The following is a 72089-nucleotide window of genomic DNA, read 5'->3' as shown; positions in this document are numbered from 1 at the left end:
CACATTAATTAAGTAAATCACTGACTCAAGGCAGGTGTGTGTCTATCAATACAATTGACCTGCATGGGCTCTAAATTAAGCCCAGTAATGAAACACTTTCTTTACAAACAAAGAAAGAGCAAAAAACTAATGATAAAAATAAAAAACAGCTTTTAATTCAGTAAAAGCCCTGCTAAAAATCACAACGTGACCAAGGAGGGATTGTGTTCTCAGCCAGAGGAAACAGGTGAGGAGGAAGTGGAATGAAATGGAGGGAGATTTCACCCTGTGTGTGTGTGTGTGTGTGTGTGTGTGTGTGTGTGTGTGTGTGTGTGTGTGTGTGTGTGTGTGTGTGTGTGTGTGTGTGTGTGGTTATACAAGAGAGATTGTGAGTCAGTGGGACCGAGGTGCTTAAACCGAACATGCTTCAAAGAGAAAAGCTTGTTTCAAATGCTGCATATTTTCACATGATGTTCATTTCGACTTGAGTGAGTCAACGCTAAACCACGCATCACTGCAAGTCAATGACTTCCACAACAAAATTACTCCTGAGGTCACTGAGTTTAGGTGAACTGAATACAAGGGGCATTTCAGAGAGGAAGCAGTGCCACGTACTGTATTAAACATGAAGGAAGCTTTATCTGAAGAAGTAGAGTTCATTGATATGGGTTTTTCAATAGCCATAAATAGAGAATAGGATTGTTGTTGTACAAAACAAGATGTGCATATCAGGTAGGGCAGGGTGTATCGATCAATTCAAATGTAATGTTTTGCAATGACTTTTTTTAAATCAATGAATAATGGTTTGAATAAAAATAATAGCAAAGTTGCAATTAGACATATGCCAATGAAAATACAAATGACAAAAATGCTGTTACGTGCATGAGACACTGCACAAGACTTGATGTCAAACATGTCCGTCAAGCACATTTACACTAACAAAAAAAACAACAACAATGGAAAAGCAGTGCAGTGCACAGGATGAATGCTGCTGTTATTTTCTATTTTTTTACAAAACATTTACTATATTGCATTTTCATTATTTTATACTATTCAAAACAAGTTTGTACAATACTTGCCTTCAAGTTTCATGCATTTCTGCAATGATATTTTGAATTAATTCGTTTAACATTTACACCATATGCGGTGCACTTCAAATAAAACTGTACTCAGCCGATAGTAATCAAATGTTACGGTGTACTAAAACCCTCTTAACGATGGCAACATTTTAAAACTGCTTCAAACTCAACTCAACCCAATCAGAGTTCCAAGTCAGAACTTTCTGTTTTCAAATTTGGAAGGAGATTTAATGCTTGCATTAATTGGACACAGATATGATGACCCTAAAACAGCCAAATAACATCAGATTTATTGGTCTATCACTAGTTTACATAACTGCTCATATGTTGTTACTAAAGAGCAGTGTGTGTTGCATGCACAACATAAGCGGGTCACAAAAAGGCTCTTGGTTGTGATATGGGGAGAGCGTTTCGAAACCAGCCTGACACTGAAGATCGAGTAAAATGACAGAGGTGCATCCCTCTAATCAAGCATAATTAACTCATGCACCGTTGCGGAAAAACACAATTATGTACTATTTCAGCCTAGTCTGAGTCGACACAGATCTGCGCTTCACTCCTCCATCTGGGATCAATTCATCACTGTTAGCTTTAAAAACAATCTTGACACAAAAGATGGTGTTTATCTAGAGTCCTATCTGTACTGTGTAGGAGAGAATGCATACGGGAGAAGAAGAGTGGCATCCCTGATTCATCTCGCTTGGGACGATGAAGTCTAGCGTGGAAAAAAACCAAGCGACCACATGCAAGAAAAACTGAGCTGCCATAACTCAACAAAGCCACAGTGCAGCAAAACAATCCTCACAGACTGTAGCGAGCTGCTAATATATTCACAGATGGCCGGTCTGCTATTGCCAGAGCTGGTAAAAATGAATGTAATACAACACAAGAGCATGTGCTTTCAGTTTACGTGGAGGAATAGCATGTGACAAACTCACGAAATAGAAAAACATGGCGCAACAATGAATCTGCTCCATATTAGCTGCGCGTCAGAATACAGTTGCACAGTCAAGTAGTATGATAAGATGTATTTTATTGTGAGAATCAATGTAATGACATGAAAACAAGAGGGAAAAGTACTAACAGATGCAGAATTAATTAACATTTACTACATAATTAAAATAATCAAATGTATCCGTCATTCATACATCTAATGAATCTGAGCTGGCATGAACTAACAATCAACAGCAGTGCTATTTTAGTATAACTGATATACTATAAAACTTTTGTCAATCTTTTTTATTCATTTTATTTTTACAAGTGCAATTTTTTTTATTTTTTTTTATAAGTATTTATAATATATTTCAGTTTTAGTTCTTTTAGAACATTTAACTAAATAAAAATGAAGAAAATTTCGCCTTGGAAACTAGCTGAAATAAGTTTAAGCTTTTTTATATTGCAAATGCAACTAAAATGTTTTACGGGTATTAGTTTTAGTTAACTATAATAACACAGATAAACAGTTGAATCTTTTGTGACCTAACATTAACGAAGATGAATAAATACCACAACAAATATGTTAATTGTTAATTAGTGTTAGTTAATACATTAAATAACATGAATTCAAGGGCCTTTACTCAAAAGTTTAACCAAAATTTAAAATGCATTTCATATTTGATTTCTAAGAGAACAATAATTCAAAGCCATTTGATGTCATTCTGAAATCTAAAATCACATCTACTGTACTTAACATTTCTCAGATATTTTTTTATTCACCACCACTACACCACACACTGAATGCAGACAAGGCAAATCATATTAAATACCGTATGACATCTACCCCAACTAAAGGAAGATTCACATCAAGAACAATAACTATAATGATATATATAACTATAGTAGTGTCCATATATTCTATTTATTATAAGCAGGTGCTGCAGTTTAGTCATCTGCCACTTTAAATGCTCAAGCTCTTTAAAGTCAGGTGGATTCTAATTATCTGTCAATGTTTCATCATTCATAGAATCACCTTGATGTGATTCCAACAATAAAGTTTGTTTGTGTTGTTATCATTACAGTTACTCTATTTTCATCAAATTTGAACAATTATCAAAACTTCGTAGTTTTTGTCTTGGGTGTAAACGAGATTTAAGGTCAACTGAAGCATCTTTTTCTGCTTGATAAAGCATCCAAAGATTGATCTCAGGCGTGCCAGGAAGGGCAGATGAGGTTCTGACTTCCTGCCAGTCACTCAAACAGCACGAACCCTCAGGGAGACAGTGAGTTTGCAGCATGTTCGGACATAAACGCATGCAATCCTCTCCTGAGAGGTAGCCGCATGACTCAACAGAAACTTCACCGGTTACAATACTCTAGACTGTTCCAGTTCTCTAGGGAAGAGGCCTGCAACAAAAGAGCATTGATGCGAAGAGCTGACAAAGGTCCGTCATGTGTGATTTTGCAGGGCGAGATGCAGACATTAGCGGCGCTGGAACAACAAGCGTGCTCTGTGGCCAGACATCTGCTCTGCATTAGCACAGTGCTTTCTAACAGAGTGCTAGCATGTCACACCAGCTCTCCTCCATCAGAGCCAGCGCAGAGTGAACGATCTGGAAACACACTTTATAACACTGCACATCCAGGACAATTACAGGCTCTCCAATCAATCCCCGCTGAAGTTTCTTATTATCTTTCTATTTATGAAAGGAACTTGAATGGAAAGCTCACACAGGGTTCTTGCACCGCTGCATTTAATAAACAAGACTGTCAAAAGAGAACTGATTGCTTAAGTTTTTCTTAATTTATTTTTTCATTTCATTATTAATATTCCTCATACTTACTGTTATGGCTTTATTCTAATATCTCACACAAAGTGTTAGATGTTATTAAGCAAAACCTCAAAACGTGCGTCTTGAATAGAAGAGGTGATTTTACTTCCCTAAGTGATCGAAATTACAGTTTTTGTCTGGCAAAGGATAAAACAAACCAAATCTCATAAACTTTTGAATTAGTTTGAATTACTTTTGAAAGATTGAATTAGAGACCAAGCCATATTTAGAGACTTGAGGATATTATAAATGTCCTTGAGCGTAATTTTAAAAGTGTGAGCACTAGACCTAGAAAAGTCTTGTAAATGAACCAAAATTATACTACATATAACTACATGGACATTTTTATACTAAACACGCATTTGTCTAGTTATGCCAAGCTCTGAAATATTTTATTGGGTGGAAACTGTGAATAATAATAATAATAATAAAAAAATCTTTATATCATTATTCAGTAAATCACGGAAAACTAAAAAAGGCACTTGGTCTTTGAATATGAAAGTTAAAAAAGGTTGAAATCCACAGGTCTACTTCATAATTTACTTAAGTTGCACTCTAATAAACACCAAAGCAGCACTCTGACCTGAAGTTTAGGGTCACACCAAGGACGATAACTAAAAGATAAAGATATAGTTCAAAAAGATCATTCTCAATATTAAAGATTGGTGTCCACATCACTGGTATAATGATAAAGGCACAGAGAAATTACATAGCTGGAATCACTTTCAGAATTATTTTTCCCATCTGTTGAACGATAAAATCACTGACAGCCAATCAGAATCAATCCTGCTGTCTTGAGAATTTTAAGGGGCAATTTTAATTTAATTTTTAAATTTTAAAATTTAATTTTAATTTTTAATGTTTGCACTTAGAACAGACAGTCGATATTGTCCATGGGTATGGACGCTAATATCTGAACAAAAAGAGTATCACGGGTATATTTGTAGCATTAGCCAAAAATATATTGCATGGGTCAAAATTATAGATTTTTCTTTTATGCCAAAAATCATTAGGATATTAAGTAAAGATGATGTTCCGTGAAAATATTTTGTAAATCTCCTACTGTAGAAATCTAATTTTATATTTTTAATATGCATTGCTAAGAACTTCATTTGGCAAAGTTTAAAGGCCATTTTTTCAATATTTAGATTTTTTTGCACCCTCAGATTCCAGATTTTCAAATAGCTGTATCTTTTAATAATTTAGAAAAATTGACCCTTATGACTAGTTTTATGGTCCAAGGTCACATATAATTAGATTTCTTGGTGTGAACACCAAGCAAAATATTATTTAATCATAAAATCCAATATTTAATGGTATTTTGTGGAATTTTCTGGATTTTTGTTTAGTCCAACAATTCAAATGTGGAAACATTGACAGTTTTTCCAATCAATCATTGCAAAATTCATCACATAGAGGTCAAACAAACATGGTCTAAATAAATAAACACACACAGGAGCATTGATACCCAAAACAAACCCCCAGAGTGGGTTTACTTATCCACTAAATCACTTACAAATTGGGAAAATCGTGGGGCCTTTGATTTAGTTGTGGACTATTTAGATTTTTTTGTGTGTAATCCAGTATTTCAAATGTGCAAATAGTTTCATTCAATTGACAGTTTTTCTAATCGGCTACTCCAAAATTCACCGTATCGAGCTCAAACAAACATGATCGAAATAAATAAACACACACAGGAGCATCAAACCCCTGAACAAACTCCCAGAGTTACATCACAGACACGTGAGAAGAGAAACAAACAAAAGCAAGGAGTCCAACCCATCTATTTGGATTGCTGGCCGGCCGTTTCCTCTCTGACCCTGACCGTGTAAGCAGCTCTCGCTCGGCCCAAGTGCGTCTCTATGGCGCTGACGAGACTGACCCGCTGCATAATTAGAGCCCAGAGCCTAACCGCAGGGTAAACATAATGAAGCTCAGCCGTCCCAGACACATACAGCACTGCCATGCAACACTCCCTCTTTTTTTCCTCTCTGTCTCTGTTTTCAGATGACCCCTCTGTCTATTAGGGCTCCACCAGGGCTATTAGTCTGAGACGTTAACAGAAGTGGGTGGTTTAAGGGGGGTTGGGATGAGTCTTCTGAAACAGCAGACGCTGTACGAAGCTGTCACGCACAAGCTCCTGTACTGTTTAGACTGCTTGTTGTGATTCATTAAAAGGATAAAACATTTGAACGGACTTCACATCCGCCCTTTACTGTACCTCAAGATTACTTTTGAGTTTTGCATTGTTTAAAGAAAAATAAAAGTGCAAAATCATACAACTGCTTTACTTCTAAGGAGACCTCAAGATGACTTAAAATGCTTTAAAATAAGACAAAACAAACACTAAAGTACATATAAACTAACTAACTTTCTTGCAGTTCTGAGTTTACATCTCACAATTCTGACATTTTCCTCTTAGAATTCTGTTAACATTCTGAAATTTCTCTGAATTCCGAGTTTTCATCTTGCAATTCTGTCTGTTTGTTTCTAAAAAAGGTAACTGCGACTCCTTATTTTACAGTTCTGAATTTTTTTCTCACAATTCTGATCTGGATATAGGAGCAATCCCAGAAGTATTTCTACACGTGGAAAAGTCATGTAAAACACTGAGGCCAGGTCAACAGCATCTTTTCATGCCCCCTCATTCATTATAAACTATCTAGCTATCTTTCTTAACCAAAATCAATGGTTTTAAAAACTTTACTTGCTGCAAAACAGCCTAAATGTTTCTTTTTAGCTTTAAAAATGTCCTTCTGGGGTCCTAAACATGAATGTCCTCTCTGATAAGACTACAGGGTGTGTCTGGAGAACAAGGCAAACACGACACATCCAGCAACAATGAATCACTCATGAATCAAGGGCACTTGTTTACAGTAAATGCATCAAGCAGCATTCTTTAAGACTATATCTTTCTGACGACATGTGATTGTTCAGGAAAGATATTATTTGAAGTAAAAAATAAAAAAAAAACTTTGAAAATAAAACAGCTTCCACAGGCAGAGTGACGTATGAGACATTGCTTAACAATCAAATGAAGAACAAATCATATTTACACTAGCATCGCAGGAATAAATTACAATTTAAAATGTATTCAAGTATTAAACAGTTATTTAAAATATAATATATAATAATACAGTTATAATATATTTTTAATTAGTATTTTGATCAAATTAATGCAACCTTGGTAAAAAGTTTTCAAAAACATGAAAAAAATCCTACCAAACTTTTGAATGGTATTTAATGAAAAAAAAAATGGTGTAAACGTACATACAAAGATGAAAATGTATGGAAAAAGTTTAAAAGATAATGTGAGTTTTTTTTAGTGAACTTTTGTTCACACCCTTAACCTGAAGTATGAGCAATAAATAGTAACCCTTGCCTTAACAAGCACACTAATAAATGTACAGTTGATCCGTTTATAAGCATGACTCTTGCCTACAGGTATATCTTTCAAGATATTTGCAGGTCTTGCTCACTTAAATAATGACTAAGGTAATTTTACACAGCAATAACCAAACAATAGTTCTAGTAGATAAGGCTGTTTTTGTATACTGAGCTCACAGAGATGACCTCAATCAAAACTCTGTCCGTTTACACTCCTACAGAGGGCAATTACGAGAAACTGCTCAACTTCAAATCCTCAAAGCAACATCCGCCAGTTTCCAAATCTATAACAAGCTAAGAAAAGAGCGTAAGGTCTGACACAACATAATAAACTCAAATACTACCAGACAGAACCGTGTCCAACTGGACGACTGCCCAAACAGGAAGCGTGACACAGTTCTGGAGTCCAAGAGGTGAAAGGCAATAATTCCTCAACGGAGGTATTAATTATCTCAGATTGAACCAAAACAATAAAAGAATCTTATCAGAGCCAGCAACGTCACCAAACAGAGAAAACAAGTTTGAATGTTCATATAGATAACCGTAGGTGAACAGACTGTACTAGCATGGCTATATTTACATAAGGAACACACACTCTAGGAAATAAAAGGTATAACAGCTGTCTCTGGGGTGATACCTTTTCAAAAGCTACATATTTGTACCTAAAGGGTCCATTTTGGTACCTTAAAGGTAGATTTTAGTACTTAAAGTGTACATATTAGAACCTAATAGGTACAAAAGTGTACTTTTTTAAAAGGTATCACCCCAGAGACAGCTGTTATACCTTTTATTTCCTAGAGTCTGTGTTCCTTATGTAAATATAGCCATGCTAGTACAGTCTGCTCACCTACGGTTATCTATATGAACATTCAAACTTGTTTTCTCTGTTTGGTGACGTTGCTGGCTCTGATAAGATTCTTTTATTGTTTTGGTTCAATCTGAGATAATTAATACCTCTGAGAGTGCATAAGCGTAACTTATAAAACTGTAGGAGCCCTAGATATTTATCTAACTAGATCATATCTTATTACAAACAGCTAATTTATTAATAGCTTATTAATGCATGGCAATTGCAGTGTGAATATTAAGTGAAATACCTCATTCTGATATATGACAGATGTCATATATAGTGTTGCTAATCTCAAGTCTCTCATTGCATTTTAAATACTGTATTTTTTTTCTAATAAAATAAAATCCCAAATAAAAAGTGGGACTCTAATGGAATGCATTAATTAATGGTTACTGATGATTGTATAATCTAGTAATGGAGAATGAGATGATGAGAGATGAAAGTGTGAACACTATATCATCCTTGCTGCTTTTATGAAGAACCGTGATTTGGTGAATGCTGCTGGAGTGATGCAACATTAAGAAATACTAGTTATGAAAATAAAGCTCTCTTTACAGCGTCAGAGTAAACATTCCCTCATTAAAGCCCTGATCTACAGAGACTTGCGGTGCCACTTTCATACGCGCGTTCCTCTCTGCAACACCTGTTTAAAACTCGTGATATGAGAGGGGGGCGGCATCCAAACGCAAAATCAAACCGGCTCCCCTGGACAGACAAAGAAAGCCGTTGCTCTAGCAAGTGAAAATATTTCATCAGCATCAATCTCCTGCACTTGATTCTGTGGTGTCACCTTAATATTACTCACCCCTTGACAGTACAAGCGGTTGAACTCGTCTCCAATGCGCCGCAGCTCCCGAGCGACCGAAATCTCCGGCCCCATGGCTCCCACAGGTGCTGCCATCTGCACGTGCTGGTGGCTAGGTTCGGCAAACCATACCTCTGAGAAAAACACAAAGGAATTCAATTTTAAGACACTCTATACTGTATACAAGCTCATTCAAACCTCAAATGATAGGGATGAGCAATCGGAGCAAAAAATATTTTGTTTTCCATTGATATATGTATATATAATATAAACAGTATCAAAAAAATATACTTTTTTCAAACACTAAAAATTCTTAATGTCCAAAGTAGAGCTAAGTCTATCAAAGATTAATCGGATTTATTTTTTATATAAATTATTGCAATTCAAAACACACACAAAAAAAAAAAAAAAAAAAATAGGTGTGGAACTATTTGCACTCAGAAATTTCACAATTAATTGCAAAGAAATGGCAAGTATGTAACACTGAATTTAAATGTAATTCTAAGGTGGAAAGACTTTTTTTTTTATAATGCAATAGGAATGATTTGTGATATCATTGGAAAATGTCAGTTTAAAGTCATTTAATTTTGATTAAAGATGAAGAAAACAAGCTTTTGTGCACAGTTGAATTGTAAAAGGCTAGGATTAAGAATAAAGGACCGGGTCATATTTAAAGCGTTGAAGATAGGACTATTTGAATTCAAAGGAAACAAACAAGCATTAAAACAACTACAAATCAAGATATTTCTGATTTAAATTCATCCCTCAACTTTTTTTCTTCTTCTTTCAAGAAGCAGAGCTCAAACTGTTTACATTGTGTCACACATTAAGCCAGGATTAATTTCATGAAAACATAAATACTATTAGACAGTCAAGTTCACGACATTCAAGACAACATTTTTCAAACAAACCTCTATTCTTGTATATTGCATAGCATCGTCTGGTGCAAACAACCACCTCTGCGACCTCTGGTTTGGTTTTTCCACAGCCATTATCATGATTAAATATTTGCCAACTGTGCTAAAATTACACCTTCCGTCAGTTGTAAGACAGTAGCTGAACCACAGTGGTTTATTATGAGGCTAAACACTAATATCACCCAAACTCTGTCTGAACTCAAATTGATCTCACGCTATGACTCAAGCGAGAAGCAGTTTGACTGTTTTTTTTCTCATGCTCAATCATATTAGGACCATTGGATATTCATTTCCTTTCACAACTCCGCTAGACCTGAATGAACTGAACCAGACGATATCTCAAAGTTTTAGTCAACACTTTAACCTCATTCTCTCGTGCCTTTACCACACAATACCAACAATAGCATTTCAAACAAGGACATTTAAATCAATATTGCAGTGTTCAGTCGAGTGTATGCTCAGTTCTGGGTTTGTTTATCACCGCATCTTCATTTATCTTTGCACAGAATAACATGTCTGACACACAAAAGGTGAGCAAAAAGGACACCGAGTTCATACGTGTATATTCAAGACCTTGTGCCAACACAATGCAGACGCTAAAGGTCTAAACAAGAGGCCACTGGTAGAGGAACTCTCCTGCCGAGAAAGCAACAGATGAGAGCCCTGATAAGTTATTGTTGTTTCTCTTCACCATTAAGAGTGGCTACAGGAAGACATTTATCGCCATCTCATATCTCCTGGCTCTCAATAGGCAAAACAGAGATGGTTGGATCTCACGTCTAGCCTGCACAAAAGACAGGATAGTCTATTTTGACTGAGTGCACTAAGGCTGATACTCCGAACACTTTCTTTAGGCCTTGGTGACAGTGAAGGTAAACAAGAAGACAACAGGCAAATCAGCCAACTCCATCTGAGGCATTATGAGAAGATGGGTCTCATGCGTCTCAGGCGCACCAGGTTTGCAAGATATTGTGAATGAACCAAGCAGTAGCTTCATGCACAAGCACATGCTTCTGATGTTAACAAAGAGGAAATGCAGGATACTTCTTTAAGAGCAGCTATCAAAAAGACAAATAAGTCGACTTGGCTTTAGGCAGATCCGTGCTGCCTTCTAAATGAGAAGAACATGCTTTCTGGAAGATCTTCTCAAGACAAGTGCACTGCCAAGCATCAAAACATCATGCTTATCGCTGTGCTAATGTTGAAACCTAAGTGCCAAGTTAAACATCTGACATTCATAAACACTGAGATGTTTGTTCAAATTTTTATGCACCTTTACTTCACCTGTACAATCTGTCACTTCACTTTGGAAGTTAGGGTTAGTGTTAGTTTTTAACTTTACAGACCAAAGGACCCCCTCCCCAATTCAGACCCTCAGTAGGCTTTACATAAAATAGCTAGACTTTGCAACACTTTCTAATGTCTTTGATTAACTTTAACAAACTGTATATGATGCTTAACATATAACAAATGTATTACACTTGATCTAATATAGAAATATTTTTAAAGAAAATATACTTTACATATGTGTCCACCCAGGGGCCCAAAACCAAACTGGACTTTGCTCTTGGAAATAAAGCCTTGTTGTTTATAGATAGCATTAAAAATTTCAATTTAACGGATTATTTCCTTTGATCGCCATAAAATTCTAAAATTATTTAGATTATTAAATTTGTCGTGACATGTTTGTCAAATTATAGCAGAGCGCGCGTGCGATTCAATGCCCTGTCAACACCAGAATTTGATAAAATCACATTTTTTTAATGTGATATACGTCGCGCCAGTCTCGTGTTTACACAACACAAAATCTGGCCTTTTTTCTCTCCGGGGGGCTCTTACCATCATTTTGGTCGTCTTGCGCTTCGGAAATATTGGGCAATAGCGGAGAACCCGGCACAGAATCGCTGTCGACGGAAAAATAGCCACTAGAGGACCTGGAGAAGGTTCGGCACATCGGTGACCTCGACTGGTGACTATTCGACATGGCAATCCCTCCCCTTAACGGGTCCCCATCGCTCGGCTGAGGGAAGTCAAAGTGCCCGGGGCGCAACGCAGCTCCGACACCGGCGCTCTCTCCACTTCCCCGCGACGCCGGGACATTACCCGGCGTTTGCTCTCTGCAGAACAAACAAAACACTCATTACTGTCGTTTGCAAGCGTTTGAAGAGGAGTTGTGTGGGTTGTTTGGCAGGGGGTTTTCAACTTCCAGTCTATTTCGTGGCGATCGGCACGCGTTTGGAAACTCAGCTAGCAGCGAACGCTACAAGTAAATCAGTAACCCGGAGAAGTGCGTCACAAACGATCTCCACTTCAACTTCCTATTTCTTCCTTACTGCAAAACAAGTCTACATTTTGGGATAAAACTCGAAAACGCGCGAGGCGATCGCGTCGAATAGCTACTGCACGGCACTCGGAGCTCGCGCTGTAGAGGAATCTACAAGCTTTCAACTTTGTGTATTTCATCGTTCTTGTCTGGGGAGGTTTATTATGTCGTGCTTTTAGAAATGAAAACACATCCCGTGGTTCTCCGTAACCCAGTTCAGCTTTGTTCAGTCATGCCGGTTTGTACAAACCGCGGAGCAACATGCCAAAACAGCGACAATGCGTAAACTAAACACAAGAAATATCAGATAAAATGAAAATAGAACAAACTCCTTCATGCTGTTGTAGGATCACCTACCGCGGGATTTGTTGCGCGTGCACTTGTCAGACACTATAGCTAATACGTAGGCTACTTTGTATAATCAGCAGGAGCGCGAGTTAGAAACACGCACGCGACTAGATCGCAGTTTCTTTCTTCGGTTTTCTATATATCTTGCTTCGATGTCACTTGCCAGCGAGTTGCAAAGTCAGCGTTTTACGGACAGTAATGAAAACCGTACTGTACGAGCGGTGGAGCTTGACGCAACTCGAGTCGCGACGTCTTTATTTCTTTCCTTATTGTCACTTGATAGCGAGCAGTAATTGCCAACATTCTGCTGTCAGTACTCGGTAATGTTTTATAGCGATTTATTTTCATCGAGAAAGCGGCGGCGAAACAATAACATGCACATTAAAAACAAAGTTTCCTATTAATAGGAGCGCGTCGACGCCTCTAAGTGTTCAGACAAACAGACAGCAGACAATAGCGCAAAGTTATGCGAGTATCAGTCCAACAGACAGACGGATTAGACGATCTTTACAAATAATAATAATAATAATAATAATAAACGCATATCGCACGTTCCAAATAGCAATTATTTACAGCAGGGAACATTTCCAGTCCCATTTCGAAAGTACAGCGCGAATAAATGTATATTTTACACTCGTAGGTAGGGTATCTCCTAGCGTGCATCTGTAGAACAACAACAACCGCGGGTTTAATCGTATTTTGACTCATTTTCGGTGGATAACGGGAAAACAAAACAAACAGGTGTCTGTCGTTATCCATTGCGAAACAGTTCAATTGTTCTCTGATTAAATGTCAACGGGTTTGGACCACTCAGAAGACTGGACCCCTCTACTGCATCTCAACTTTTGTGTTCTTTGCGACATTGTTTGGCTGGACGCTACGTAAAGCCACCAGACAGCGCGCATCTGAAGTTTCACTTTTTCCCCCTCGCCGCCGCGCGCAGCTTTTGTGCATTGCGCGTTATGCTCCGCTAGAATAAAATACCAACACAAAAATAATTTCCAGGGTGATTTTGACAAATAAACAAATTAAAACCTAGATTTGATTTAACCTTTTCATTGGTTTTAAATCACGGTGATCAAATGTTAAAACGCATATTAATAACCTATAATCCTTTTTGAAATTCAGTATTGTGCAAAAAAGGGAAAAGTGCAAAGTTGTCCCAAAGAAAGCCGGTGTAAGATCCGCGCGTATGAACTCACCTGGACGTGTCAGACATATCCGCTGCGGCATAAACGCGTTAACGCATCATCTTTAGCGATAAAGACAACAAAACCAAGAGTAAATTTCGAAATATCCAGGGATTTAAAAAAAAAGTGTTCTTCAAAGTTAATAATTATAAAAAGCACAATTCCAATAGATGGCAATCGACGGCTCTAAATCTCTCGATGCGTCTGTTCCTCTTGGAGCAGCGGTCATGTAAGATCCTGTTTGAAAAATGTCCACAGGATTGTTTTTAATGCAGTCTTTTGTCTCGGTGTCTTAAGTGCACTTCCTCGCTGTGGCTGACTCCCTTGTGTCTGCTGCTCAGAGAGAGAGCGAGTTGTTCTGACTATTTACTGAAGCAAAAACCCTCACAGTAAAAAATCCGGAGAAGCCACGCCCCACAATGGGATGGGCTTGTAATGGTCAAACCCACATCTTGCCAAACCACACCATCAGGCTCCAAATGTACACAACACTTTAGATTAAACTAGAACAAAAGCACTATAGCTCTTCTTTTGCACGGGCTAGTCTCCTCTGTGGTATATTTCATGTGCAGTCTGGTTGAATAATGTTTGGTCACAAGTGAATCATGGGCATTTTGAAACAATTGTTATTATGCGGCATGCAATACAAGCTAGGTTAACAATTGCAATGCAAGTATTTGGTATGCATTTTATTTTGTTGTTAATTAAATTATCCACTGTTTGTGGCACAGTATGACAACATGCACATTTTACACAAAAAGACAATTAAGAAAATAGCTCTAACCAGTCTTACATTAGGTTACATTGACAAGTGCAGAAAATCTGGAAATATAAGGGAATGCAACTTTTTTTTTTTTTTTTTTTTTGTAGAACATTAAGGAACTTCCACTTTGCTGTTCTTTGCAGACTTTCATAATAAGTGAACAAAATGATATTTTTATTTTGTGGAAAAAAAAAAAACTTGAATAAGACAATTCGGTAGTTTGGTCCAGACTTAGTGTACAGGAATAACATTAATAGACATCATTTTGAAGACCCAGGCTGAGAAGATTTGAACTACATTAGAACCTGTGATCTAGTTTACCTGTGATCTAGTTTACTTTTTTAAATAAAGGTACAATTCTGGCAGTTGATAGTAGCATTAAAAACTATAGCTGCATTAATATGTTAATGTCTGTCCAACATTGTACTGCGTTTACGGTTACTCAATGTATGTACAATCACATAAATATTCATTAACTGTGTGTCATGTGATGACTAATTAGATTTGGGCTTTTCTTAACACCGTATTCAACTAAAAAACTGCCTTTTGGCACTACTTTATGCTGTTATAGCTCAGATCCAGGCTTTCAGGGATCCTCTGTAAACACAAGACGCTTGGCTGGTGTTAATTCGAAATCAATTCAGCTAAAATCACTGAAGAATTTAAGAATAATTATCTAGTACCTGTATGATAGACAAAATGTGCAACTCGTATAACTGAAATTCCCTTCTACATACACTCTTAAAAATAAAGGTTCTGTATTGATGGTTCTCTGAAGAACTCTTAACATCCATGAACATTTTCCATTGGACAGTATAGGCTCTTTATCTTTATAGTTCAACAAGGTTCTTTAGATGTTCTTCACACTAAGGAATAATGGTTCTTTTAAGAGATGTTCAATGAAAGGTTCTTTATTGGCATCTTTGGTTCCAAGAAGTATCTTTAACATCCAATGACGTTTTCTTTTTTGGGACAAAAGGTCTTTTAATGTTAAATAAGGTTCTTTAGATGTTCCTCACTCTCTCTCACACTCTCTCTCACACTCTCTCTCACACTCTCTCTCACACTCTCACACACACACACACAAAAAGGAATCGTTCACCGAAAGGTTCTTTGTGGAACCCAAAACTTGTTTGTCTATGGCGTTGTTGCGAACTCACCCCTTTGGAACCTTTATTTTTAAGAGTGAACAAGAAAATGTAGTGTTGTGCCTAAAGTACATGTCATTTTCTCAAGGCCTTAGCCGTTAGCAGCCATTTCTACCATTCTTCTTGGCACAAAGCATGATGCTTAATCATAAATCCTCAGCGATACATTCCTAAGTGCATTGACCACCTCCAATCAGTCCATCATTCCTCCCAACCGATGTTAAAGAAAATAGAAACCATTGAGACCAGCAACCTGAAATCACTTAATTGTTCTTCCGCATCCTCATAAAGCCATGCTTATTCTCTAATTCAGAGCTTCGACAGAGGCTGGGTGCTGCTGGGATACTGTGGCTGTGGGTAGAAGGCCCATTCAGCCCTGGGATTGGCCACTCCAGCGATAGGGGCCTGGATGCAGCAGGACGGGATGTTGAAGTCATCGACCACCTTCAGCGCATCATCCTTCACCGATCTGCACAGCTCCAAAAGCTTCAAAACAAGCAGAACACAATCACACGAGGGTTAATGCCGCGATATATAGCGATTTATACTTAAGGTAAGGGATATAATCCTTAACTATGATCAAGAGCAAACACAGCTAAAGATACTTGACACCAGTGACAACAAATGAGGATGATTCAAAAGAACATTGAAAACATTGTGAAGAAGCAATTTCAACTCTGAATATTCTTGTACATTTCACAATTACAAAGACATAACATGAGATTTTGAAGTGGAAAAGACGAATTAGCATTTGCTTGTAAAACATACACCAATTATCTTTTATTTACAGGTATTTGACATCAATTTATCACAGTCAATGTATAACCATAAGCATTACCCTTCTATAACAGCACCCTCTGGTGGATATTAAAAAAAGCAATATTGAAAAACGTTCAACTTTAATTTCTATTCCCTTTCAATTCGGCAGAGACATTGATGTGTGAGTCATTGATGTGTGAGAACACAGTCAGACTGTCATGTCAGGGTCAAGGGAACAGGAATGAGAAGTTCCTGCCTCAGCTGTGATTAAAGACGGAAATGAGTGATCACCATAACCAATGTTTCGAGCAGAACCACAGCACGCTGGATCAGATGACATACTGACTGTATAAAAGTTTTGCATTAGGCCTACTGTATTTACCGCAACATTGAGTTTTAGAATTATTAATATCTCTTGTGGTCCCCATATGATCAGTTGACCTGTCCAGCATTGTGACATCCTAAACTTCATCTAAAACATTTATAATAGACTGATTAGACTAAAAATCATGGAAAAATACAGATTTCATTTTTTTTTAAATGCATTGAAAAAAGTCTTATACCCTAAGGCTGCATTTACTTGATATATTTGATTAAAAAAATACAATAAAAACGGCAATATTGTGAAATAATATTATTCGATTTTAAAATTTTCTATTTACATTTTTTTTTTTAAATGTCATTTAGTTCTGTGATCAAAGTTTAATTTTCATCAACATCACTCCAGACTTCTGTGTCACATAAACGTTCAGAAGTCATATTAATATGCAGATTTTCTGCTCAAGAATCATTATTATTATTATCAATGTTGGAAACAGTCATGCCGTTTAATATTTTTTATGTGGAAGCTGCGATACATTTTTTTTCTTTTCAGAATCCTTTGATAATTAAAACGTTCAAAAGAATAGCTTTTGTTTTAAATAGAATCTTTTGTAATTTAAATCTTCACTGTCACATTGGATCCATTTAATGCAGCCTTGCTGAATAAAAGTGTTCATTTCTTTCTTTGGAAATAAATAAATATCTAATTGGCCCCAACCATTGAACAGTATTCTCATACAAGACTGGACTATTTAATGAAAGATCAAAAATGGTGAAAAAAGAAAATAAAAACCTAAAAATCGAAACTTTTCCTCCGAGGTAAATTAGCATATACACATTTTGATGACAAACATTAAGATGTGCATAATGTTTTTCATGCACAGATGGATACAGAACACGGGCGTACTTGCTTAGAAATAAGAATAAATGTATTCAAAATGATTAAATGATAAGAAAATTGGATTCAAATGGGTGAAATTCACAATCACACTATTCATCTCCTGTCAATGCTTCATTCGTGAGGTGTCCACAGACATCCTGCATGAGTCACAGAACCTGCTCTTTTCTCCCACTTCGCCTGACAAAGAGATCATTTATCGTCCTGACGCTTTGGCTCCTGCTCAAGTCCTCCAGAGCTCAAGATGAAAGACAAATGATCACAGCCTGTCAGTTTTCTGCAAAGCTCTGCTTGTGTATTTTGACTTTTATAACCCTGTGCTATGAAACCCTCTCATTGTTCTGTTTGAGAAACACTCACTTATCTGTAGCGCATTAACGGCTGAAATATGTTTGGACACGTCTTGCTCAATAGCTGTCTGTCCAACGAGGAGTCTGAAGTACGTCTGACCTCTCTTGTGCTCTCTCTTTCCAGACTAGATGAAAAGAATGTAGCTCTATGTAGAGGTTACATGCGCCACTGAAGCAAACGGAGAGATAAGGAGAGTGTGTAAACAGAGAGAGAGAAAGAGATGGCATGAAGGAGGAGAAAGGGAGACAGAATGGAAAATTCTGCCAGAGTTTGGTTACTCATACACTGTGTACAGAGAAGTAAAGTTAAAAGGGGGGGTGAAATGCTATTTCATGCATACTGAGTTTTTTACACTGTTAAAGAGTTGGATTCCCATGCTAAACATGGACAAAGTTTCAAAAATTAAGTTGTACGTTTGAAGGAGTATTTCTGTTCCAAAATTCTCCTTCCGGTTTTGTCACAAGTTTTGGAAAGTGTTCTTCGAGTATGGCTCTGTGTGACGTTAGATGGAGCTGAATTTCCTTATATGGGTCCTGAGGCACTTCTGCCGGAAGAGCGCGCGCTCCCGTATAGCACAGCACTGAGAGCAGAGACATTCACTGATCAGAGCGAGAGCGTCGCAAAATGTCACAAAAGAAGTGTGTTTTTGGTTGCCAGGGCAAGACAACCCTGCACAGATTACCAAAAAAAAAACAGCATTAAGGGACCAGTGGATGGAGTTTATTTTTACAGAGCATCAACGGAGTTGTGCAAGTGTTTGTGTTTGTTCCCTGCATTTTGAAGATGCTTGTTTTACAAACAAGGTCCAGATTGATGCCGGATTTGCGTATCGTTTATTTCTTAAGGATGATGCAATCCCAACGAAAAAGGGTCACGATCGTGTGTTGGAACCGCAGGAGGTGAGTAAAACTGCTTCAAATATCTCTGCCTCCTTGTTAGTGCGTCCGCCTCCCATCGGAGACCCGGGTTCGAGCCCCGCTCGGAGCGAGTCGTTGCTGCTGCTGCTCTCGTTCAGTTTCAGCCTCGGGATCTGATTCTGGATCATAAATAAACGGCTGAATCTGACTGTCAGCCATGGTTTGTTTTGGATGAAGGTTTTTTTTCCTCAGGGTAATGTCACAACTTCCAAACGCTCTCAACACAAAAGCCTACTCGCGCTCGTGATTCTTTAGCTCCGCCCACACGTCACGCCTCCAGTCGGCCGTGTTTTTCCGGGAAAAATCGGTACAGACCATCTTTCTCTTATGAATATAATAAAACTAAAGACTTTTTGGAGTTATGAAGGATGCAGTACTACTCTATAGGTACTCAAGATTAACAGGATATAGAGTGAAAACGAGCATTTCACCCCCCCCCCCCTTTAAATCAAACACACAGTGTCATTTGATCAGCCTTTAAGTATAAGATGAACAAAAATATTTACTTTATTATTTTAATTTAATATATAAGTAATAGGTAATGAATACTGGCAAAGTATGATCTTTATATTTTAAAGGTCTAAATAAAACTGATTTTGGTATCAAAATAACCAATTCAAAAGTTTGGGGTCAGAAAGATTTCGTAATGTTTTCAAAGTGTCTTCTACTTGGCTGCATTTATTTGATATAAATAAATAAATAAATACATACATACATACATACATACATATAATTTCTATTGTAATATATTTTAAAGTGAAATCTATTCCTGTGATGCGCAGCCGAATTTTCAGCATCATTTCTCCAGTCTTCAGTGTCACATGATCCTTCAGAAATCATTTTAATATGCTGATTTACTGCTCAAGAAACATTTCTGATTATTATCAATGTTGAAAACAGTTGTGCTGCTTTCATATTTTTTAGGAAACGATGATACATTTTGCTTTTCAAGATTCTTTGATGAATATAAAGTTGAAAAAAGAACAGCATTTATTTGAAATAGAAATCTTTTGTAACATTATAAATATTTTAAGGTCACTTATGATCAATTAAATGTGTCCTTCCTGAACAGAAGTATGAATTTCATATAAAAGAAAAAAAGTGGATTTTAGGAAAAGCATCTGAGAAAATAGATACTCAAATAATACACAACTGAGAGCTCTCCAAAAGTCTTCACGAAAGAGCAGTAATATGACCCTTTCATACCCTTTCTCTTTTCTTTTTTTCATGTCCACTAAAAATCCCCTCTAAACAGTTATCCATTACCCATAAATCAACACACAATGCGCACAATTAAAACTCAAAAACAGTCTCCAACACTCCCTCTCTGTGTTGGAGTGAGTGTGTGTGTGTGTGTGTGTGTGTGTGTGTGAGTTCAGTGAGGCATGTGAGTCTGGCTCTTATGTTGACACATGTAATGATAGGAGAGTGTGTACAATAAGACTCATTCTAAAGAGCTGGAGCCACACACAGAGAAATCACACGTACATGTGAGGATCTCATCCACAGAAACTGTTCTCAGCGCTCAGACCCCCCACAAACACAGTCTTACTCACTCAATTACATGCTCATGGACATTTCTTCTGCCTCACTCACTCACTACCACACACACAAACACACACACACACACTGACTCACTCATTAGTGTCAAGTCAAGCAGCATCATTTGCTGGATGATGATGAAACTTTAAATGATCAGGAATAGCAGAGCTGGACTGTTGATTTGACTTAAGTTTCAAAAGATTTAACTGAGGTTCATCACATTCAACTCAAGCATTTTGTACTCCAATTAGAGTGTCGTCAACATCTTTAGGTCTGCAAGAAGAAATATTTTCTCTGTATATTGTGATAATAATGAGTCACAAGTTTGGGGTCGGTACGTTTTTTTTCATTGCTTCTGAAAGAAGTGTCTTCTGCTCACCAAGGCTAAATTTATTTGATCACGAATACAGTAAACTGTGATATTGTGAAATATTATTGCAGTCTAAAATGATTACTACAGTTTCTATTTGAATAAATTGTAAAATGTATTTTATTCCTGTGATGCCAAGCTAATTTATCATCACTCCAGTCTTCGGCGTCACATGATCCTCAGAAATCATTCTAATATGCTGCTTTACTGTTGAAGAAACACATCTTTCTTATTATCAGTGTTGATAACGGTTGTGCTGCTTCATATTGTTGTGAAAACCATAATACACATTCTTTCAATATTTTTTGACGCTAATATTTTTAGATGGTGGTATTTTTTTCTGAAATCTTTGAAAGTTCAAAAGAACCACATTTGTTTAAAATAGAGGTAAACAATATATTGCTTTGATTTTAGCTAAATTAAAGATCAAAATATCTTTTGATTTAAGAACAACACAGTTCTTTCTCTTAGACAAGTATAGCTCAATGAAATCCATTTCAACAATACATTTTTAATAAACTTGCAGCAAATTGGAAACTATTAATGAAAGTGATTTACTCAGTACGGTTTCTTCAACAGAGAAATGTTCTGGTTTATCTTCAACAGTCACTGACTCTCAGATCAATAACTAAATGTAATGCCAATCAAAGCTTGCTGAGCCTGAGGTTATTTGCATGGCTTATTTCACGGCATGGAAAACTAGAAGATGCTCACTCTTATCTGTCCAAAACATGTTTTCATCTCGTCAGTGGATAGAGCTTTCTTCAGCAACTCCCACTCAATAAAACATTTGACAAATATAGTTAGTTGTAATGTAAACATAAAACTTCCAAAGGAAAATGGATGTTCACGTTATGTTTTTTAAACTTTATAAATTGGACAGCTCTGTTCACAGTGACCCGTTTTGGTGCATGTCTCTTTAAATGATAATGAGCTACTGCTCGACCAGCCCCTCATTTCCATTTATTTGTGTATTAGGTGGTGCGTTAAGACAAAAAAAGTCCACTGTGTCTTTAGTGGCTCTGATGCCAGGAGAAAATGAAGACTCTTAAGGTTCACTTTTACATCTAGCTACAAAACACCTGCATTGCTTGCGAGCGTGGAGATAATGGCAGACAGCATACAACTGGCTGAGGGTGGAAATATGCTAATATTAGACAGTCAATCAGCGGTCATGGGCGGGGCCTGAACAGTATGACATCATACTGCTCAGAAAATCAAAATGGCTTGATAATTGAATTTAAGGGGGTCATATGATGTTGCTAAAAAGAACATTATTTTGTGAATTTCGTGTAAGGCAATGTTTACGCGATTTTAGGTTCAAAAAATATTTTCCACATAATGTACATTGTTTCTCCTCTATGTCCCGCCTTTCTGAAACGAGTACATTTTTTACAAAGCTCATCATTCTGAAAAGTGCATTGTGCTCTGATTGGCCAGCTATCCAGTGCTTTGTGATTGGCCGAATATCTCAAGCGTGTGATGGAAATGTTACGCCTCTTAACAGGTTCAGAAAATGTTCCTCTGTAAAATGCATTGCACACACCCAAATATTTGGGTTGTACTGTTCTGGAACAGTGATGTAAATAAAAAAACGTAACCACTGATTTCTAATTGCGTCCTCTATTGTAAGGCAAAACAAACTAATTTGGCTTTCGCAATGAAACACACATCGTCCTCAAGACATGGCAGCGGCGGCAACAACACTAAAGTGAGAATAAAAGCTGCGCCTTCTCTTTGCGTGAACATTTGGGCGGTGTTATGCAAATCCTCCCACAAGGTGACGTAGACATTTGTGGGTGTGTCTGAATGAGGTATTTTAGGAAGGTGTGGATCAGCCTAAAAATTTTATAGAGAATATCTCTTTGGATTTGAGACTTTAATTTTTGCAACCTTACGGATCTTTTGCTCCAACAGCTTTTAACACTTAAAAGACAAAGGAAAACATGAAATCGCATCATGTGAGCCCTTTAAGGAACATTTAAAAGTAAAATTTTCATTATGTTTGCAATGGAACGTTCTCTTAACATTTATATAACCAAGAAAAAACATTTTGATTGTTCAGATAACATGCAGAAATAATATTTTCATAACTTATAACAACACAGCTCAGATCATTTGGCCTGAAACTACTGATTGCACACTTTGAGCACAATGTTTTGATAAATTTGACATCACAGGGGCAAAATGTGCAAAGTCCCAATTTGCTCTCCATTTAATCTCAGTGCCGTCCAGGAGGAACAGTCGAGATACTAGAGATCTGGATTGTGATTCTTATGCACGTCCTTAAGTGAACAGCAGCTAATTATAAACAAGTGATCTGGTTATTTTGGCCACGTTATGCAGCCCGTCACATGATAAATCATCTTCAATAAGCCATTGAAAACATATAACAATAGTTCATATGAGCACGCTGAAAGGAACCGTAAGCACATGCCTTCAGTCACGTGCCGTGGCCACTGCTCACTCTGGGAGAATAGTGGGGGTTGTTTGTACAGAGACAGTGGCTGTGTTGGGTTTGTCCGAGTGGTAAACATGCAGGAAACCACCTGCTGACTGCATGCTGACAGACCGGTGTCGACCCCGCTGTCCTCACGGCTCCTGTGTGGGAGAACCCCAGTGAGGCCGCCTGCCTGTTTAGTTACAGCTAATAGTGAACTACTGGCCACTGTGTGTGTGTGTGTGTGTGTGTGTGTGTGTGTGTGTGTGTACAAGGTGGACAATGGTAATGTTAACATTCAGCCACGCTCTGTGAACTCCAGTTAATGTGCGAAGGGTTAATGAGGAGGTCTCAGATGGGTGGCAGAAAGGCTTTGCGCCTCCTTAACTGCCTAAAGACTGTTTGACAGCATGCTGATACCCTCCTGATGTGGCTGCTGGTCAAATCTAACCCATTCTCTCTCCTAAGGTGTCAAAAACTGAAGCATGGTCACTTATTAAGATGCTAAAGGTATTCCTAAGCATGCTTTAGGTCAAGACGCATTCGTCACTTAGAATGTTTTGTCCTAACATTAATATAACTTTTAAAACATGTTAAAGCAATGTTTATGGAATGCTCTTATAACCTTATTAACTCCTTCCTTGCCAGCATTTTTTTAAAGTTGCCAGCCAAAAAAAATATATTTTTTTTAAAATTATTTTTATTCTTAAATCTTTTTTATTTATTTGTTATAATTATTGACACTTCCATATGGGTAGGTTTCATGGAAAAAGCAAAAAATAAATAAAAATAACAAATATATTCATAGATGGAATAGATTGCTTCTATCAACCTATCTAAAGCTTGCACGATCCTATACCACTTCCTGGATTATCAATTTATACGGTAATGTTAGGCCTTTTTTATATGCTGTTTAATGTTTGTAGGTTGCATTATTTTGCATATCCATCTGCTTACATGCGCAATCATTTTTTCTACTTCTTGCCACGTTTCGATTCAGACATTCAATACTCTTTCCGAAGATGTGTAATAGCGCCCCCTACTGTACACCAGTGTAAACACAGACAGCCAGAAAATTCCATCAGTGACGGAGAAGTGTTAGGGAAAATTCTGTCAACGGCGGGTAAAAGGTTAATATTTGATATACATTCTCAAAATTAAGAGAAAAAACATTCTCAAATCATCCTTATGATGTTATTTGTTACTTTTTTAATAATGTCCCAATCACGACAAGAAACGTTCTTAGAATATAAAAAATGTGAAGATCAAAAAATATACAGTATATTAGGTGAAAGTTAGTAGAACAGTGTAGGAAACATTTTTGAAACTTTAAATTAGCGCTCTTATCATGACAACAAACCTGGACATTTCAATGTTCTTAGAATATTAAAAAGAAAGTTTTTGTAACCTTTAAATAATATTTGAATCATGACAAGAAAAAAGGACATTTTAACATTTTAGAAACATTTAAAAAATGTTTTTATAAACTAAATGTTTTATCGGAGTAATTCTCTGAATGTATTTGTAAAAGCAGGTGTAATTTTTATGTATTTTTATCCATACATATTTTTGAGTACCTAACCCCACCTCTACCCTAAACCGAACTACTTATCAACAACATAAAATGCAAACGTTACAGCATTGCAAAATCTGAACAGAAAGCAGTATAAATGATGAGTGGTGTTGCAGTCCAAGTGCTCTGGAGGTGTACAATATCTTTATACAAAAAACTATCAAAACTTCAAGTTTTTAAAGGCTAAAATAGTCCCCGCTCCTTGAATGTAGTCACATATCATTCATATCAATTATAATGGCATATTCTTTTTGATTTATTGTGGATATTAAATCACACCACAACATATATGTCATAATGACAATAACATACTCCAATTCCCATCACGTCACTTTAAAACAAGTTCCTAGTTCTTTGATACAGCGACACCTTAAGCATCTTGACAGTGCTTCAGTTCCTTGGTGATGAGAACAGGTTGTCAAATTAGTAAATACCTGGCTGCGGATCTGTTGGCTGGTGTTGGGGGTCAGGTAGTTGTGCTCCAGGTACCACGCTCTCTCCTGATACACCAGACTAGTGCCGTGGAGAAGGCAGAACTGTAGCAGAAAATATGCAATAGTGCAACAGAAAAGACAAATTAGCAACACAATTTAACACAAAGGCTTGATTTGCATGTTGCTTCTGATGCATATTTAATATTAACAGGTTGCAGTAGTTCCACTGCAATACACATTAAATAGTCACAAATTATAAAATGTGTTGCATGCAAGTCTGATTCATTTCTCTTGGATGGTTTGTTTTAATGAAAAATTATTGCAGACATTCTATGACAACTCCATGTCATGATATGTCACACTGAAACATGCAAATAAAGTACTTTTTTTAAACACATAGCTGATTATTACCTTAAAGTTAATGAGGTATGTTGTAACTATGTGATCCTGCATTTCGAATAGCATACGATTGACAACATATTGATTAACCTATGTCCTGGACATGTTTCCTACATTCAAGTTTGCACCTTAAACACAATACAGACACTGATAGACAAACACTGTTTTGTTCTAGGAGTCTAAAATATCTTAAATGGTGAAACAATGCAGTGTTCACAATGGACAGTTTTAAGCGCCACTCTGGACTACATAGAGATAATAGACACCGATGTCATTATAATACGAATGATAACTGAAAACAAGGAAACATGCAATGTTAATATCATGTAGTCCCATTCCTACATTTTAGAATCAAACAGCCCTAGTAGAAACTGCAAATGCAATGCAAACCTATTTATCTACTTGATATTTTGAAATATAGGCTTATATGAAGCGAACTAAGGGAGTGAATGCTGATAAATGCTGCAAATCAAATGCCGTCTGAAAGTCTGTCAGGCCTGATGCACAAGTTTCACATGCAGAATCAAATAACACTTCAATTCTGCAAATCTGACTGGATCCAGATGATTCCAGTGGTTTACAGCTAGGGTTTGAGGTTTAGGTTCAGCTGGATGTAAATGTTTACGTTTGCAATACCCCCTCACAATCGTTTTATAATTTACGGCCATTATCAAAGACAATATTCAATGCAATAACCCAGAAATGAGGTCAGATTAGTTTAAATGCTGCTCCTGATGCAAAATGTCTGAAACAGGCCTTACACTAAAATTACACACCAAAAATGATAACTAAATGATAACTCTTTAAAGTCATATAGATTCTGACTGGCTGTCGGTTTCATCGTTATCATTTAAAGGTAGGTTTGTACATCCCTATTCTCATCGAACTGTTAAAATGTTATAGTTATTGTTACTTTTTAATCATGACATTGAAACATACATTTTCTGTAAAGCTACTATGAAACAATGGGTAACACTTTAGAATAAGGTTCCATTAGTTAATGTTAGTTAATGTATTAATTAACATGAACAAACAATGAATAATACATTTATTACTGTATTTGTTCATCTTCGTTAATGTTAGTTAATGAAAATACAGTTATTCATTGTTAGTTCATGGTAATTCACAGTGCATTAACTAATGTTAACAAGCACGACTTTTGATTTAAATAATGCATTAGTAAATGTTGAAATTAACATGAACTAAGACTTATAAATGCTGAAGAAGGATTGTTCTTGCTTCGTTCATGTTAACGAAAGTAGTTAACTAACATTAACTAATGGAACCTTATTCTAAAGTGTTACCAAACAATGTTATGTGAAAAGTCCTATACATTTAGTTTTGAATTTACTGACATTGATTTACTGGCATAAGAAGAATCACCAATGGGTTCGATTCCCACTGAAAGCAAGAACTGATTGAATGTGAGCCTTCAGTGCATAAAAGCATCAAAATGCCAAATGCATAAATATAAATGTTATCTTCGGAGCGGAAAAATATATAATATATATTATATTTTCAGCACAAGAATATACAGCAAATCTGTTCTCAATGAGACATTGTTTACATGCAACTAAAGGCTGCAGTTCACTGCATGACTTTGACCAAGTTTGCAGTCTGGATGAGTCGACACTATTTGCCAAAACTCAGAGCTGATTTTGAGTGATTTTTACAGAACATTTTTCTGCGTTCATTTATTGTGTTCATTTCAAAGATTCAGCGACATGAACTTGACAGATTTTGACAGGTCAAACATTCATTATTGCCATTTCGTTTCCCGGTGGACTGATAAAAACAATTACAATTTCTGCCAATATTTTTCGTGTGCAATACGCAACAGTCTGTGAATGCCGTGTCACCATCTAAGGCTGAGAGCATTCAGTATCAGCACATTGCAAGGTCAAAAAATGTAAGTGGAAAATACTTGCTGACCACTGTGTATGTTAAGTTTCTTATTTTCCATATCTGAAGGACCCTACAAAAGCTGTAGGCCTCTTCACATGCACCAATTTGAGTGAGTACAGGATGTTATACAGAAGATGAAGGGGATGGAAAAACAGAAGCGGTACGAGCTAATATCTCTTCTCCTCAGAGGTGAGGTAGCAACCAAACCACCTAGATACATCAAAGAGCTGGACAGGAAAAAACAGAGCATGCAAAGCAATCAGTTGTAAAGCATGGACACTAAGAGGAATAATATAACCTTTGACCTGTAGAAAGGCCTGCACCGTAAAGCAAAATAAACATATAGAGGCACATGATCCCTCTGGCTGTCATGCTTTGTGTACTGCTCTCTTCCTCATATGGAAAGCAGAGAATCAATGGCTTATCACAGAGCCATTAAGTTTCTTATCAGGCCACACCGAACGAGGGTTCGTCTGAAATGGAAGTCACATCGTTGGCGTGTCAGCTATAGGAACTGAAACCATCATCCGAACAACTGAATGGTTATTATTAAAAGCTTAAAGACCCCAAGAAATGCCTTGACGAGAGTGGCTTCCTTTTTACTGTTTTGAAATAGTACGATTGGAAAAATAAACTGCCAGTGTGCTTTAAACTTAGTCATTTTTAAACAAACATACACACATATTTATACCATTTTTTGTTTAATTTAATTTAACACACCCACACACACACACACACACATCAATCATATAATCACCATTTGTATATATGTATACAACCAACTAATGAATCACAACATTGCAAACTTTGAATTTAAGCAAAAACTTTTTTCTATAATAGATACATTTCCATACAGCATTGTGAATGACAAGTGATGGAGAAATATAAAACTGTCAATTTTTTTAATTTAAATGTCATATTTGTGGTTTCTTGCTAAATTAGCATACAATAAAACAAATAGTGTTTATTGCATTGCATTAAATAAGAACTAAGTTAGTATTCCATTCTAAAAATAAACGTTGAAAACTACTTCTGGTATCTTGACAGATGCTATCTAGAAACAATCAATTTGAAATGTCAAACTGACGTAAGATCACAGGTCTCATGACTGTGCGATTGGTAAGCATGCTCCTCAGTGCCCATAACAGCAAGAGAAGTTTGAAGAAACAGGTGGAAGTGAGGTTTTCCTGTTCCTCACTGGTGTGCTTTGTCTCTCGATCACAGGACTAGTGTGACAGCACACCTCATGACCTGCCAGGAACCAGGTCATTATCTGTGATTTATTCATGCTAGGTGCTCTCCAGAGAACCTGACAGCTGCTGTCGGCGGGTCTGAGATCAGTGCAGTTCTGCTCCGGTGCTCCGCAGCTAATCTGATACTCATATGAATGCAGCACACATCCTGATACTGCTGCGTCACATCACTGCCAATGACAGTTCATGTGTTAATCCACCCGTAAGCCACAATGAAATGTTGAAATCATTTTATCATAAAGCTGTCCCATGAAAAGCTGAAACACATTTCTTTAACTGTTCAACATTTCTGTCACTCACCCTCATGACATTGCAAACTTGTATGAAATGTATTTTCTGTAGCACATAAAAAGATCTTAGGCTGAATTTTCACTCTGCTCTATTTAAACAAAGTAAGAGATGTAGACTCCAAAAAGAACAAACATGCACCATTAAAGTAGTTCGTGCAATATATTCATATTTGAATTTTTGGCTAATCAGTATAAATGCATGACGTATTTAAACACATTACACTTCCATAATGTGAAATATTTTCTGGATATTAAGTAAGAAAAGGTCTGTGGAGTTTTTTCCCCATTTGAACAGACTTTTGTAAGCAAAACCACCAACTGTGCCTTTTTGGGGCTTTTTGCATCAAAACGTTTGTTTTTTGGATTCTGAATGGTTGCAGTGGCATTGTTTCTATGGTGTCTGGGTGGTTGCTAAGGCATTGCTTTGTGGTTAACAGGTTAGGTGTTCTAGGTGGTTGTGGGGGGATTGTTATTTGTTTTTTTGGTTGTTGTAGGTGATTTATAGGGTGTTGCTTTGAGGTTGCTAAGGTGGTAGTTGTTGGAATATTCTGAATGGTTGCCAGGTAAAAGCTTATTGGCTTCTTGGGTGTTTTAGGTGGTTGCTAGGACGTTGCTTTGCAGTGGTCTGTGAGGCTGTAGCCTATTCACTGTGTTTCAGTTAATTTTTGTGCTGCATTCCAGTTCAAGGAGTCCGATACAGCAGAAGCACATCCCATTTGTTTTCTTTATTTTACAAAAGCACAATGTTTTGATGTTACTGTGAGTGAACGCAAATGAAAGTAAACCCTTTACAGTTCCAAATGATGAATCACTCTTATCTGCATTGAGTAAAAATGTTGGTGTTTTTTAAGTCGTTTTTGCTGCTATCAGGCAAAATGACAGAGATCGCTCTGGCACCTCCATGTCATGCAGTAGCATGCTAACAGCTCCCACTCTTCACACAGACACTTGGATATGTGCTGAATGGCACACCTTTATCTAGGTTATCATTAGTTCGAGCAGCCATGTAAAGTTGCTGCTACATGCATGTTTCAATTTCAAATTATAAAACATATTTGAGGACGATGAATGAGAGGTGTAATTACCAGCTGTCAACGCTGACAGTTTTTGTCTGAGACTAACCAACTAACACATTTTTGGTTGACTAAGCCTCTTCTGATCAACTAACATTTAGCTGACTATTAGGCAGGCAGCCCTAGTTGCTATAGTATTTTGAATGGTTGAAAAAAACCCAGAACACAGAATTATAGTGGTGGTGATTTGTTGCATGGAAAGCACCACTCTTTTCTTGTAAAATGTAAAAGTCTAGCTTGCTTTATCATGCTGGCCCTTTGCACTAATTTAGCCCCTTTTTTTCAGTTTTGCAGCCTGCTTTTTCCAGACACGTGGTTAAGAGTGGAATCCTCTGAAATCTCCCTGCCACGCTGAGAAACTCAGTTTATTGTTTTTTGAGTGGGCACGAAGCTGTTGTTGTTGTTTCTGAGAACTTTCCATTGGAACCGGCTGATGAGTCAAAAGACAAAAAGAGTGTCGTGCAGCGGCAGAGAGAGCGCAGAGACAGCACTTCACACATACCTTGGTGAGCAAGGCACGGTCCTCTTTGATATGGCATTCTCGTACGGCGAGAGCAAACTGCTCCAAGGTCACTGCAGAAACACAATTAGAGAAATTAACAGCATAATAGTGAAATTAGAAGGGGGCGTTGCATTACACATTTTTGCCCCTTAGGTCCAAGTTATTTGCATCAAAAACAGTAAAATTACTCTTTTTCACCTTCTCCCTGACCCTTAAAATAAAATGAGACACTCTGTCTTTAAGAAACACTTCTTTCACATTTGAAATGAGAAGCAGTGCTTTGATGTAACAAAATCTGCTTCACCCCCGTGCAGATGTTTTCTATCTAGCGAATATTTATTTCAGCTTGAAAGAAGAAAGACCAAAAACAATATAAAACAGAAATGCATTTATCATTCAAATCATCAGATTTTGGATTCAGCTAGTGAATTTGCATTCTAAAGTAAGCAAACTACCAAAAATTTAAATGAAATGTAATCTATTTAACTAAAATTTAGAACTTTTGCTAACAAAAATATGTTCTAAGAACGTTTTTCTAACGTTCCAAGTAAGTTACAAAAACATTCTTTTGGAATGTTCCCACTTTTAAAATGATTTAAACGTTTCCCAACATTCCATGTTATCAACTTTCGAATGTTACATTTTGAAACAAGTAGTCCCATTTGTATTATTATATTAGACAAATGTCCAACCTAAGTTTCAGGAAACATTGTTTTTTGTGCTAACATTTTGAAAATATTATTAAAGACCAGATAACTTCCAACGAATGTTCTGGTAATGTTACTAAAAGAACGTTTGTTCATAACTTTAACAGAACCTTGCTGGAACATTAGCAAAAGTTCTGAGAACTTTCCTACATTATTGAGTGTAAATATTCATCTGATCATCCATTTATAACTGCACAAATTTCCAAAAGTTGTAGTACATTTTCATAGGGCATCAAGCCCTTTTATCTCAAAAGATGAAAGAAATTTTTATTTATCATGAAAGGAGCCTTTGAAAATGGCTTTATTTGATTTAAAACAGCTGTTATATAAAAATATCCTATTATGGCAGATTTCATGCCATGCTTTGAATGGACAAAAGTGTTTGGATTTACAGAGATGACTATTTGCATCTCCTTACAGTGCCTGTGACTCTCTCTATATGACTGATTTGAGTCATTAATATTATTCTGTAATCTGTGACCGCTTCTATATGTCACAATCATGCGTGTTAAGTCAGTATTAATATCATAAATGAAACCCCAAACTGGAACACTCATGTAAAGTGTGAATAAAAGCCCCTCATCTCAATGTTATCAGCACCATCTCAAGAGAAAATTAGCGCATGATCTGTGTTTGTGTAAGTGTGTGGGAGGAGGGTGAGAGAATGGAAATTTGCTATCAGGAGAGGAAAATATATCTTGACACACAAACCATGCACACACACACACACACACACTGAGCATGTGGAAATACTCTAGAACATCAGAGGCTGAGAGATGCACAGCACCTTTCTGTTGCTTACTGAGTGTAAGAGTGAATCAGAAAGTCAAAGGGAAGTTAAACAGTGTCTTTAATGATCAAAGATGTGTGGTGAGTTTATAGTCTACACGGGCACATGAAACACTTACTCTAGACCTCACACTACTAATGCACTACTAATACACTGTACTTGGTGAGTTTAGGACACATTTAGCTGTAAAATAAGGAAAATTTGCTTTAAGGGATCAGTTTCAGCGACATCCTCCCTGCAACAGATGTCTTTAAATTAGTCTTTTGAAATTTCAAAACCCTTACATTTTACTTCAAAACACTGCTCAAGATATTAAGACTATACGATTATCAAGATTTTAAATGTTTCTTTGTTTGCTGTCTTATAAATAAATTTTAATTATTATAAAAAAATAATTATAATTTTGAAATAATTAGACTATTTCAATGTATTGGTTTTATATTGATTATAAATGTTTATTTGAATTATCATTGGATTTATTTAATTAATAAATACAGTGAAATCACTAAACAGTAATTGTTGCTCAAATCTGTAACTTAAATTTAACTTTTAAGATTTTTCAACTGGAAATTCAGACAAAAAAGCTCATTAAGAATAGTCGTTTTGACACCCTAAGTGTAATTACACATTTAATTTGAGGTTTTATTTGTCTGCAGTTGATAAAACCATCTGGCAATTCACTAGCTTCCTTAATTCCTTAGTTTTCGTAATTTGAATTTGCTGATAATGTGATGCTAAGATGCATGCACATTTTACAAAAACTTATTTAAACACCCAAGTCACAATTCGATTACGGAATTTGAAAGCTAGTGTAATTTATAATCAAAAGCTGTGCCAGTTTTTCTCAGAACTAACTTCCCATTTCTAAGCACTTTTTGCAATGATTTTCAAAAATCTGATCTTTTTGTGAAATACTTTCCATGAAAATAGTCACACTTTTTTGTGGTTTGTTATTTTGTTGAGAAATTCAGTGACTTTCAGAGGTTTCCTTTTAATGTGTGGCTTCAGTCTCCAAATACTTTCTGGTATCGTTGTGCATCCCAGCATCCTTCAGAGTGATCTTTTGGGCCCCTTTGCTATAATTTAAACCTCTTTTGTGAGAATTTGGATGTAAGAAGAACATCTGCTGACATCCGTGCAACACATGGACTATAAATAATGTAGATAAACGTCTGCTTTCTCTCACCTCTGTGAATGTGTGCCATAGCCAAAGTAGTCACGTGATGTAAACAAGCGTTCCAGGCCATGAAGAACTCCTCTTTGTTTTTCTCTACCTGTTCAAGGGAGTAAATAGCATTAAACACAATTTGTTACAATTTACATTTTTTTTAGGAAAACAAAACAAAAATATTGACAACTCGTGTTGCATCACAGAGGTTGAAAAATTAATCTTATATGAACCATTTGCACACACAAGCATTATTCAACTCGGCTCCTCCCAGCTGCAGATGCAGGTTTATATCCCACTTTTTCCTGCGATTTTTAGTTAATTCCTTGCCTTTTTTCCCCTCATATGAACAAAATATTTTCATGCACGATAAAATCTCCTTGTGGTTTCTCGGTTTGTCCGATTTGAGCATCCATAAACAACACAAAACATAGGAATTTTGAATTTCTGCTGGCAATTCCTATATATAAAAAATCACCTCCTGCCCTCCAGCTGCATTTTGCTCATTTAAAAAATTCAATTTGTTTGTGCTCAGGGTTATGGATATTGCTATTTTTGCCTAATTCGCCTAATTCACCATTGAAGTGAATGTTCAGTTTATCAGGAAATACAGTAATAAAAATTTGAGAAATGATTGTTGGATCCCACTTTATATTAAGTGGCCTTAACTACTATGTACTTGCATGTAAATTAATAATTTGGTACAATGCACTTATTGTGTATATACACATTTTTACATTGTAATGATATAAAAAATAAAATGCATGTAATTACATTTGAATTAATTCAAATGTAATTACATATAGTTGAAGTTTCATCCTATAGGTACTTAAAACGTTTTAAACTTTAATGCCATAAAAATTCAATCGAAGCATTTCCCAGCTACTCACACTTGCCATATATCTCTTGTCACGTGCTCAGTCTTAAAATAAGCAGGAGTAAAACACACAGAGAGGAAACTTTGTTTGTGTTCAGTGATTCAGTGAGAACAACTGACCTTAGAGTAGAGTCGACTTGCCAGACTGCGCTGTAACACCCTTTCCCTGAAGCTCACTGCTTTCAGCAGGAACATTAGGTCTCCTACTTTGTCCACGCTGAAGCCAAGAAAGCTAGACAAACAAGGAAACAGCCAAAAGCAATACAGATTAACTCAGTCAAACAAAGAGAAACTGTATAAAATCACTGTACTATCAGAATCACCTCTAGACAAATAAAAGCCTACAGTATGAGGGACGACTGAGAATCTCGGCTTCGGTTAATATGTTCTGAATAGCAGGCCGGAAATCAATTACACCTGTCACGTTTTCCTCTTAGGCAAAATTGCTGAATTGGTGACCTAATTGTGAGAGTAACCAGAAGCGATGGTAGACAGGTTTCTCAGGACTGAACAGTGTTTGTGTGGAGTTTCAGAGGCCGGATAATAGAAGCTGATCTTACACAGAGAAGACAACACATAAATCCATCTAATAAAGAGTATTATGGCCAAATCTATCTATCTGTCCGTCCGTCCGTCCATGTCTATTAATTTATACAATGAATAATCAGCATATGTTGAGATTCATCTCTTGTCATCTCTGAGTGAATATGCAACATTTATGCCAAAAGTGATGTCAGTTTGTACTTTTTTTAACTTTCACTTTTGTATAAATGAGTAAGGTTAAAAGGTTCACCGGCATAACTCTTGCGCAAAGTTTGCACGTTGCTTTATGTCAGCCTTCATAATTTAAAAGATAAATAATCCCAATATTGATCACAGAAAGCAGCAGTGATAAGATCACTGATAACGATATTTTTATCATGTTGAATTATGTATAGTGATGTTCCAGTCAGGATTTTTACAGACATTCATTCAGGGCCCAAATAATTTTTTTTGCAAATGAGCGGAATTTCACTTTTAGGTGACTCTTTATTCTTTTTTTAAGGGTGGGGGGAGGGCATGTTTTAGTGTGCATGAGCGTACACTAGCAAGACTTAAAAAGAAATGAAAATTATAAACTTTAGTGACGATGAAAACTTACCAAAGAGATTATCAGCCGATAGCGATTGGTAGACGATTAATTGGCGAACCTCTAACTAACTAACTAACTAACTAACTAAGTAAATATCCTCTTACCTTGTTCTAAGGCTGTCTGACACTGAGCTGGTCCAGTTTCTAATCAGTCCCATCACCAGGTTGTTCCCCATCAGTTTGGTGTACTGGGTCAGCAGCTCTCGTACCACCACCTGCAAAACAACACAACATTGAGGTGTTTGTAGATGATACAATGATCATGGGCTTGATCATGAACAATGATGAGTATGCATACAGGAACAAAGTACAAAATGTGACAGCCTGGAGCTCCAACAATAGTCTCATCCTTAACACCAAGAAGTCAAAAGAGATCCAAAAGAGATTTTTTTAAAGAGTCCCCTATTAAATGGAGTGGATGTAGAGAGAGAATATTACAGAGGGGTTTTCTTTGACTACACGCACCTCCACTGTCATCGGAAAAGCACATCAATGTGTTTATTTTCTAAGAAGATTAAAAATTAAAAAAACTAAAGTTGCCTTAGAAACTTCTTTTGAACTTTTATTGATGTGCAATGAGGGTACTAAAATATTGCATCATATCCTGGCACGGTAGAGGCACAAGAGAGGTGCTTTGAAAATAAGCACTCTGAAACAAGTTATGAAAATGGCACAAAATATACGCGTACATTCAGTTACCATTAGAACCCCCAAAATCCAACTCACCCTCCACACACACCTCTTCTGATATCCTCCCCTCTGGTAGAAGATGCAGAACTATTTACTCTTATACTACATGACTGAAAAAAGCTTTTCTTTTTTCTTTTTTTTGCTAGAGCTGTACAAATACACTTCCTGATTCGGGGTATCTGCAGGAATTTGGAAATCAAATTGAAGGCTTTTTAAGAACTTTTTAAAGACCTGCACAGATAAACGTAATACTGTGTGATCGGGGTAGGGAACTATCTATGGTAACATATTAAACCATAAAATGACTGTTAAAAACATGTTTTAAAGTTCAGATACAGGTTTTCACAAAAACTAAGTTTTGTAAAATGATAAATTTCAAATTTCAGCTTTTAAACTAAAGAAATGGAATGAGTCAGAAGTATAAATTATTATATTGGTTTAAAACATAAATAATTTCTTAGGGTCTTAACTGTTTTGACACATTAGCTTCTTATCAATCCACTGTTTCACATTTACCACTGCGTGGTTCCTGCTTAAAAATATCTGTTGATTTTATCATTGATCTGAACAAAAAATGCAGACGTGCTGATTGAAAAATGCTATTTTATCCTCTTCCAGTTGTCACTTTTGGAGCAGCAGATATATAGCGTCAACCTGACAGCACTCATATTTATTCAATGAAAACATAGCCTTTTGGAGGTTAACCTTTTAACTGTCACCCCCATTTTTGAACATAGACGTGGAAGTACACTATTCACACTTAAATTGTTATAAATCATAAACGCTTTTGAATACAGACCAAAGGTTGGTCTCTTTTTAAAGAAGACAATCTGCAGATTATTGCAGAAGTGAAATCATTTTAAAAAATGAAAGCATAAAAAAGTTATAGAAGTTTAAATTTACTGTAAATACGTTTATTATTTTATTTTTATTATATTTTATATAAAATAAATATTTAATAAAATATGTTTTAATCCAAAATTGCTATAAAATTAAAGCCATATGTCTAAATAAGTTGTGTTCCAAATTTGAAGTTGATATGAAAAAAATGTAAGTTCATATGCAATTTTGTTTAGGCGTTATACCACAAAAAGCCACCGGGGGCCATTGAAACTCCATTGAATTTTTTGGATGCATTTGTTTGTCACAAATGTATCAATTTCTCTCTCAATATTGTGTCTATGACAAAATAACCACCAAATATGGAATCTTGAGACTCAGACCTTTCCAACGATATGTATTTTGTCAAGATTATGAAAAGTTTTGATTCTAAAAGACCGTAATATATTTGGAATATGACCCCTCCCACTAAGGGGGAGGACCACGCTAAAAGATTTTAAAGTACGATTTTCATGGTAACACAGTGTCCGATTTCAAAATGGTTTTCATAAGATGAATTTGGAGTATATAAGCTTTCAAATGATATATAATTTATGATGATTACTAAAATATGTGATAGGGAAAAAGGAAGCGGAATAGATTTTTTGTAACAAAGGTCAGAACTCCAGTTATGATGTATATGTTTTGAGGTGCACTCTTTTTATAAATTAATCTTTTACTGTTCCTTCATAATTTCTTAACAACAAAACGTGGTCAAATATCTATTTAGGAGTCTTAGACCTTTCCAACGATATATAGTTTGTCATGATTAGATTAGGATATAATTGTAATATATTGAAGTAAATTTAGGCGTCCCGTATACGGGACGGTGACATTTATCAGGTTAATCATCGATAATTATAATCAAGACTTCTGTTGTACCATTTAAGGAATTTAATACAATTTTGTTATTTGCAACCTTTGTTAATGTTTTATGTAAATGTTTGAGAAACAAAGCAGTACCATTATTATAAAGTCTCGTGGTCTTTACAGAGAGTAAATGACTCTTTGTGTTATAATCATTGTGTATATTTCTGCCCTATATATGTCAAAATCAAACCTCCTCTACTCCTACCTTAACAACCGTACAACTGCATACTGTAAAACAATCTTCTCAATGCAACTGAACTGGACACACGAAAGTTAACAGTGTGCTGGTCATGTGTATGAAATTTGGAGCTAAATGCTAATTCCCTTCATGACAGGTGACGCTAAAATCTCTTAAACAATTCATTAGAGTGATGCCCTACAAAAAGTCCCCAAAACCAATCTGAGAGTGGGAATGAGAAAGAGAAATAAAGTGGCAGACAGAGCCTCTCACGGTTCTTGTGACTTTAGCTAATGTTTGGTCCCTCAATCCCAGCACCCTCTATTTTCACATGTCCCAATATGACCTTCGGCATTGGTTAATCATTTGATTAAAGCACTTAATCAAAGAAGAGCCCTCACAAATATAGCCAAAAACTTGTTGAGGTATGCTTTGAAACAGCAGAACTGTATCTCTATTAAAGTAACAGTCAAAGGCAGAAGGCTACATTTTAAAGAGAATTTAGTTATATGTTCTCTATGATTCAAAGAGATAATATCATGAGATGTTTATTTGATTCGTGACATAAAAATAGTTTGATGTACTATGAAACGCTACTGTAGTGTTCGGATCTCCAGACACGCAGACCAGGAGGAGTTCACCCAAAATCAAAATTTGTTAAATACTCTCCCGCACGTCATCCAAGATTTCGATGAGTTTGTTCCTTCATGGCAACAGATTTGGAGAAATGTAGCATTCCATCATTGCTCAGCAATGTATCCTCTGCAGTGAATGGGTGCCGTCAGAATGAGAGTACAAACAGCTGATAAAAACATCACAATAATCCACTTCCATGTTTATCAGTTAATGTCTTGTAAGCGAAAAGCTGTACGTTTATAAGAAACAAATCTATCATCAACACATTTTTAACAATAAACCTTTGCTTCTAGCTACAATATGAGTCCTCTATCCATAATATTGCTCTCTCCAGTAAAAAAGTTGTCTGAATCAGGAGAGAAATCTGCAGAGATCAAGCACCAAAACAGCTCTAAACAATTGTGTGTGTGATTTTTATGTGAGAGACAACAGGTGATGGACTTTTTCACTGGAGGAAGCATTATCGATTATTGACTTATCTACGTATTTTGGACAGAACTGACAGCTCAAGTTAAAACACCTCAACAATGGATTTGATTTGTATTTTCTCTACACGAGTCATTAATTGATGGACTGGAGTGCTGTGGATTATTGTGATGTTTTTATCAGCTGTTTGGACTCTCATTCTGACGGCACCCATTCACTGCAGAGCATCCATTGGTGAGCAAGTTATGCAATGCTACATTTCTCCAAATCTGATTAAAAACAAACTAATTTACATCTGTGATCGCCTGAGGGTGAGCACATTTTCAGTAAATTTTCAGATTTGGATAATGCCCACATTTACACATGAGTGAAGCCTATTGGATGATCAGAGACTTGGCAACACATAGTAGGCACTAGAATTCCTAAACATTTGTTACTTGTGGTGTGCAATGCTTGCTTTTTTTTCCTTTTCCTTTTTTTTTTTTAAAGGCAAGTGGAAAGAAGTGGTTCAAATCAACAGTCATCCATTTAATAACCATAATGCTGTTTCAAACCTTGTAGAATACGACAAAGTGATTTTTTTTTTTTAGATCAAATTTAGAGCGTACAAACATAACTGAGATTTGAGTGCAGAAGGGAAGATTCTGTAAATCCTGAATGACTTCAGTTTTGCTCAATAGCACGAGTCATATGAACTCATATTATTGAACTTTTTTTGCCATTTTTTGTAGCACATGAAGGTGATTCATGATGATGAATTTGCAGAAGAAAGAAAAATGTGAAAGAACCGCTTTTATTCATCAAGGATACATTTAAATTGACAGTAAAGACATGTATAATGCTACAAAAGATTTCTATTTCAAATAAATGCTGTTCTTTTGAACTTTCTATTCATCAAAGAATCCTGAAAAATATGAAGCAGCACAATTGTTTAAAATATTCCTAATATATATTTCTTGAGCAGCAAATCAGAATATTGGAAGGATTTCTGAAGATCATGTGGCACTAAAGACTGGTGTAATGATGCTGAAAATACAGCTTTAATATTATAGGAATAAATTACATTTTAAATATTTTCAAACAGAAAAGTGATATTTTAAATTGTAATTACATTTCACATTTTATCTAATAAATGCAACCTTGATAACCATAAGAGATCTTTCAAAACAATCAAAACCAAACTTTAGAACAGCAGTGTATATGCACACTAATATAAACTACAGTAATGCAAAAACTCAATTACGAAGCTCAAGTTTTAGAAAAAAGCTAAAAATATGAATCTGCACAGATAGCATTTCTCTGAGAGTTTAAATTCTGATTGCACCATTAAATGTAACAAAGATTTTAGACCGATATTTTGTAACTGTAATATTTCATGATATTCAAAATTCTCTCCAGTATTCCAAACCGGAGGGACAAATGGTAATTTAAACTAAAATGCTTAGCTGCAATAGTGAATATTGTCCTTCTCAATGGTTTAGACTCTCTAGTGTTAAAATGTCAACACCATCTGTCTGTTTCCAAGGATTCAATTGCATGACTTTATTTTGGTACTGAAGGGCATAATCTAATTTCAGCAGAAACTACATGTCTTTAGGCAAGCTGTGAATGCAGACGTTGTGTTTGAGTCTCCGTGCATGTTATGTGTGCATGTGTCATCTTACATGCGGTGCAAATTAGTACCAGCACAAAATGAATCACAAAGCTGACCTAATTACCTCAGCAGTCCTCCAATAACCAGCCCCTATGCTAGAGACACATTATTGCTGATTAAATTGTGTGCAATTGCATCAAAATGACCCCCTTTATGCTAATCTACTTAATTCAAATTTAGTTTGTGAGACACCGTTTATATTTTGAAAAGAATTGCAGCTTGTCTAGTTTCCCCTCCAAGCGGTCATCGTGTAGATATCTCTGTGTTTTCTGTTTACACTGTCTTGTTTGTCTGAACGTGGGTATTTGAATGTGATATTGGACTATATTAAGGGAATAGCTCTAAAATAAGAAGGAAAACAAATAACAACCCTAAGGAAAAAGAGGCTAGTAAACATGACCCTTGTGACCAAGCATTTTTCCCCTCAATACTTGCTGGTGCATTTGTTGTGTGGTGTCATCTAGCTAATGGAGTATTTATGCATACCTGAAGCATGACCATGTTGTCGCCCTCAAATGTGACAAAGACGTCGGAGTCACACTTCAGAGACGGAATACGGTTTTCCATCATAAAGCCCTGGAAGGAAAATCAACCACAGCCTCTATTTAGAAGTGGCTAAAGGAAATAAAGCAAATCATAATATACATTTGACATACATACTGTATATCCACATCGCTAAAAGGAACAAAAATGAAGATTTTCTGAAAATGTAACATGTAGGTGAGTTTGTCTCTTCGCCAGATTTAGAGAAATGTAGCATTGCATCACTTGATCACCAGTGAAGTGATCAATCATCTGAAGTGAATGGGTGCCGTCGGAATGAGAGCTGATAAAAACATCACAATAATCCACTCCAGTCTCTTCCAATGAAGAAACAAGCTCATCAAAATCTTGGATGGCCTGAGGATGAGGCATTTTCAGCAAATGTTCATGTTTAGGTCTTTATCTGACCACTTTCAATGAACCCACTCAAACTCACACAGTTAGCATAAAACTGAGTAGAAATGACGTTTTGTTGTGACCAGTACATTTTTTCAATATTTGCCCACTTGAATAGATTTTCAGAGTTTGTTTAGAATAATTTACATTGGTGAAGTAGAGCAAAAACAGACAATACAGTGTCTAAAATGTGATTCGTTTAATATTAACTTATTGTTGTATATTTGGGAAAAATGGCACTCTTGCTCATGTGATATTGCTTGACTATAGCACAAGTTAAAAAAGGGCCCATGCAGAGGGCTTTTTTTTGTCCATATACAGAATTTGAATGAATTTTGTTGGTATTTTTGCCCATGTTAATTAAGTGGATGGGAATAATGATGAAAAATGATTGGCAGGATGCTGGTATATGGGTGCTAATGTGTTCAGAGCGGTTTCTAGCACATTAATTAAATAGTTGCTAGAGTGCTGTTAAGTGTTTGCTTACAACTCCAAGTGATCAATAATCGCCTGCAAGGTAAAAGAAAAAAAAAAGGAAAGTTTGGGGCTTGAGCTATTGTAATAATGATACTTGTTTGTGTGACAATCATGAGAGCCTTATTTATTTACAAGATATCTTAACACAAGCTATTGCGTTAGCATGCATTTTGTTTAGCGTGAGATCCAAAATATTTAATGTTAGACGTGTGAAAGCAAAATCGTACATCAGCCCTGTGGTTTCACGCATTTTATACATATACATGCTGTTCACACCATATGCACAACACTCAACAAAAATAAAAAGGCCTATTAATAAGATTACACCACTGATATTTGCATTTATTATTCAAACAGACATAAAATAAATGAATGAGAACCGGTCGTCATTTATTTCAAGATGTTGATCATTTACTGACACTTTTCACTTTTCTTGACTAGATCACTTTTAAAGTTGTAAAGTTTCCATGTAGATTTAAAATGAATTTAAAAAAGTCATATATAAGAAGAAGAAGAAGCAACAAAATCCCAGTTAGAATTGTATTAGATTATAGTATGTAAAACATGTCAGTCCACAGAAAACATCAATGCACGTTATTTTTTGACAGTCCAGGATGATTGTATTTGACAGAAAAGGACATGAGTAACAGTGTATATATATACAGTGTGTTTAGGTGCAAAGACGCGCACACACTCACCATGCCGCCAGTACACTCACGACAGTCTTGCAGACACGCGACGTTCTCCCACGTGCTGTAGGCTTTGAGTCCTGCGACCAGAGCTTGCAGAGCACGATTGCTTTGAAGATCCTGACCCTGACACAAAGCATCATCCATCAAACCTGCAGCGTATCTGAGAGCAAACACAGGAACAGAAGGACAATGCACACACAATACAATCACATCAAACCAGAACCTAATAAAGGACTATTGCTTTGTAGAAATATATGACCTTGCTGTTGCTAGCATCACGCTGTAGTTTCTGAGCTACAGGAATGTTGCCAAAATCAATGTGAATAAAAATAAAAAGATTAAATATTAATACATTAAATTACAAATATATATTTTTAAATGGTACAAAAGGGAATCAGACTTTCAACTGTACACACGTTTTACCATCAAACTTTTTCATTCTCTTTGACTTTCTGATAAAGCGCAGATGTTTTAGATAAATAATGGTGCAATCGTCAGGGGTTTCTCAGAAGGAGGCACCTGAGCTCCTCTTTTGCTTTGATTCTCCTCCTGTGGTATTTCTCAGAATGTGCCACTGACCTGAATTACACAGACACAGAGACCTCCAGTGGAGGCCAAGAAAAATGCTGCTACTTTGTGTCTTTTAAAGGACACACAAACACACACACACACACACACACACACACACACACGTGTCCCTGGAGCACAAAAGCAGTCTTAAGTCTCTGGGGTATATTTGTAGCAATAGCCAAAAACACTTTGTATGGGTCAAAATGATTGATTTTTCTTTTATGCCAACAATCATTAGGATATTAATTAAAGATCATGTTCCGTGAAATATATTTTGTAAATTTCCTACTGTAAATATATCAAAACTGAAGTTTTGATTAGTAATATGCATTGCTGAGAACTTCATTTGGAGAACTTTAAAGATGATTTTCTCAATATTTAAATATTTTGCTTCCTCAGATTCCAGATTATCAAATAGTTTCAAATTTAAAATATTTTAAAATATTGTCCTCCTAACAAACCATACATCAATGGAAATATTATTTATTCAGCTTTCAGATGATGCAAAAATCACATTTTCGAAAAATGTACACTTTAGACTGGTTTTGTGGTCCAGGGTCATATATGACATTCTCTTCTTATTTTTTTTATCTAGTTTGATGTTCTGTGTAGACAAACTCTGACCGTTTATAAAAAAGATAAAAAAGAAAAAGCAAAAATGGTTGCTCACCCAAAGATATTGTATGGCTTAAATGACTTACAGCTTTTGTGTGTGCTAAAATGTTTTTATTTGCTAATTAAAAATACACTGGACCCTTTTCACATTTCTGGGGTTCTCAGAACAGGAAGTCGTCTGTCAGTAAACTTCTACAGTAGTGAATGGGAGATGACATCAGATATAAATCAGATTGTATGTATTCTCATGTATTCTCATTTGCTCCGAAAGCAAAAAAAAAAAAAAAAATCCATGATAGTATTTCCATGACATTCCAAATTAGGGAAAAAATCTAGAAGGGTTGATTACAGGAATCAGAATTCAAATAATGTCAAATGTTCCCTCCCTCTGTCATTTTATTAGAAACATTTGAATTATGAAAAACATTCCTAGATTTGCAATGCTGATAATTATGGAACTGCTTGATCACAAGAGTTAACAAAAATGTATTTTTGCAACATAGAATCAAAAGAATCTACTAATTTTATGTTTTATTTTGCAGCCTTCCTGCTCGAACAGTACTACATGACACTAACAACACCAATGTCACAGGTTCGATTCCCAGATGCTTGGAGTAGATGCATGTAAATTAATCTTGTTTTGTTATTCAGAGTTTTCTCTTCAGCAAAACATTTAAACAACAGCACTTGTAATATTTTTGGCTTTTTAAAATTAGATTAAATACCTTAAATAGTCTTTTCTCAAATGCAATTTGCTTTGAACAAAATCCTCTGCTTAATTAAGGAAAGACACCCCAGGAATACTAATAGTTATTGTCATACTTCTAATAACACGTTTCAAGTTTATTGACTACATTAAGAATTCTGAGATATTATGTTAAAATATGCAATTGATGCATACTCTAATTAATATATATATATATATATATATATATATATATATATATATATATATATATATATATATATATATATATATATAATAAAAAAAACATAATTTTAGTAATAAAATTTTGTAAGAACTATACGAACAGACTAAATTTGTTTTTATGTTCACCCTCTTTATATTTTAATTTTTTCAAAACTAACGCTTTATAGAGATGCATTATATAACTGAAATTTACAAATGCAAATAGATACAGTGCGATAAAAATAATAGGGCTGGGAAAATAAATAGATGCACAGCGAATCGAGAAATGATTCAGCATCGATTCTGATATTTTCCGAATGCATCACGATCCTTTCTTGAATCGATTCGGAGCTTAGTTTTGAACAGCAGATGGCACTGCATGCATTAGAAACACCCGCATTCTGCTCGTTTCCAAATCCTTACAGACACTCGAACCTATAATAATAATTCATAAAATCCGAAAAGGTTGAAGTGAATTACAAAGGGGTTCACAGTGGGCTGTGTTTACATAAATCTTGCATCATAAAAGCATTCGAAGATGAGCATTTGAGTGTGCAGATAAAAACTAGATTAGAGCGCCATCTGCTGTTAAAATCTAAGCTCAGAATCGATTCCAGAGGAATCGCGATGCATTCGGAAAATCTAAGAATCGATCCACGAATTGATTTTTGCATCAATTTCTCATCCCAGCCCTACAAAATAAACACCTCAAAGTGTATTTTGTATGTTTTCTTTCCACTAGTCTGAAACAACACATAATGACAACCAAAATAGCCACAAATCTTAAAACTCAAACAAAGTTTTTTCCTGTAGTGTCTTTACATATAAAAAGGCCGTGAACAGGAAGTAGATTCACCTGGTGGTGAAGATGAGCGCGAGGGCAGCCGCCAGGTGTGGCATCAGTCTCAGGTACTGTGTTTGGTGCTCGATGATCTTCACCTCATCCTGATCCTTCGGACCGAACTGTCTGCGACTGTAAAGAACATTTCAACATTGAACCTCATTCAGAATGTCACTGCAATCTCAGAAACCGCTGTCATTGTCAGAGAATCACATTCAAAGCCAAACAGACACAGCAGGGTCACAGCAAAGGGGTCAGACGTCCCACAACACACCTGGATGTCGACGCACCGGAGAAATAAACCAAAAACCATTCCAGGTTACCCACTTTTCTAACCACAGTGCATGCATTAGTGTGTGTGGTGGACGGCTGGTCTTGTGTCTGTATGTGCTTCTGTCTTTCTGCTGTACTCAAGTCGAGCTTTGTACACCTGTGACTCTTGAACTACCACAAACTGTATCTCTACATCTAACATCTGCAGGTGGCTTCCCCACACAGCAGACGAGATGGGAGCATGTGTGTGTGCGCATATGTGTGGTTTTAAAGGTGAGAAGCCCACACAGAAATCCTATTGTAACATGCCTCATCTAAAGTTGAATGTCTTATGTACAGGTCTCTTAAAATTACACAGACATGTGTATGTGCTGGTCAAATGTCATGTAAAAGCGCATTAAGGTTACTGATGTTATTGTAGAAACACCCTATTTATAGATGCACAGTTTTTGCAGAGTAAGTAAGTAACAAACTAAACAGTAATAATGTTGCAAAGTACAAAAACAAATACAAATGTGGCTATGAAGAAGACAATAGTGTCATCATTTAGTTGTTAGTATTGATTCAATTTGGTTCACTAATAGTGCAATGTTCATTAAATGATTAATAATTGGACTATAAGCAGCTGTACAGAAGACAACGGTGTCGTTATTTTAGCTCAGTGTTGATTCAGTTCAGTTCAATAGGTGTCGATGTTGCAGAGTTTGTCACCTATTATTATTAATTCTTCAACCAAATATCCAAAAGTAAAACTGAAATAAAAAATAAAGTTATATAAAATAATGAATAATACAAATGTCTAAAATTACAAAAAATAATAATACAACTATATAATAAAAAAATTACTAAATAAAAGCTATATACAATAATAATACATCTAATAAAATGACTAAAGCACGTAACAAAATTACTAAAACCAAAATTAAGAAAATATGAAATACTTCAATAGTACATAAATAACACTGCTATTTGTTAGCATGAACGAATAGATGCACAACTTCAGTGACGTCAGTAGGGTTGCTATTGAGATAAAGCGAGTTGTATACAGCTGTTAATGTGATCTCTACACGACGTTTTTTTTTTTTTTATCTGAAAGTCCTTTTGGGATGTTTAACATCCCTTACAGTCAATTTCTTTAGAAATAAACCTCTTTTTCGTCGAGGAAACACAGATCTATGAACTATTCTGAACTGCAATATTCTATAGTGGAATATATAGAAGTCACCGGAAGACATAGTGGAACCACATGATGCAAGCGCACACCTACATTTCCTGAAGACTGATGAAATGCATGAAGTGTCGTCTTTCATCTGAACAACTGTCCTTCATTTCTCTTGTCTCTTGTTATTTCATTCAAAAAGTGAAACGCTATACCATTAAACTCAACATAATACGGCTTTCACAACCCATTCTATTTGCCTTATACTTCCTACTGGACATCCTGTACAAGAATTATGAACTCAAGTTATTAACTTTTAGATTATATTAAGATTTTCTGGCATTAAATCACTATTATTGACTGTTGGTAAGATTTTAGAAAGACTGCATTAATGAAATGCTACTTGCCTGTTGGACAGCTCAGTCACTGTTAATGACAACTAAAACTATTATAAATCATTTTCAATAATCAAAATAAATCAATAAAAAAATTGATAAAAAACTTTGTACAGGAAGATTAGCAACATTGGCAACCAAATGAAATAAGATAAAGTACAAAAATGACCAAAATTAAACTAACTGAGAAATAAAAAATAAATACAATAACATTTACAATAAACAAAGCTTTCTAAAAATATAATAAAAAAACAAAAATGATTCAAATGTACATAAATCTGTATCAAAATTACTAAAACTAAAAGTGAAATATATATAAATCAAAGCTTTTAAATCTTTTTATAAATGCCAAAATCTGAAATAAAAATCTATAAAAATCTAAAAAGCTATATAAAAATACACAACAATGAAAACTAATAAAAATGACTTAAACTACAGCCGAAATAAAAATCTATTAACTATATAGAAATGCATATTATAAAAAATAATAAAAATTACAATACAATTACGTAACAAAATTACTGAACCCGAAACAAAACATAAAATAAAAGCAAATTCAAAATATGAAAAAAATTACTATAATAGTATATAAATACATACAGTGGTATTAGTTAACATACTAAACAAATACAAAATCTCAGTGACATCAGTCAAATATTTTACGGTCTGCATGGTAACGTGAGCAAAGACAAAAACTATTCTCTTTGGAATGGCGTGCACCACTGAACATGTCTAAAGATTGATTTTGTATTGACTGTAAATGATTGTATGTAGCTTCTGAAGACGTGTATAACTTGCGTATCAATCTTTACCGCTGTCTGTTTGCCAAGTCTTATCCTTATAACTAACTTTCCCAGGCAACTGACCGAACAAACAACCGGCTACTCTGCTTCTCCCAAACCTTGCAAGCAAATCGGCAAGCCACATGTGCACAAAGTGACCACCGACTGTGCTTTGACAGCACAGCACGCTGTTGTTTTTAATCTTAAACCCTCTCTCGTTCAGAAAGTCTGAAGTGCAGTGGCTTTGAGGTGCGTGTCGTAATAAGATCGAACAAGAAGAGGTGTGGTGGGCTGAGAGCATCGAGCCTGATAACTGCGAGTGTGGTTTTTCTCTCACACCTGAGCGCTCATACATGTTGTGGCTCTTTGTTCCTCCTCTGATATGTTTGTGCGTGTGGGTGCGCAGAGCCGTTTTGCAAATGGAAAACCTGCAACTATAGAAAGCAAACATTTCCTCTCTTTCTGTATTTGTTTCAGCCTGGGGATGCCATGTTCAGAGAGCCCCAGCATCGCCCACGCAGACGCACACATGCACCAAGCCACATGTGAGGAAGACGTGCAGCAGCAGCCGAGAGTATCCCTCTGAACTGGATGTGCTCTGCGGTGAGGAGAGACTCCACACGTCACGCCGCTCTCATTTTGTTTGCACTCATTTCTAGAGCTTGTTGTTTATTTTTCTCTCCCCTACGACCACATAAATGGCTTTTGAAACTCGTTGATGCAGTTTTGATGCGCAACTGTTTAACGCTGATAAATAATTACAGGGAATTGTTTTGATCTGTTACCACCGATGCATCGCGTCTGCATTTCACGTGAATTTGCACGACATTCACACACACAGATTTTTAACAACCTACCTGTGACTGTAGCGTACTGCAATGACGAGCCCCAGCTGTAGAGAAAACACACTATTTAAAGGTGATTTTTTACAAAAACATGTTAATAAGACTGCTGCTGGACATTATTAATAATTAAAGATGCAGATCTCCCTAAAAACGATCATTTACTCATCCTCATGTTGTTAAAAACCTGGATTTCTTGCTTTCTTTTGTGAAACACAAAATGAGATATTTAGCAGAATGACCAGGCAGCTCTTATAACCATAACTGCATCCAGCCCTTTATATAAAGTTGGAAATATAAATATATCCAGCTAGATCCACATACATACAGTATACTCATGCAAAGATATATATATATATATATATATTATCGTCCAGCGCTGATCTGATAAATGTAATTATAAGGCATGAAGATATTAAGATATTTTAAAATATTAACATCATTATTTTCTGTAAAGCTGCTTTATAAATATCAAATAAATATCTAAATCAAATCAATCAAAGTCATACTGGTGACAGAGAGCGTAAACTGAACAATCCATTAATTAATTTAATTAACTGAAATAAAGTAGTTTTAAAATAATTATATATAAATATAAATGAATTATATATATATATATATATATATATATATATATATATATATATATATATATATATATTTAAACTTAAACAGACACTAAAATAAAATATAAATAGATGAAGAATTTAATAATTAATTTTTGTCTGGCAGCTAACGGAGTTAAAATAAAGTTAAAAATAAATATGAAAAAACTTGTAAAAATAACAAAGGTGCATAATACAATTTCTAAAACTAAAATGAAAAATAAAGTCAAAATATTACTAAAATAACATAAACAATACTAAAATCTCACTATATTACACTAGATAAATAATTGCATGTCTCCCTCTTGTGGTGAAGCTGAAGCATCACTGACTTTACTGCGTCACACAGAGATGCAAGTGTGTGATGGTGCATAATAATCATGTTTCCAGAGTAATAACACTGATTTCTGTTGTGTTTAATGCAAGTGGAGGTGAGTAGAAACCTTCATGGCAGCCATTGCTTGTACAGTGAGTCCCAGGCGGGTGGGCGTCAGGGCAGCCAGCATTGCATTGAAGCGACTGCTTTTACTGAGGACAGGAGACGAGTACAAACCATCAGCTGACACGGACCCAAACCTGAAATACACAAGAACAATGAGCTGTGAGAGACACACATTCTCTCCTACATTCATACAGAACTACTACATACATCAAACAGGCACACACATGCATATCTATCTATATATCTATATAGATATATGCGTGTGTATATATATGTGTGTGTGTGTGTGCTTTCTGATAATGTTGACATATTCAAAATTTATTTTTTTTGTTTTAATTAACCTCTGAGAACTGTCTAACTATCAAATAAATAAATAATAAAACATGACCCAAAAAATCTTAAATTTTATATTATTATTATTATTAATAATAATAATAATAATAATAATAATAATAATAATAATAATAATAATAATAACAATATATTAAAATATTGTTCAAATATATTATTTAAGCATTTTTTAAATAATCACTGTTTATTTGATTTCTGTTGGCATCAATGAATTTCAATAATTTTTTTCCAGTCATTCGTAAATAAAGGATAAGGATTTTTTTAAATTAATAATTAATTTTTAATTAATTAATTTTTTTAACATTCGCTGATATTTTCTGTTTTTTCCATGATTGTGGGAATTACTAATATAATCTCACGAATCAGTTCAGTTACATTTCATTGTTCATGATGCCTAGTCCATTAACTCACTTTCCCAGCAGATTTTCCCTTGGTATCCGGACGTTATTAAATATCAAAATGCCATTGTCAACCCCATGCAGACCTATGCAAAAACACACATATAAAGTACAACAGTCAAGACTTGAAAACATTATCGAGGAGGTCTGCATTGAAAAATAGTGTTAATGCATTACCTTCTTTGTGCTTCATGTCAATGGTGGTCACTCCTGGCCACATGACTCCATTCTGATCACGGATTGGTACAATAAAGCAGTGGGGACCTGAAACAGACATCGTCTCAATGAGAAGCATGATTTAGGTGGCGTTCATATCCATACAAGTTATGTGCTAAAGTTTAACACATGGGTTAGTAATTCAAGTTTATGCTTTCCAAATATTTTGAAATAACGACAAAATGCATGCATGTCCACATGTACAATTTAAATCAGTGTCTAAATGAGCACAAATGAGTTGTTAGAAACATGCCAGATATGCTGAACTAATGTGCAGACGGGTTTATGATAATTCAGTATGTAAAGTCAGTATGAACAGCCGTTGCATCAGTCTTACCCTGAGATTCTCCATTTATAATGAGCTGGGCAAACACAGCGGCATAGTTTCCTTTCATTGCATTCCCGATGTACATTTTCTGAGCGTCTTCGGAAGGTGTGTGAATAATAAACTCCTGCGAAACCACCATCAGAAACATTTCAACTCAACTCTGTATCTGTTTCGCAATAATTCAAGTGTGGATATGAGTCACAAAAATGAAAGGTTTCCAGTGAACAACATTAGATTTCAGATTAAATTCACTTTACTTTTTAATCTTTTTGGAGCTTAGTGATATAAATGGCAGCTGAATTTTATTAAATAAGTAAGCATGAATGTCATATGGGTTTACAACATAAGTTGCTGATGCCAGAATTGATATTTTTGGCTAAACTATACTTTTAAATTGTGCATTGAAATCACGGTTGATCCCAGACAGTCCTGTAGATGAAAGCATCGAGTAGATTTGGGAATCACCTGTGTGGACTGATTGTATCGAGCTTCAGTGATAATGCCTCGTACGTTGCTACCGTGGCCCCTCTCAGTCATCGCAAACATCCCTGTAAACTCTAACTCCTGCAATTAAACACAAAATTGAATAGGGCATGTTGCATTGACATTAAAAAAAAATAGCTCAGCCCAAAAAGAAGATTTGCTTCACCCACCCATGATGTAAGATGAGGTAAATGAGTTTGTTTCTTCATAAGAACAGATTTGGAGAAATGTAGCACTGCATCACTTGCTCAACAATGGATCCTCTGCAGTGAATGGGTGCCGTCAGAATGAGAGTCAAAACAGCTGATAAAAACATCACAATAATCCACAAGTAATCCACAGCACTCCAGTCCACTCCAGTTAATGTCATGTGAAGTGAAACGCAATTAATGATGGATGTGTTTCTTACAAACACGCAGCTTTTGGCTTCACAAGACATTAACTGATGGACTGGAGTGCTGTGGATTACTTGTGGATTATTGTGATGTTTTTATCAGCTGTTTTGACTCTCATTCTGACGGCACCCATTCACTGCAGAGGATCCATTGTTGAGCAAGTGATGCAATGCTACATTTCTCAAAATATGGTAGAGAAATAAAATCATCTACATCTTAATTTGGGGGTAAACTATACCTTTAAATCAATAATGTCAGCCATTCTCGCAATAAACAAACACGTGCAAACTCATAGAGACCAAAAGGACCAGGACTTTGACTTCCAAACATTACTGTGCAAATCTGTTGAGTGTGTTTCAAAGTCTGGAGTGCACAGCATTTATTCATGACTTACTGAAACAGGGAGATACCATTTGATCTTCTGCTCTGGACTGCCCAGATTACTGACAGCACCTCCATAGAGTCCACACACAACACCGAGCTGAGGGATACAGCGAACAGTGCAGTGTGACTATTCAAATGTGGAATAAATGCAAATGTGTAGTGTCATGCATGCCAACACCACATGCAAATGTCTCGAGAACAGCTCAAAATTCAGTTATAGTGTAAACAACAGCAACCTGAGATCTTTGAAAACCTGTTCCAGCTGATTTCAGCATAATTACCTCTATCACGAAGCAGCGGGAATTATAGAATACACCGTAACAATGATTTTACAACATGTTACCTGCCATTTCTTTGTAATTGTTTGTGAAGTTTACAAGCATTTTTTGAGTTAACATTGTTCTGCACCATTTTTGTCAGTTTATAACACAAAAAAAATGTACAAACCTTGACTCCCGTGGACATGTCAGCGGAGCAGATGATCTCCGTGATGCCTAAACTCTTGTTTATGAAGCCTTTTTGCTTCTCTTTTAGCTAAACAAAGGCAAATAATAAATGTTCAATATGCATTACACTAAGGAATACAACAACATAGTACTGACTGGATGTTTTCGATACACTGGGTTTTATGATAGCATGGCAAAACCAATTTTTTGTCTCATGTAGCATGGTAAAACCTTGTTTTAGGACTTCTACCAATGTTGAGGCTTGGAGGACAAAGTGAATTTAAGGAATATATCAAAGTGCTAACGTTTTTAGCAAATGACAACATAGCTTTACCATGGTAACCCCATAGTACTTTTTGAATGCATAATGAAGACGTGCAGAAGACTCTCTCTCACCTGATTTCGAAGGTGTTCTTTCATGAAAGGCAGTCTTAACAAGTGATAGAGTCTCTCTGCAGTCAGGTCTCTGCTCTGATCCAGAGTCAGCTCATAACTGCAGGAGAACACAGGAAATCCAATTTCATCGCAAAATGGATTAAAATCTTTTGCATCTAAACGAAATGTGCACAGCCTCCATCATGTGTCTGGAAGAGGTGTCTTTAAGGAAACTCGGTTTACCTACCTGCTGGACTCAAACAGTTCACACTTTGCAATCGCGTCACGTAAAGCATCTTTAATCTCCCAGGATTCTCCATCTAGATATCTGGCAAAGCTGCTGGACTGTCTCCGATCCATGGAGGACAACAACATCATGACTCGAGTTCCTCGTGTTTTCACTTTCACTGTAACAGTTGAAACACTGTAACATTCCACTTCCTCGTTTGGGTGACGTCACGGACACACGGCCAATACGCGTGTTTTATTCTGATTGCCAGATGGATAACGCATACATTTACACTCATTTATCAACTGGAAATAATAATAATAATATAATTACAGTAAAATGATACCAATAGAGAATTTAAAGTTGAAATATGTGCGGAACATTAATAATGCGATGGGAAAACTTTAAGATCTTTCATGAAGAGTAAATGTAAATGTATGCATTGTACATATATCTCGCCCGGCATTTAATATCAAAACAATCATGCAACAAGAAAGCATATGATGGGATATGTTGAATAATAATACAAAAGTGGATACGAAAACTTAATAAAGTAACTTAATAAAGTAAAATTATATATATATATATATATATATATATATATATATATATATATATGCTGATGACAAATACTGTTTTTATTTCCTTATTATTATTTGCTTATTTATTTATTTATTATTAACAATAATAAAATGTGCAGCATGAAAAATGTGGAGTAAATAATTTTTGTTAAAGAGTAGATTTATGCCTTGTGTTTCTTGCTCTTTAATATCGAAACTTACAAGAAAGCATAGAGAATATGCTTCATTTTCTCTTTTGCTGAATTCTAAAGTTTTTGTGTTTGTGTGTGTGTGTGTGTGTGTGTGTGTGTGTGTGTGTTTATGAAACCTTTAAAAAGTAAAAGAGTCATATTATTAGAGGACTGTAAAATGATAACATATAACAGTCAGCAATGATGCCATTATGATTATATGAAATGAGAGAAGTGGCCCACAGCTCTAGTGGATTTCATTATGTCCTATCAAGGTTAGATTGCTCCTCCCAGTCTTATCAATGGCACAGCCAGGCGCCGGAGCAGACACCAGCAGACACTAATAAACTACTGCCTGCTTTGCACAGGTCAGCGTGGTCTTTAAAAAAAACTAAAATAAAAAAATTACTGCCCAGACGGAATGGTAATATATGACATGCATTACCCCATATCATCAGTGACTTTGCCATATATGATTCTCTAAAGCGATATGTCAACAATATACTGTATATTTTATTTACATATGCAACTTTATTAAAACAACATATATACAAAAAAATCTTATATGTGTGTATATGTATGATCTATCTATCTATCTATCTATCTATCTATCTATCTATCTATCTATCTATCTATCTATCTATCTATCTATCTATCTATCTATCTGTCTATCTATCTGTCTGTCTGTCTGTCTGTCTGTCTGTCTGTCTGTCTGTCTGTCCATACTGTATCCTATATTTTGACCTGACTTCTTAAAATGACTTTTTATGACTTTTTGTGATGACGTCATGTCGATCATATATACATAACATTCACGATTCAAGATTTTTATTCGTCACATATAAATGAACATGATTGATTCTTTGTTGTGTACATGTATGTCTGTCTATCCAGTATTTGTGTGTTACGTGTGTGTGTTTGGTGAGTTTGACGGGACGTACGCAGCGCGTTCATTGTTAGTTCTGGTATGACTCAAGATACGCAGAAAACCCGTTTGTTTGTGAGCTCTTCTCCCAGACCTAATCCCGTGGTGAAAGGACTGTTAACAAGTAGCTGCTGCACTATCAGACAAGAAACTCTAAATCAATCGTCCAACTAACTCATCAAAATGTAAGCACCTCGAGGAGTCAGCCAAACGCGTTTATTCCCATCAGTCTCCAGCGCGCACTCAACTCGATCTCCAGTCAGAAGCCCGGAGAGAGAAAAAAGTGGATCTTACCAGTTTAAAAAAGGGTGAAAACAATACGGGACAATGCTGAGATCTTTCTTGCTTCTTGTTTCTCCTCTGCTGATGTCTTTCTGCGACGGAGTGTGTTTCATGTGTCCGGAGATCTGCCGCTGTTCTCAGAAGAGCATCACCTGTAACAGCGCGACGGAGAGCCTGAAGAGCAGGACTCACAGCAGACTGTAAGCACACTACACCTCATCCATCACCTTATATCTCACACACGACTAAACATTTAAGACATATTGCACTGCCTTCATTTAGTAGGACGTGTGCTTTTGGTTCCAATTTATTTACATTTTAGCGTAACAGTAAAAAAAAAAATTCTGGGTTGAAAGATTATTGGAGTAGCCTAGCCTACGTTTTAAAAGAAAATACTTCAAAATGTCACTTTTAAGTTTAACTTGTCCTTCCTTTGCAATTGATTGTGAAGCTTACTAAAAATTTCTGGGATGAAAATTGTTTCAGCCTCATTTTTTCCCCAGCGATCTACTGTATATAGGAGACCGGGGCAAGTTGTCACATGGGGTATATAACATACAGAGATTTCAGGTTGGAAGGGCAGGTTGTCACATAAGCTTAATATGCTGCAATCTTCAACAACTTTTCAGTAAAAACAAAGGCTTAATATTTATGTACTGTATGCACCTTTCAAGCTTTTTATTTTGCTGAAAAGCCAATATTTAGTTTATGCATTAATGATTATAATGCATTAAAATAATAATTAATGCAATTTCAAATTTAGACATGAAATGGAAGACAGTTTTTTTCACTTTGGTACTACAATTTCGTATTTTAAATGAAACCTGAAATCAGAATTAATAAACAGCTTGTTCTCATTATGACATCTTATCATTTAAAATGTAATATTTTATTTTATTTAAATATTTGTGTTTGTGTATATGTGTTGTTTATAGCACCTTCAAATGCAACTACACATCAGGTACCATATACAAGATGTTCATTAGCAATCATTAATTAGTTAATTAAAATTTAGTCATTTTTTGCTGATTCATAAAACTTATAGTGAATGTGTGAATTAATACTGAAAAGTCTGTTGACAGTGATTCACTGTGAAAATGAACCTCTTGAATATCATGTACGTGAACACATATAACACATCTGGCACACCCAAGTCAGGTCAGCTTAATTATTTCATAATAATGCTTGTATTACAGTACAGAATGTTAATTTGGAAAAAGAGAGCAGCTTAAAGGAGGTAAAGTATGTCATTTTGCTTTAATATGTGATTTGGGGGCCATTCCCTCTTCTCAGGGATTGTATGTCTGTCTTCAGTTTATTCTCGTCTCAGTGCATTTTTAAAGACTCATGCAGATCTAACAACAAACACATAGCAACAACAAACCAAAAGAGACATTGGATATGCTTATCTGTGGCTCCATTTCATAACATCCCAAATACATTTTAGTCTAAACACATGTGTTCCATTCAGTTATCTGAACAGTGAATAAGCAGTTATCTATATTTACTCATTTAATATCTGCAAAATGTACAGTTATGTAAATACATTCCACAAAAAATTCATTTTACTGAAAATAACTTGCCATTGTTTTGCCATTAAGCCATTGTTTTGGCTGATGAATTGATGATGAAAAAAATATTGCAATATTGCAAGAAAAAAATATTTACATTTAACCTTGCTTTCCATTTATTACTTAAAATACTTTTTCGATACCACAGCAAAAACTACTAGACAAACTATGAACGTTTGAACATAATTAAAGACGAGTGAAGGGCCGGTAAAAAATAAGAACAAAAATAATAATAGTAATAAATAAAATAATAACAATAATAAAATAATATGTCTAATTACATTTTAGTATAATAATTATTATTTTAATTTCTATTATTCTTCCAGTCATTGGATAAGAAAAAAAAATATTTTAATTATTTATATATATATATATATATATATATATATATATATATATATATATATATATATATTATACATAAACTTATAAACATAAGTAATATTATTTTCAATTATAATACATACAATAATAGTATTTTCATATTTAGGGAACCATGGCTACATGTATAACCTAAGACGTTCCCCTTCTAGGGACTCGATCAGTGTTCTCTGACGAACACTTTGGAGAACTGAATTTGAGTCTCGTTGCTGGCAGGAGTTGTAGGTGGGGGGAGTAAATGAACAGTGCTCTCATCCACCCTCAATACCCATGGCTGAAGTGCCCTTGAGCAAGGCACTGAACCCCCAGATGCTCCCGGGGAGAGAGTTCACTAATAAACCCCATAGAGTGGGGGAGGGAAGCCCAGCCCAGCCCTATTACCTGACTAAGCTTGAGGGATAAGATAAAGGAAGTAGACCATCTATTAAAAACCCTGAGGGGAGATGGCTAGAAGAGGCTCAAGGGTCTGCATACTTGAAAAACCCTATTAAGGGGGCAGCCTGAAAACCGACAACTTGAAAAAATCACTCGTCTAATCTGCCAAGGGCGGGTATCTGCCTTTATGTGAACAGACTAAATCAAGCCTTTTAGTGGTGCGCACTATTACTTCCAGCATTTGCCCGGGGCTGGAGTAAGGTGGGAGGATTCGGTGCTCAAACTTTCATCGTCAACCATATCCATGCCCTGCTCAATATAACACTATCAATGATAGTGTTAATGTGCAAGCTCTCCACCAAGACACATAACTCATAGATCGAGTGCATCCTCAGGTGTCAGAAACCTCAGACACAGAAGCACACAGTTTCGAACTATGCTCACTTGTCTTGGTTTCTCCATAACGCCTTCACACGCACTGTCAAACAAACGGCTCCTGAAGACAACAAAAGTTGGTGATGTGTTTGGCAGGTGCCCTCTTCTACTTCTGGGTGCCCATCTGTGATGTCATGGGCCAATGGGATTGGAGTTGTTTCACACGTCCAAAAATGCAGTCTATTTACACGTGCTTAATACACCGGTCCTGCTGGCAGCATTTTTCCAAAGTGTCCGCTTGAGGATGCAGAAGAGGAACAGTATTTTCAGGCTATATTTTCCAGCTAATGCATGCACTAAAGTCATAAACAGGCCTCCTGACTTGTTAGCATGATCACAATAACCTGTTAGTTTACTTTTACTCTGAAAACATGAACAGGCCTGTTAGAAGCTGTTAGCCCTGCTAAGCAGCAGCAGTGATGCAATATATGCTTCTCATTATAGTCTTGCTTACGCATGGCACCTCTACCTTTTTGGAAAAAAGCAATGGGGGAGTTATTGACATGTGGCAAGCTTGTGAAAAGTACTATCCAAAATAGACGGGTCAAGTAGTTTTGTCTGACTAACGGGTCTCTCGATTCGGCTTGCCATTGCGCCCGCTGAGCTGATTATGTTAAGAGAGTCTGTGTTTTATGTCCTTGAGGCCTTGAAATCACCTTCTTCCTCTAGTGAAACCTTGAGTCCTGATAAGAGTTATGTGCAATCAAGGGCATGAGATAAATGAATAATGTCCTTGAAAATAAGGAAAAGCTTTCAGAACTGTAATAACCCAACTGCTTGTTTTTTTTTTTTTTTATGGTTTGTAGATTGTAAAAATGTTTTTAATTCCAATGCGGTTGAAACAAATATGTGGCAAATATAATTAACACATTAAGTTCAATCAGTTAAGTTTTGGTTGGAGCATCTGTCCAAGGATAATTATTTGTACAGTGGCTACAAAAATATTTGAACACATAGAACACAAATGTTTTCAAATATTAATTAATTAAGTAGCAATAATAAAATACCGTATATATAATAATAAGTTATAATATTTTATTTTTTATAATATTAATAATATTATATTAATGTTTAATATTATAATTAATCAAATATAATTTAATACAAATAATAATTCATGGAAATGTTTTAAATGTAATGCCTAGTTAATATTATTAATTTGAATTTACTTGAGTCATGTTAAACCAGACTTTTATTTTGGCAGGTTGTAGTGAAAGCCTGTTATTCTGAAGAATAGAATAGTTCTGAATTTGATTAATTGTACAGCTTTGTTTTTGCTTTTATTTTTTAGCACTTAGACATGATTTGAGGCTTCTGTATGCATGTCCAGACACATTTCTAGTAGCTTACACAACCTTCCTTTAAAGATCCAGCCCTTAGATGAGCTCAGCACAGCAGAGGGTAGGAAATATGACAGCCTCCACTCCAACCGAGAGGCTTCACGAGTGTTAACTAGAGCCGGGCAGTTACTCCACACTCACATCATTAGACCTTCACTGGAAGAGATGAATCAAGCAGCGCTTCACAATTACAAACTCTGAGAGCACGGTGACCCTCTCTTAAAAACAAACCTAAGTGATAATTATAACCAAACTCTTAATCGAAACATGGCCCAGACATACGAGATATAATGTGATGTAATTACTACCACTTTGCATTGTTATTTTTAGCAGTGCATTGGAAAATTTGATTGTTCCTTGAAATTTAAGGTGTAATTAGTGTTATTTGTTAAATATTTACGGTAACTTTGGAATAATTGTTGTAATATCTGAATTTGATTCTTGATTCTCTGCAATGGATGCTCTGCAGTGAATGGGTGCCGTCAGAATGACCAAACAGCTAAAAAAACATCACAATAGTCTACAAATAATCCATACCACTCCAGTCCATCAGTTAATGTCTTGTCATGTGAAAAGCTTCAAGTTTGGAAGAAACAAATCCATCACTAAGATGTATTTCATTAAGACAGCTTTGGCTTCACAGCACATTAACTGATGGACTGGAGTGGTGTGGATTATTGTGATGTTTTTATCAGCTGTTTGGACTCACATTCTGACGGCACCCATTCACTGCAGAGCATACACTGCTGAGCAAGTGATGCAATGCTACATTTCTACAAATCTGTTCCGAAGTTTCAAATAAGAATATGGCAGAAATAGTAAGAATAATACACAGTTGTATACTATTCTGAATAATATGATTTTACACAGTTTAAGTGCTAAAAGAATGAAGGTCAATTGTCTGTTCGTTTTAGATTTGTGGTCCTTGCTGGATGAGCTTTTATCTCCTTTGTCTCAGGATAGAAGTGCTTTGCTGTTGTACAACTTCCTTGAGACTTATCAAACCTTACAGTTCATGCCAATTTTCCACCGAATAACTAAGTTTATTAATTTTATCCAGTATGCATGAATATTCTGTTCTGAATGGCTGTTAATGTGTTGCTATATATGACCCTGATCCACAAAACCAGTCTTAAGTGTCAATAAATAAGCTTTCGATTGATGCATGGTTTGTCAGGATCAGACAATATTTGGCCGAGATACACCTATTTGAAAATCTGGAATCTGAGGGTGCAAAAAATCATCTAAAATCATCTTTAAAGTTGTTCATATGAATTCTTAGCAATGCATATTACTAATAAAACATTTGGTTTTGATCTATTTACGGTAGGAAATTTACAAAATATCTACATGGAACATGATCTTTACTTAATATCCTAATGATTTTTGGCATAAAAGAAAAAACGATAATTTGGACCCATACAGTGTTTTTTTTTTTTTTTTTTGGCTATTGCTACAAATATATCCCGGTGACTTAAGACTGCTTTTGTGCTCCAGGGTCACATATGGTTGCAAAAGGGTTTATTGAAATCACAAACTACTAAGTAATGTGAAATTATGATTAATTAATCCTGTGTATCTCAATTTCAGAGTTTTAAACTACATCTCACTGAAAATCATCAGCACTCACAGTTTTGATGGCCTAAAGGGAGTGAAAAGAATGTGAGTAGTCACTGTTTTTAAAAAATATGACACCAGATAACCAGATGTTTAGCATGTCTAGTGAAGGGTAATGCCATCCATCATCACTCCTCTTTAGGCCAGCTGGCTCGTTTCCACATCATTTGATCTGTGAAGAAAATCTTTAGATGTCCACTCCCCCTATACAGAGTCGAAGAAGCTTTCAATGGCAATTTTCTTTGAACCCTTTAAAAATAAATAAATTAATAAAAAAATCCCTCAGGACATTCAAATTAAGAGGAACAGTTTGAACATTTGGCCTGAATAGGGGGCATTAAAAGGAGCAGTATTTTGTCTATGACAGTTTTAATACCACACTGAGACTCCAGTGGGTTTTGTGAAGAATCTTACTTTCATTTGTCCAAAAAAGAAGCATCTCTATCCATCGAAATGGCTTCAAATAAGACGTGTTTGGATTATATGGGCTACTTTGAAAAATTCTAATTGGAACTAATCTTTTTAAACATCTTTAAAATGTAAAATGCAGAACTTTATAAAGCAACCACAACATAAACAAAAACCTGAATTAGAATGTGTAAGAATGCAATGTTATTAGACATGTTTATATAAATGACCAGAACAGAGATGATGATGAAAGCTGTTTTTTTGTTTTTTTTGTTTTGTTTGTTTGTTTGTTAATAAGTAGTTGATGCAGAAGTATTTTGGCTGAATTTACTGCTCCAATATTTGTCTGTTTTTGCTTTTTGTCATTTATGTAAACATTATATGAACAATAAATAAGTCTATAATAAAAACCTGTTTGGAATAAAGACCAGACAGAGTTACAGACAGATTTGCAGGTGCATGCTTCACTATTTTTGTCATTCAGGCAAATTAAATCTCATTAGTATTTGTAAGTATTTGTATGTGAAGTACCATTGTAGCACAATTACCATTCAGAGTTTATTGGATATTCAATTCTTAGTTTGTTTTTTAATGTACTAATAAGTGACATACAGTGAATAGCAATGACATAAAATAAATATGTTTAAATTTGTTTAATGCATGCATTTACAGAAATTATGATCAGTTCTTTGATTTCTAAAAACTGGGCAAAAATATTTTCATTATGAGAGTCACAATATTTCGAAAACAAATTCCATTTCCAACTGGTTTTATACTTTAGCTGCTATCATTCAGTGCATTGATATTATATATTTTTCAAAGTTTAAATGCCATGAATTCAACATGAATTTAACCTGTACTATCTACATTCCTGTTCTCATCGTGTTTATGGGACACATTTGACCTATTATTTTTCTTGTTCTTTTTTTTTTTTGGATCCAGAGAAATCGCCCAGAGCACATCAGTGGAAACCATAGAGAAGGAAGCATTTAACAATCTTCTGAATGTCTCAGAGATGTAAGAAAGCACTCAAGGAAAAATGAAAGGGATTCACGGATCATTAAATGACTGTATTTAATTGCTTACCGTAATTAAAACAGAATGGAACAGAAAGTTGTTTCCCCAGAAATGTGTCATTTGTTTGTGATTTCTCTTGTCCCAGCTCAATCCAGAACACACGGAGCCTCGTTCACATTCACAAATGGGCGTTCAACCATCTTCCCAATCTCAAATATCTGTAAGCAGCTCATCCCCAAGCTCTGTCTTTCACATTTTAATCGATGTATACAGGAAATGTATATTAATTTAAATTAAATATCATGCCTCAAGATCTCTGCTGTTAAAATCTTTAAAGTTTCCATTGCTCTGTAATAATATCAGTGATATCTAGAAAATAAAAACTTAGATATCAGAGATAAATTTTACAAATAATTATATTTTTATATTTCTATATATATTTCCATATGTTGTCATATATATATATATATATATATATATATATATATATATATATATATATACATATATGACAACATATGGAAAATATATATAGAAATATAAAAAATATATAATTATTTGTCAAATGTCTTTTTCTAGTAGTTTTTGTTATCCATATTTGATGTATTTCAGTAGTAGCATTTAAAAATTTTATCTAAAAGATATATTTCTATATTTTCTATATTTATAGTTTTTATATAACATTTTAATTACATATAAACAATGATATTTATGACATTTTTAGAAATATTGCCTTTCTCCCACACACACACACACACTGTGCCACACACACATATATACACACACACACTGTGACACATACACACACACACATATACAGACATATTTTCTCAAAATATAAATGTAGTATAACAGGTTTGGTTTTGTTTTCTTGTATCGGCAAAAACCAAAGTCCCAGTTTTTTTTTTTATGTGTGTGTGTGTGTGTGTGTCTCTACAGGAGTATTTCCAACACTGGCATAGGTGTATTCCCTGACCTGACCTCCATCTTCTCCCTGGAGTCTGATTTCATTCTGTGAGTTTTACCCTGCGGCTGTCATGTCTGTGTGAGAGATGTTGTACGTGAGATTGAATGATGGAAAGTAATAGTGAAGCTGAAATGCGAGCATGCTACTGTCTTTTATCTTTCTCGAGCTGACGGAAAATGGAGTGTTATGAAAGACATAGACATACAGCTGAGAAGAGCACAGGTGTTTTAGATTAGGAGACTTGGTCCATGAGATTTATCTTGTCAACAAAAGAGCTTATTGTTTCAACCTAAAGTGGTTTTGTTCTTTTTTAGGGAAATTTGTGATAATCTCAACCTGCGTTCAATCCCAACAAATGCTTTCATCGGAATGACGAGTGAAATCACCACAATGCAAGTATCTCACAATTGTAAATACATGCTAGTACAACACTGATAATAATAAGAAATATTTATTGAACAGCAAATCAGTATATTACTGTAGAATGATTTCTGAAGATCATGTGACACTGAAGATTTGAGTAATGATGCTGAAAATACAGCTTCGCATCACAGAAATAAATGACATTTTAATATTCAAATAGAAAACACCTGTTTTAAATAGTAATAATATTTCACAATATTTTCTGTTTAAGCATAATTTTAAACCCTAAACTGTTATATTAACATTGAAGGAAATGTATTTCTCTCAATATTCACATTAACATAATACAGGTTTTTCAGTGGTCACTTAATCTATTATAAAGTATATGTCAAAGGGGTCAAAGCAGTACTTTTCCTTCTGTCTTAAATTAGTTTGTATGGCAATTGTCCACTCTCTCTGACCCCCCAAAAAAGAATTGTGCCTTTTTACTGCTATGCCTTAAAATCAACTGTATAAAAAGCTCCTTTTGAAATGAACGCAGCTCTTTTGCAGCACTTGTGATTTGTGGATTTGCCTTTTGCTCAAGTTCAGTTTTTTACTGCCTCGTCCTTTAACAGCAGCCTTTTTGCATTACATTGTGACAGATCCATAAAACAATCACTCCTCAAACTATTAAGATCAGTTTGAAACAATCAGTTCATGGACTGGTTTGAAATGATCTTATGTTTTGCATTTTTAGTTTCAATAAATGACTCTCCATGACCTATACTAAACAAGTTAAACAAAAACAGAAGTATTATACTGGTGTTTTAAAGAGTGTTGCACAAGAGCAAGAAAGAGCCAAATACATTTTATGGGTTACAATCCTGATGCAGTGAAATTAGGGTCAGTTTTCCAAGATGGTAGTGCTTGCATTCAAAGACTGTAAAAATATGAGTTCACGTATCACACCTAAACACGCGTGGAAAACGTAATTAGAACTAGCTACTAAATTAGTTAAAAATGCCTATCCATATACAGATATGATTCGCGAACCCCAAAGTGATTCGCGAAACCGCTACGAACTCCCGAACTGATTCAAATGATTTGCGATCCCCAAACTGACTCAAATGATTCGCGAACCCGCTTTGAACTCCCGAACTGACTCAAATGATTCGCGATCCCGCTACGAACTTCCGAACTGATTCAAATGATTTGCGATCCCGCTACAAACTCCCAAACTGATCAGCCAGCTGTTTTTTTCGTTGTTTTTGTTTTCCGTTCATATATATATATATATATATATATATATATATATATATATATATATATATATATATATATATATATATATATATATATATATATATCACCACCTAGGACTAGGACTATATAGGACTAGGACTATATAGACTAGATAGGACTATATGCACATTTGTGCATATAGTCCTATTTTTTTTGTTTTTTAATTGTATCTGAAAATGACTTTGTGCAGCTCATTCACATGTGAGCTCTGGCGCAGATCCGCCTCTCACGATGCTCAGCTGTTCATTTAATAGCTCAACGATTTAAAAATGGGTGCGTTGGACTTGAAGTACGACTGCAGACGGTGGTTTGATTCACTCTTTTGTTGTTCTGTTTTCTTTCAGGATCAAAAATACAACAAATGAAAGCATTTATCTGTATTTCCGACTGATGAGAATTATGCATATACATCCATAAATCAGGTCAATTTTTTTATTTTATTATGAGATATTTTATTCTAATGTGATCAGTGACTCAAGCACTGATGGACCAAAGAGCGCGCATTTCGACATTTGCAGTAAAAACTTGAAATATAAATTCTCAGAAAATTAGATTTTTTTTTTTTTTTTTTTATTGCATCTAAAATGACTTTGTGCAGCTCATTCACATGTGCGCTCTGGCGCAGATACGACTCTCGCGATGCTCAGCTGTGAATGATTTAAAAATGGATGCGTTCTACTTGAAGCACGACTCCAGACGGTGGTATGAGTCACTCTTTTGTTGTTTTGTTTTCTTTCAGGATCAAAAATACAACAAATGAAAGCATTTATCTGTAGCCTATTTACGACTGATGAGAATTATGCATATACATTCATAAATGAGTCAATTTTGTATTTTATTAGAAGATATTTTATTCTAATGTGATCAGTGACTCAAGCACTGATGGACCAAAGAGCGCGCATTTCGACATTTGCAGTAAAAACTTGAAATATAAATTCTCAGGAAAATGCATTTAATACCAATATATTGATATGTCTGTTTATATACTCCATCAATAAAGCCTAACTATCCTGCCATGTGAACCAGCCCGTGGTGGACAGTAACGGAGTAGCTTTACTTCGTTACTGTACTTAAGTATATTTTTCAAGTATCTGTACTTTACTGGAGTAGTTTTATTTTTAGTAACTTTTACTTTTACTTCACTACATTCCAAAGAATAAGATCGTACATATCGTTACTCCCTATAATATATCACGTGCTCCGACACGCAGAAGCGGTGTCTGATTCATCACACAGGAAAAATGGCTGAGTAGTTTTTCCAGAGTTACATTTTTTTTCCTCAAAAATAGTTGTTTTTGCTCTATTTTGAGTGTACAGAGTCAAATTTATCAGTAGAGTGGGAGCAAAATCACAGAGTAACTGCAGTGACTCCTCCCATAACTGTTCTCTTCCCAAAGTTTCGTTTATCCGCCATCTTATTAGTCACGGCCGTCGACCGCTGCTGCTTTGCTTTCTGCTGGATGGTAAAGTAAATATAGTTTCAAAGTCTTGGTAACGTTATTCATATATTTTTCATAATATTCACCCGTTATTAGCTCAGGAAATTTCGTCAATTTATTTATTTTTTTTGCATATTACATCGCTTTCTCATGTTAGCTTGAGCACTAAGTTGTGCCATGTCAGAAATAAATTAGACTAAGTAATCTTTAATGCAAACAGCTAAGTTAATATAAAAATAACTAACATTAATTGACATCAGTAAGTACGCTATAGCCTATTAACGTTAAATGTTTGTCCACATAAGTATTGTGACAAGTGATCGAAATGTGCGCCACATGCCACCACATGTACTTGACTCGGTATAGAGTAAAAGTCAACGTTAGCCGTAATTAACTTGCATTGCTGGGAGGCTATTTTGATATGCATTATTATCCCGATTCGGAGGGTTACTGTGGGGATGTAGGTATTTTCAGCATTTACAGATTTTTTAAATATATTTTGTCATCTTTGACCGTATGAATCTAGAATTTTGGGGTGTGACAATTCAGAATTCGCCGTTGACTCCTTTTTGTCCACTGCCGAACACAGTATAATAATTTGTTTCTGCTCTAACGTTAACTGTTCTCTTCCCAAAGTTTCGTTTCGTTCCGCCATTACAGTCATTGCCATTGACCACTGCTGCTTCGATTTGAGAAGATAACGTGAGTAAAGTAAGTAACGTTAAAGTCGTATTCATTTTTATTATATTCGCCTCTGTTTTTAGCTTAACGTTAGATCATTTTGGCAGTTTTTTTTATAGAGAGTGATTAAAGATCGCTTTCTCCTGTTGACTGAGAACTAAGTTATATTGAAAGCAAATAGCTAGCATATAATGTTGTTAGATTACAAACGTTAACGTTAATTGACACAGGTAAAAAAAAGCTTACGATATCTGTTGATCAAATGTTCGTCCGCTAATCTTTTGTGACAAGCATCTGGAGTCGTGCACCACATGTACTTGACTCGGTATAGAGTTAATGTTAACCGTTATTGCCTGAGGCCATTTTTATGTGCATTAACTTACCCCTCTTTGTACGATAATTGTTTCTGATAGGAATGTAAGATGTTTTCATTATTTACATGGGATATTTGGTGATTTTATTACCGTCTAAATCTAGAATCTTGGTGTTTCATTTCATAATTCACTGTTTGAATCCCTTTTGACCACTGCACTGTTGCTTCACTGTATTTGCATGCATTTGTAATATGTACACTTTTATTACAGAAATCCTGGGAAGTATTTACAAGCAGAATATTAATCAGTTGAAAGGAGAAAGAGGGAAATAAACGGGTAAACATTAGAAATGGGCTTTAAATTTTAACATAATATAGCCTTACACATTAAAAATGTAAACCAAGCAACTTTGTTTTTCGTATGTAAATAAGTTCACAAAATTCATTTTTTTTAAATGACATACATCATTTTGAGTTAAAAAGAAAGTTCAATTATATGTATCTTCTTTGTTTTTAACAGATGTAAATAATCACGCAACAAATAGGATATTAATTTCTTATTAAATCAAATCGTACTTATTAAAAATTCCAAGAATGGCCTATTACATTATTACACTTGAGCAGCGCGTTCCCTGGTTTGTAGGATCATAAAACTCACTCCTCCTCTGTGAATAAATCACCACGAATGCATGAGATTCATCACTGAAGTGCATGGCTGATTTATTTCTCATGAGAAACAATTACCATCCGAATAAAGATATATTGAGCACCTTGCCTTAACAGAACTATTGGACAGTTATTACATATAAAAAATACCTGTTGTGTAGTGCACTAATGAATGTTCTTTTCTTCCTCTGACTGTGAGTGTTATCGCCTTGTTTAACTTTGTCTTTTTGGTTCTTTCAGGATGCAGACCAACAATGTTATCAGAGTGAAGTTCAAAGACAGCAAGAGATATATTTTTTCTTCAAAACCTTTTACATTTCAATCATTTTTGGAATGTGGTAAGAGATAAACTTTAACATTGTTAACATCATAAATACCTTTCAGTCTAAATTTATTATTATTTTTTAGGTAATATATTAAGTGTATGAATGTATATTATGGGATTAAAAAATAACTGTTGTAGTTCCTTTGGCATTGCTGGCTTCTGTGTCAATTTTCCATTGGTGTGTCTTCCTTTAGTTGCCAATAAATTTGATCTCCTACAATGGATGTGAAAGTCTTTGATGACTCGAAGACAGAAGTTGATGAGGAAGCATTCGTATATCTGCTGACACGACCAGATCTTGGTGTATTAGAAATTGTCATCCCAGGCACAGCAAACATTGATGGTAAATTGTTTGACATTCAGTAATATTCACCAATTCACTGATTTGCATAAGCTAATATGGCTATTGGATTAATTCTTAATAGCTGTGTAGTATGCTGCCACAGTAGCATGAACAGATAATCAGACCATTGATATGGTTTATATTGAAGATTCTTTAAGCTCAAGCTCATTAGGAGATGAAGGTACATCAGAGTCTGATGACACTGCAATGTTGATTACAAGCCCTCCTGAAAAAAATCTAGCTGAGGAACATCGTCTTGCCAACGGTAAGGATCTCCAATCTTGCCTCTGAATTACATCTATATAGAATGACTTAAAAAATAAAAATATTTGGAGCTATGTACACTTGTCAGTTGTTAATTTATAATCCCTGAACAATATCGCATCATTCCCCCTCCAGATGATTGAAGAGATTCTAAAGACCAGCCCTGGAGGTGAAAAGATTATAAACGAATATACCCGCACCAAAGGTCTGTCCGATACCCGAAGACGTGACATGGTGAAAATTTTGGTAGCACATTTAACAAATGAACATGGGTAAGTTGTTCATTACAGTAGTTTGTAAATTGTTGTTTATGATGTTATGTGTTATAATTATAATTGCTTTGGTTGTGTGTGGTGTGTGTGTGTGTGTAGAACAAGCCCTTCAGACGTTTGAAGGAAGAATATGCGAAAGGAATCATTTCCCTCTTCCCATGCTTGGGCTGACCCCAGGAGCAAGCTTGGATATGTAAGTAGTAGTAGTCTCTCAATATTTTTGTTGTACCGGAGGAGGAGACATTATGTATATTGCAGAATAAAGAATATCTGCATTATAATTGATATGGCATTTATTGCCTTAATCTGGTAATGTATAACTACTTGGTCTGTTTATTGTTCTGGTAATAGGAGCATTATTACAATGCAGAAGATGGAAGTGGATATTTGGCGTGGAGAATTAAAACTCTGCAGAAAGAAAGCATCAGAGGGACGGATGAAGCGTCCACGGCAACCACAAACAGGTGTGAGATTTTATGTTAAGTCAATGCTTTTATGCATCTGTAATTAAGCCACATTGTGAATGAGGTCTCATGTTACATAGCATCTCTGTTCTTTTTTTAATGCAAACATTTTTTGCATAATCATCAACATTGGGCAAATTCAGATGGCATTTCTGGGATATATGCATGTTTCACATGTTATTTTGTGTCATTTATCTAGTTTTGGCATTAATGTGTTGTGCTTTGGAAAGATAAGGAACTAAACAAATTTGGTTTTCATATTGTTTTAAACACTTTCAGGTGGGCCAACTGCTGACAGACAATCCTACAAAGAAGACTGCTATTTGACTGAAGACCGTCATTGTCAGGAAGCAATAGCCCTGATGAAGCATACAGCTGATGAGGCAGTGGTAAAGGAAAAGATGAAGTTAACGCTGGCCTATCGCCAGAAGCTGCTGCATGACCCCTAAAAAAGTCTGCTGATATTCTATCAGTTTTTCTCACGATTCCTGGATATACCAGGCTTGGTATGTGAGACTTAAATTCTTAAAATATGAAAACAGACAAATATGAAATCAAGTGCTATTGTTGTTCTGCAGTAACAGAGATTTGTTAGGTAAACAAAGTCAGTTCCTTCTATGGTACCTACTTTAATTATCTTTGGCAGATTAATCAAGATTTTGGACTTTTGTTTGGTGATGCGACCTCTGCAAAGTTGTTGGAGAAGTGGTCTACCAACATAAAACCAAAGGTTATTGCACAGAGCCGTGGCCTCACACAGACTAGTGAGCTCCAAGACCTCATCCAAAATGCTGAAGCCACTGAAGTTGAAGAAGGTACCGTATCTACATTGTGGCACACTTTAAATTATTTAAAAGAGGAAGTTACACATTCATGACAAGCATAGCTTTACTCAGATCTACACTTTAAATTGCAGAGAGAACTATATCCATTACATAGGATTTGCAGATGCATATTTATAGTTTGAAATGGTTTTAATATGGGAGTCTGAATAACAAAAGCATCTTTGATATTTTGTAGGTAAAGTTTAGCTGTATGTTCAATATATTTGGAGGTTTAACCTAAATTCATCCACACATCTGTATTCATCGAGACTAGGCCATGAATGTGCTCTTAATACTGAATCTGTGTGCAGTATTAACTAAAATACTGGAGTGGTTAATTTATTTATACCAGCACCTCAACAAGTCAATTGAAAGTGATTTGGAGGTTATGCTCAACCCCTTCTGCCTAAATACTAAAAAATGTTTAATTTGTCTTCTGTGTTTCTAGGGTGGGACAGCGACATGTCTTCCATTCTGATGCTGGTTCACCTTTTGCCACCCTCAAGTCAAGGCCGCAAGAGACCGGGAAAGATCTCAGCCAAACAAGCATGTGATCATCTTGTGAAATTCATCAAGGTGAAGCTACTGATTTAACAGATCAAATTACACTGTTTTACAATGTTTTGTCACTGTGTGAACTTGAACTTGCTTATTTCTCAGACTTGCTTACTTCTCTAAAAGATCACTTGTCCTCCAAATTATTGTTCTTGTGGTATTCTTTTCTACTTAGCACATATTTAGTAATGATCTCCCGAAAGTGTGTAATACAGAAACTTTGGTGGAAGGCGTCACTGTGTCTTTATGAATGCTGTATATTTACTTTAAGGGCCCTATTTTAACAATCTAAACGTAAAGTGTAAAGGGGGCCCTTACTGTTAAGTCACATTGGCACTAATGTGTTTTCATTCTTTCACAGACCGGTAACAGTATCCAAGGGCACTTGGACAGTATTGGAGAGAGACTCCAGCCGTATCTACTCGCTGTTGGGCCGAACAAAAGTAGGATCCATTCTTGGTTTATTGTGATTGACCAACATGCTCTACCC

The 72089-nt window shown here is 35.5% G+C and overlaps 2 protein-coding genes and 2 long non-coding RNA genes across 5 annotated transcripts; 3 read left to right on the top strand and 1 right to left on the bottom strand.

Annotated features, from left to right (window-relative positions):
* Positions 1 to 14315: 14315 nt before the first annotated feature.
* Positions 14316 to 53953, bottom strand: LOC113084888 (acyl-coenzyme A oxidase-like protein). Of its 2 annotated transcripts, XM_026255025.1 has the most exons (19): positions 53756 to 53953; positions 53530 to 53626; positions 53135 to 53221; positions 52698 to 52784; positions 51891 to 51989; positions 51435 to 51549; positions 51059 to 51145; positions 50895 to 50967; positions 50134 to 50266; positions 49101 to 49135; positions 45650 to 45766; positions 42705 to 42858; positions 41077 to 41166; positions 35363 to 35472; positions 34247 to 34358; positions 33268 to 33355; positions 30585 to 30655; positions 25163 to 25264; positions 14316 to 16043 (listed from the first exon to the last, which is right to left on the bottom strand). In XM_026255025.1, the coding sequence occupies exons 1-19, from the start codon at positions 53884 to 53886 to the stop codon at positions 15867 to 15869; spliced, it is 1965 nt and encodes a 654-aa protein (XP_026110810.1). In that variant the 5' UTR covers positions 53887 to 53953; the 3' UTR covers positions 14316 to 15866. The 2 variants fall into 2 exon arrangements, with proteins under 2 accessions (XP_026110810.1, XP_026110811.1); XM_026255026.1 differs by lacking the exons at positions 14316 to 16043; positions 25163 to 25264 and adding an exon at positions 28568 to 28889.
* Positions 45777 to 49070, top strand: LOC113084890 (uncharacterized). The gene is made up of 3 exons (XR_003283853.1): positions 45777 to 45952; positions 46116 to 46180; positions 48721 to 49070. It is a non-coding gene; the product is annotated as an uncharacterized LOC113084890 (long non-coding RNA).
* Positions 53954 to 55436: 1483 nt separating the features above from the next.
* On the top strand, positions 55437 to 64931 carry LOC113084886 (lutropin-choriogonadotropic hormone receptor-like). Its single transcript, XM_026255024.1, has 7 exons — positions 55437 to 55895; positions 61388 to 61459; positions 62765 to 62839; positions 62985 to 63059; positions 63779 to 63853; positions 64121 to 64215; positions 64909 to 64931. The coding sequence occupies exons 1-7, from the start codon at positions 55741 to 55743 to the stop codon at positions 64929 to 64931; spliced, it is 570 nt and encodes a 189-aa protein (XP_026110809.1). The 5' UTR covers positions 55437 to 55740.
* Positions 64932 to 66708: 1777 nt separating this feature from the next.
* LOC113084887 (uncharacterized) lies at positions 66709 to 69089 on the top strand. The gene is made up of 3 exons (XR_003283852.1): positions 66709 to 67603; positions 68793 to 68890; positions 69072 to 69089. It is a non-coding gene; the product is annotated as an uncharacterized LOC113084887 (long non-coding RNA).
* Positions 69090 to 72089: the final 3000 nt, after the last annotated feature.

Source organism: Carassius auratus, unplaced genomic scaffold (assembly GCF_003368295.1).
Source record: "Carassius auratus strain Wakin unplaced genomic scaffold, ASM336829v1 scaf_tig00040870, whole genome shotgun sequence".
Lineage (NCBI taxonomy): Eukaryota > Metazoa > Chordata > Actinopteri > Cypriniformes > Cyprinidae > Carassius > Carassius auratus.
Note: the sequence above shows the minus strand (reverse complement) of the source record. Positions and strands in the feature narration are given on the sequence as shown.

Excerpts from the sequence above, each read along its gene's own strand:
- LOC113084886 (XM_026255024.1), top strand. The coding sequence starts at position 55,741 with ATGCTGAGATCTTTCTTGCTTCTTGTTTCTCCTCTGCTGATGTCTTTC. Across the intron at positions 55,896-61,387 it reads AGCAGGACTCACAGCAGACT|AGTTTTAAACTACATCTCAC; the intron begins GTAAGCACACTA and ends TCTCAATTTCAG. Across the intron at positions 61,460-62,764 it reads CTAAAGGGAGTGAAAAGAAT|AGAAATCGCCCAGAGCACAT; the intron begins GTGAGTAGTCAC and ends TTTTGGATCCAG.
- LOC113084888 (XM_026255025.1), bottom strand. The coding sequence starts at position 53,886 with ATGATGTTGTTGTCCTCCATGGATCGGAGACAGTCCAGCAGCTTTGCC. Across the intron at positions 51,550-51,890 it reads GATACAATCAGTCCACACAG|GAGTTTATTATTCACACACC; the intron begins GTGATTCCCAAA and ends GTGGTTTCGCAG. Across the intron at positions 50,968-51,058 it reads TGACATGAAGCACAAAGAAG|GTCTGCATGGGGTTGACAAT; the intron begins GTAATGCATTAA and ends GTTTTTGCATAG.